The sequence below is a fragment of the Ciconia boyciana genome, chromosome 8 (genome assembly GCF_034638445.1).
Source record: "Ciconia boyciana chromosome 8, ASM3463844v1, whole genome shotgun sequence".
NCBI classification, from domain to species: Eukaryota; Metazoa; Chordata; class Aves; order Ciconiiformes; family Ciconiidae; genus Ciconia; species Ciconia boyciana.
Window position 1 is genome coordinate 38,874,248 of NC_132941.1, and position 61,590 is coordinate 38,935,837.

Sequence of the window (61,590 nt, forward strand, 5' to 3'; positions counted from 1 at the left end):
CTTCCGACTGCTCTTCTCATGGGGAAACAAGAAAAAAAATTGTTCAGACAATTCAAAGTAAAAACCTACTGCAAATACACAATTTGTGTTTGAGTTAACTTTTGAGTTAGCCAGTCTTTACCTTGTTTTGCTTACATTCAGGCTATAATCTTCTCGTTCATGAAAAAATCTTGGGAACTCCTTCACAGATATTATCCACAGATAATTTAAAATGAAGCTTAAATGGCAACCTGTTTATACCACAAAAGGTGAAATTAGCAAATGGATGATACTGTAAATAATTCAACTAGGTTTTAATATTTAATTTCTACGGATCATAAGTTTGTTTCATAGTTCCTATGAAACCTGTCCTTAATGGTAAGTAAAAAATAATTACAATAGCATTCTTCAAACATCTGTGTTTGAACAGTGATCGCACTGAGCATGAAGGGCTGTGGCCACAGTTCAATGAGGTAGTAAAAGCGAAAACTGGCTCAATGAATTTACCCCCTCCTCTGCCTCCCCATGAGTTTTTGCCACATCAGATGACACACTGAGTTGTGCCACATGGCAAACTGGAGCAGAGAATTGATCTGAGTCAAAATTACCTCCCATGTTTTTTCCTTTAGACACCACTGATGAAGGAAACCAGCAGTATTCACTTGGGATTACTATCCAAATGCCTATGTCCTTAGGCCATAGCCTGAAACCCTGATTTTGCATCTAGGAAACCTGGCATTTAGCAACAGAAATTCAAAGCCAAAGAGCCAGTCGCTCCAGACTGCATCTTCACAGATGACCCGTCTTGGGTTCACTGCTAAGTCATCTTGCTGCCAAGTAAGTTTTCAGTACAACAGTCTTCCAGTGTAGGAATTTAAGAACCTCCAAAATAGGAAAACATAACCCAGAGGAAAAAAAAAAAAAAAGTAAAGACAAAACAATTCCACCTACACCCAGCAATATCTTGGGGAAAAAGAAATGGATGAAGGAGAAAGTTGTGGATAGCTTTTTATCTGATTTTATACAATCAGCATAGAAATGCTTTATCATCCACTACAATATAAGTAACCCAACATTTTTAGTACTATATAGAAGCAAATATCTTTTTTGTAGTAAAGAGAATTAATTTTAATCTATTTCCTCTGTTTCCTCCATTCAGGCAACTGCTTAATACATTGATCTTCCATGCATTTCCATTTTCTCCACCAATACATTTCTTATAATTGGAATGAGCTGCTCTATTAAGCTTCTTAATAGAATCTATGTTCTCAAAACTCAACAACTTCAGGACAATACATTAAAATAGACAACAAATTAAGCTTGGTGTTTGCGAATGCAAGGCTCCATCAACAGTGACCTTTAAAGCTACAGCAAGGATGCTGTTTAAAATTGGTTGCAGAGAAACCAGTGTCTAATATGTCTAATTGCATTAGTTTGTGTCAATGCTACAACACCCTGAGACTATTTGCAAACAGTTTGTTGATGGGCAGGAACAAGTTAAAGTCCTGATAGGAAGCAGCAATGGACACATGCAGATGTCAATTAATTCACTTAGAGCTGTGGGTCCATAGCAGTTGTGAAAAAAACAGGACCTCTGCATTTAGCTGCATCGCCTAGCACAGGCACAGCCTAGTTTGAGCGATGAAGTCATGACTGGCCTTAGCTTTGTATATGCAAGCAACATTGAGCATTACACACAGCACGAAAGTATTTTGACAGTCTAACATAGTTATTTTAATTCTATCAATTGAATCCAATAACTATGCTGCAATATCACATTAACTTAGTTTGAAATACAATGTGAATGGAGGTTTTATTTGCAAACCATTACAAAGATGTAATTCCATTTTAAAATAGCAAGCAATATAAAATAATTCTCTCAACGCTACTTAGCCCTGGTATGATTCCTACACCCTCCCATAGCTATACAGCCAGCTACCTTCACATGTATTTTACACCACCTCTTAAGTCAGCCGGAGAGGAGTTTTCCCCCACAAGTAAAGAACAAGGTGACCTGACAATATGTGGGGTGAAGTCTTGAATATACAGTGAGCAACTGGAGCCAGGGGATGCGGACGCCCAGACAGACACTTTGCAAACTGCTGGAGCGGGTGTTTGCCAGATACCGACCTCACAACCCAGCCTCTAGGACAGGGCATGAGACCTCATCTGCTCCAGTATATGTATCACCAATTCCAGCTTGAAATCACACTGAAGCAACACTGAGTTAGGAAGAATGAGGTCTAGTACTTGTAAAAGTAATCCAAGTAGTTAACCCAAAATGGAAAATATTCATCTAGCTTTATGCTTCCTAGGAAAGGTTTATATTTAAAAAGCCAGCTCCTAACTGCTCTTCCCCTAGCATTAGCTTTCGCCAACCATTTGCACAGATAGCGCTGTGGGTAACAGACCCAGTCAGCAACATGACTGCCCTCTTGATTGTACCCCATCACCCTCTCACATCTCATCTATTTTTAATTCTAACTCAAAACCACATATGGCCTGTTTCTTTGCAATTTCAGTTTCTCTGCAATTTCAGTTTCTCTCCCAAGTTACATGTTTCTGCAGCCTCATAGGTTGAACCGTTGCTGTTGAAATCCCCTTGCTCACAGGCAATTAGCATCCTCTCCTAGGTGAAATATTTTGGGATACAGTTCATTTTGCATTACCCTGCCTGGAAGACCCGTATAGTGCCTTCTACCAGCAGATTTTTTTTTTTTTCCTTTACCATGGAAATCATTGTACAAAAGACTTTGCTTTTGTTACAGGTTTTCATGTTTGCCTAGGGCTTAATCACAAACAAGACTGCTAATTATTTGTACCTCCTGCAGCGCTGACTAGGTTTATCCAAGATAAGAACAGTTCAGCCCCTTGTTCCACCACCTGCCAGTGCAAGACTGTTGCCAGCGATTCCCTCCGATAACTCAGGCTTTTTGGCAGCTGACAAGGAGGAGTAAATACTGTTCCTGTTTTCCCAGCAGGCAGTTTTACTTGGTGGCTGCAGCAAGGGACACAGCCTGCGGGGAAGGCTTCGGCCTCCTCTCTACCAAAGGCCCAGGCAAGAGGGGAGCGCAAGCCACAGGCCCAGCTCAGTGGCGGAAAACAGGTTTCTGAGGACAGGAGGAGGCATTTGGGGGTTTAAGTAACTTTGGGGGTTACTTAAGGCAGCGCGAGGCCCTCACTTTCTCCAAGGCCAGCAGCTTTCGCTGACGCCAGGCCGGCGCGCAGCAGCTGTCCAGAGCAAACCTCCCTCAGCCGCGGTTCTGGGGCGCCGGTGCAGCACCAGGGAGGTGTTGAGCACTCGGCCCAGCTCAACCGCCTCAGCGCTAACCACTGCCCTTTCGTATCCCAGGGGCAAAACTAAAACATCAGTGTTAAAAACAGGCCAAAAGCGCTATTAGAGGTTGCTGTTACTACTAAAACCAAGGTTTTATTTAGCCTTTCTGGACGAAAAAACAAATACCTTTGTTACCAGGACTCTGGTAGCTCTCCGCACATACAGTATTAAAGTCTCTCCCAGCTATGCAAAGGCTGTAGCACAGTTGCCATTTTCAGACAAATACAGGAACGATTTCAACCTATGTGTTGTGAAGCACTCCCCTCACGCTGGAGATTTACACTGACCTTCCCCGCAGCACTGTAAATCACTGCCCAGGAACAATCAGCAAATGTACGGGCCCTGGCCAGGCTCTCCATCACAGCGCCTGGGCAGCACGAGGTCTCCTTGGGCCAAAACAGACACAGGCTCTGCTGGCACGGTCGCTAAACTCATTCCCTCTCATCAGTTTCCAAAATAAAGTCAGCACTGCAAGAGATTGCAAAACCTCTGCCTTTCTTTTAGCAGGGCTCACAACACACACCAGCTCCTATCTTACAACCCACTGCATATTACATGTTCTTTTATTTTAAGAAAATCAGTTAAATTTACAAAATTTTCTCTCCCTTTGAAAAGGGCTACCTAAAGAGTAAAGAAAGTATAATCCAGACAAGTATCTTGTATGGTCTTCGCAAGTGAAACTTTTTCATGCTCAGTTGACTCTGAGTGGTTCTCTCCACAATGAAAACAAGACAAGTCCATCATTTCCCCATTTTCGTCTTTGGCAGAGCTATTACAAACAAACTAAATAAAAATTATTTTTCATTACATGTAAATAGCAGATGTGAAACCTTAAGTCAAGTGTTGCAGTGGTAACTTCTCAGGCGCTGAAAAAAAAAGTACAACTACTTGTCACATGGGAATACATGGAAGATGCAAACAACACCACATAAAATGGAAGTTTGCTCACAACAGCATAAAACCAGGACTAATAGGAAACACTTCCTTGATGGTTTAGATTAGACCTAGCCTAGCGCAGTATGACAGAAGAGGAAACAACCCTGGAGAACAAAGTCATGGCGGACCACCCTGCACCACTCTGTGGGGCAAAAAAAGCCAACAGCTTTGTTGTAAATTTCTGAAGGCAGTGGTTGTCTATTCAGCAGAGAATCTTCAATTATTTAAGCATAAATCATGTTTTCATATTCACATGACCTCAGCTGAATCTCAAAGGGGGAAAAAATTACTGACAAATTAATTTGAGTCAGGCTTCAGCCTAATATCATACACGCAAAGACAGATACATTAGAATTTCAATATCAGTATGCAGAACATTATGAGATTAATTAAGAAAATCCTGAAATGCTAAACGTTCACAGAAGTCTACAAACCCATTCAGCAGAAACTTTTTGTGTGATGCAGCCTGATCCCACACGGGATCTCCCATCTGAGATAGCAAATATTACTACAGTGCAGCAATAATAATGAATTTTAACTTGATGATAAAGAGTGAACTCATTCAGGAAGGAGACCAAGAAATTACTGATGTTATCTGACCCACTGCCTGTTCGAAGATGAAGTATTAAAAATACATATATCACAGTAACTATTTGATGCCATGTATGGAATAACAGAAATAAATTCCACTGCTCTTCCAACAGAATGACTGTTCAAAGCCTCTTGTCATGCCAAGAAAGATTTCAACTCTCAGTTAATTTAACAGGAGTGGAACGATCTACTACCTCTTCTCACCATTCATCTTAAGTCTAACACCATATCATCAAACCAAGCTGGCCAGACATAAGATGTTCCCAAAGGAAGCAAGTTACCCCATCTGTGCTTACCTCACAGAAAATTACCACATAGCTACACACATTTGGGAACAGTCTGATACTGCTTGCCCAGAAAGCTGCCATCATTGAGGGATCTACTGACAGTCTCAGTGTGCCAAAACCGGTCCAAGTAACAGAAGATCAGGATGGAAGACTATTTTGAAGATCTGCTTAATATCTAGTGAGAAGTGCAAAAAACTGAGATGCTTTCATGCAGGACCAGATGATCTAAGCACAGCAGCAAGCTACTCTGGTGGCATCTGCTAGCACATCAAAGCTAGAGAATCCAAAACTCCTACCCAGTAACAGCTGATCTTCATGCCTTTTAATGGAAGACTTGCCAAGGGCAAAATTTAGGCAATGGCTCAAAGTACTACCAACACAGAAGCATGTTCAGAGACATCCAGAGGAGTTCTCTCTCCCACAGAATTCCACTAGTACTAAGACTTAAACAATATTCTGTAATTGACATTAAAATACTTTATTGGCTAGATAGAATGTGCAGTATGGATAGAAATATACTGAAATACAAAGTCCTCAGGAATATCATGTAGAAAAACCACAATCCATACTTCTACATCTTATTTATGTACATTGCCAAATGTATTCAAGAGCTTGAGTAAGGTCATATTCTGTATTTTTTTCTTCTCTTGAAAGCATGTCTAGTGTAGTCCAAGGCCTTTTTGTTTCTTCAACAGAAAATTGCACAGCTACCCTATTTCCTCATTTGGCCTAAAATCTGATTAAATTTTTACATATTCTTCTCTCCCTTGCTAGATCCTTTCAAGCTTGACTTCTGCCTCTTTTTCTCCCTTTGTCCCAGTATGCGATAGATTTTTTTCTTAGCCTCCTTTTGCCTCTTGAATTTCTGTTCATCCTCCTTCTGCTTAACTTTGAGATATTCTTTAAGCTGTTCCCGATGTTTTACTTTGGCTTTCTTTATCTTGTAATTATTCACTGTACTCAAAGCACTGAGTAGGGCTGATATCTGAAACGGAAAAAGAGAGAATCAATATACAAACAGTTCAGTTTTGGTGAGCAAGAAACAGTTTAACCTCAGCAGAGAGCTATATGATGAACCAGAGATTCAGGGCAAGTTCCTAATTATTTCTGCACCTGTTAGCCAATTTCTAAAATGGTTTAATCATTTATCTTGTTGGGAAGTTAATCAAAGGCTTAATTTTTGTGAACTCTGATTTTTGGTTAGATACTATTTAAAAGGCTATGCCTAATTGCTACTATAGAACACTTCAACTGAAGTTTGGATCTTCTTGCCTTTGCAAGCACTCTATAGTTCTCACTTTTTGAAACAGAGTATTTGCTTCAAGTCCTGTCTTTGTTAATAATGCATAGCAATGTCAAGTCAAATAAAAGACTGCAGCTGCCAATTTAAGTCACCCATAATGTGAGAGCACTACATCCAACTGAAATACCTTGCAAGTCCTGTGACAAGGACAAAAGTCCTATTTAGGCTTCAGGTGACCTACTAGTTTAAAAAGTAGACACGGTCCACTCAGAGCCAGTTCCATATACGTACCACGTGCCGAACAGGAACAAAACAAATTGCAGGTGATTATTTTTCACTAGGAGCATATATATCTTTAGCACTAGATTCAAGTGCTAAAACAGTAGTTAGAAATGGTCTAAGCAACACATTTACCCTTCGGGAGTCCTTGTTTCAGAGTAACTGATAATTACCTTCTTTTCATGAGGCTCCCTGATAACAGCTGGTCTCCACTGGTCTTTTGGAGTCTTGCCTTTCTTCTCAAGATTCTTAGGCTTGTTCTTAAAAGGCAGTGCCTTCTGCAGTGCCTTAGGAATGTGGAGCTTATTGAAATGCCTTTTCTCCCTCACAATAGGCTAAAAGAATTGATATAGAACATACATAAGATTCATGATCTTAAAAAGCTTTTATTTTATTTTCCATCTTTCAGGGGAAAAAACCCCAAAATAATTTTAAAAAACCCAACCAACACCCCCCTTTCCCCCCACAAAACACCCACCAAACACTCAAAAAATGTTCTCCAACGTCCTTGCACCAAACTGTGAATGGTATGTTTACCCCTATTTTACTATGACAGAAGTCTCAGTAAGCTTTTGGAGAAGACTTCTCCCCTGCAGATTACTTTATGAACTCTCATTGACCCACAACAATCTGCTTTCCACTGCTTTATTCCCATCTCATGCCAGGAAAGACTGCCTTGTGGATAAAAATATGAAGTCACATATGCGTATGCATGAACACATATTTACACTACTCTTGGTCTGCACAGGTCTGAGGCAGAGTGCAAATTTGGCTGTGATTACTGTTTTTTTTTTTTTTTAAAAAAAAAAAAAAAGACAGACATATCAAATATACCTTATAGAGAGAATCTTTGTTTTGTTTCAGTTTGATGCCTCGCTCATGCCTCAGCTGGCCTGTTGTCTTCATTCCGCTCCAACTATCTTTCTCACCTGCTGGCTTCAGCAAGGATGTTACAGGGTTATAAAATGTTGGGATAGAAACAGGATACCAAGTCCTCACAAAGACAATATCTGAAAGAAAAGGAAATGTTACTTGGCTCTATAACACAGTTCATCACATCCACACTCTAAGCAAAGATTGCCTGAATAGAATAGAGAACTAACATCTAGACCACATGCTAGTATTGTGCTTGGTATATATACCAAATCTCTTAAATGTTAGGCAAAAGCAATGTAACTATTTGTACACTTGGATTCTGCAAAACCCCATAAAATCATGAACAGTACATATTCCTGAAGAGCAGCCAGCTGAATACCACCCTATTCATTATTCATATTCAATTAAAGAACTAGCAACAGAGTTCATATATGTTTCTGTGCCTCTACTATTACTGACAAAAACAATTTGCTTTTCCTCTGCCTATTTTTGTAAAAGAACTAACTTGCTTTTATTTTGCACGATCCATAATTTTGATGGGTTTAGGAAAACAGAGGTCATGTAAACCCAAATAAGCATAAACTCACGTTCTCAACATCACAGTGATGCTCAGCAAACACAAGAGATCACTTACCCATCCCCTGCATAATTTCCCCAAAAGGTTAGGGAAAAAAGTTAACTAGAGTTACAATGCCACTCTTTGGATTTCTCAGAAAAATGTCCTTGTACCACTTGTACCACTGAATACAATTCATCTGCACATTCAAGGAGAAAAGCATACCATGCTGTGTAAGACACTTTAAAACACTCAGAGAAACAGGTCTCCAAGACAAACCTTTTCATCTGCATATTATATGACTTCTGAGTATAACTGAAAGAAATCCAACATAAAATATACTTTTTAAAATTCATTCTGCATCTCACCAGATATTTCATGCTCTTTGAATTCACAACTCAATTATCAGATTCCAGAGATTCTGAGACACGGCTTTTCAATCTGTGAAGCAGGATGAAAGTTGTGTCATAACTTACATGGAAAGTGCAACTTACCACTCATCAGCAACTTGTCTTCAAATGTTGCTCTGAAAGCACCTACTGGAGTTCGGAGGGCCTTTTTGATCTGTCCTCGGATACCACTCACAGTACGAATTGCTGCACCTTCAAATTTAGCCACTTCCAACTGAGAGTTAAACATTCCCTGAAAGTGTAAATTACCCACCATCATTCAAGATGCTAACTCTCTCTCTGTGACCTGTGTAGGCCACAAAAACATTAATTCCCACAAGCATATCTCAAAGAAATAGGAAGAACATAACATTGTTTTTATACTAAGAGTGCTGATCATACCAAAAACCTACCGAGATGACTTTAAGGTAACCTACTAAAAGCAATGTGCTTAGAGTCATATACCACAGGCAAGGCTTCTTAGCATTAAATATACACATTTAAAATTCTAAACCAGAACATATTTAAGATAATCTGTACAGCTCTTTTGAAGTCATTTGCTGGAACACAGCATACCTTAAAAGCCAGTAAGCTGCCTTAAGTTGCTAGCTGTGAGACTCTAATACAATATAGCTCTCCAAGGTTTGTGCTTCTTTCATGAATCACAAGGAAGTCAGGAAAGATTCTGTGTATGCTTAGTGCAAATACTTGAGTGCTTCACTGTTGGGATCAGTACTTAGTTGCTTACTGCCCCAAATGCAGAACAATCTAACCTCTTCCTGAGCCTGAAAGTCCAACTAAGGACAGCTGGAAGGTCAATGAAAATTTACTTCTGCAACAATTCCTGCCCCAAACATGTTTGTAACTGTAATTGTGAAGTCCTTAGCACTGCTAGAAGTCATCTTTGACCCCAGAGCTGAAATTCAGTGGGACCAAACTGCCTGAATGACACCAGGGACAGGTTCACATTCTCCAGAGGTACCTGCCACTGTGGGAAGCTAATTGGGGGCGGGGGGGGGGGGGGGGAGGGGCAGGAAATCACACTGAATGTGAGCCAGGAGACTGTTCCAGAATTTTTGCCTGGATAACAATAATTCATATTCATTGGCTAATGATCAGTACCTTTAGAGACCGCGCTGAAGAGAGCTCAAAAAAACCCAAGCAGCTACTGAGATCCAGAACACTGTGCAACAGCTATGGGGAACTTCTGCCTTGGGAAAGACAGATGAAGTCCCAGATTGCATTGCTTCGTAACATCAGTACATGTGGTTTTACAGTATACGTACCTACATACCTACCTTAATAAAAGAAGTGTTCTTAAAAATTTTGAAGGGAAAACCAGTTAGCTTTAATTTCTTTACGATAGTTATGGACTTATCTAAATCGAGCACAACTCCTGTCGCAGCAATCCGGAAATCAGGCTGAAACATACCGAGATGAAAGACACTGCTGAACGTATATTTACCAAACAGTGAAGAAACCATTTCACTGATACAATTACACTGCTTTTTAGAGTTTGAGTTCAGAATTTATAACCTTTACAGCAGTACAGCAGCATGACAAATGCAAATTGACTTCATACAGACTAGTTGAGGTGCTGCTGACATAACATTCCTACCATTCACTAATGAGATTTTTCAGAACTGCCATTCTAATTACCTTGGAAGCAATCTAAGAGTCCTTGTTATCTACCTCACTGTGTTCTCTTTATGAAACAGAATCTTACTTAGACAGAAAGTCTCAAAGGAGAAGTGCTTTCTGCAGTGCTCTAAGTCACTATATTATGCTAGGGAAACATGACAAAAATAGCCTTTTAATACATGTAACAAGATGACTGTGCAATAGGACTTAAACAAGGCATATTTTAGGAAGGAGATAATAATCACCACTGATTACTGTCATGCTCATTACAATGCCACGCAAAGCTTTCGTTATATGTTGTATATAAACATAAGTCTACCTTTGGGTAATATATATGCAACGAAGATCATATTTGATAAATACTGCTTTAACACTATTTAAATTAATTCAGATACCCATATACATTCTAACAAAATGCAGAGAAATCACATTGAGGGCAAACTTTTTCACCAGGAATATCAGTATCTCATCCTGTAAAAAAAGTTTTAAAAGTTATCTAAATACTTAGTACCTGAAAATCAAGTAGGTATAAATCCTTCCACAGAAAATAATAAAGCAATATTTGTCACTTTCAGTGTAGCAGATGACAACTGTTAAAAAAAAAAGCCTCCATCCAGTTTCCTATCTCCTCACGATACACCTTTCAAAAGCTTGAGTCCACCTACTTTCTCAGTTCCTACAACATCACTGCTTTACCACACATAAACCTTCTTCCCCAAATATATATATTTTTTATCCAAAGACCCATGGAAAGCAGTAATCAGCATTTTGTGATAACAAACCTACCGTTGTGCCACTGACAGACTGAACTGCTAAAAATCCTGTACCCTGAGGAGTGATGGGCCCTACAAGAAAATTAAATTTAAAAAATTTATTAAAAGTTTTACTACACAACATCTAGCCTCTATTTAGAGTCAGAAAGCTTAGAAATACCTGTCAAATATTCTCAATGAATAAAACCAAAGAAAAGTTTAAAGCATTCAACCCATTACTCACATATATAGCCCCCAAAAAGTTAAATGAATGGTTAACAAGAAGTTACTCATGTATGGAAGCATTCGCAGGGCTGGGCCCATAATGTGTGCAAGCCTCTCTCTGCACACAGCCAACAAATCAGGTTCCTCTGATACGAAACAACCTAGCAGAAGGCTCAGAATTTGATTAAAAGCCAAATAATTCACAAATCATTCAAATAATTCACAAATAATAGGCAACTGCCTATTTTCCCATACTATTTGGTGTTATTTTATATTCCACAGGGAACACAACTTTTTAAAGACTTCTCATTCCAAAAGCTACTGGCTGTATTTCCTGATACATCCTGTAAAGCTTGAGAGTTTTATAATGATTAAGTGATACAGGATAGTAACTCTAGAACGCCCTCACCCCAAAAAGTTGCTCCACAATGCATATGTTGTGGTGTGTACTTCAGAAGCCTATGACGCCCATTGTGATCTTCAATGTAGAACATGGGGATAGTCTGAAATCGCCTCCACCCTAATGAGAGGATTAAAGGATCACGTGTCTTAAGTATCTTCTTATACCATCGGTGCTTCTTCAGGCGCAACTAATTAGAAGAAAAGATGAACAATGCTATTAACAGGATAATAACATTAATTCTGAAATTCAAGCCTTAATTTTCAGGAATGGTTGAAAGCAAGTTCCATCTACACTAGAATTTTTTATTCAGTAAGCTTTGTATCTTCGAACATTCTCATTAACACTAGGTTGCCTGGAAAGATAAAGCTAATCAGTATTTCACTCACTTTGAAGTCGTTTGTATGCATACGAGCAAGTATCATATTAAAAATATATATATGTGTGTGCTAGTAACTTTTCTATAGCCACTTTTCCATAGACCACGAACCTCAGAGTACAATTTAGCAATCACAATATCAGGCCTTAGTCCTGAGACACCTCTGCAGATGAACATTAAACAACAGTAACTTCTTCTTCCAGTCATCCAACTAAGCCTGTAAAAATCCAGTGTCTCCTACTGTAGAGTTAATTTTGTCAAAAGCAAAACCCCTATTCAAGAGACAGAGATGAAGGTTTCTCTCTGTGTCTACTGTATCTTTAATAAACAGAAAATAAATAATAACTCCAGACACTCTGAAGCACACCTATATTCGCAGCTTTGGCTACATACCTGTACATATCCAACATTTCCTTCGCTGTTGCCTAAACCACCCAGGATAATAGGATAATGAGGGTCAAAATTCAGGACAAATTCACATGGGACATTCTCAATCTCTATCCGAACATACATCCCAGGCCGGAAGCCCTCATACTGCACTCTGGTCTCATCGTCTTGATCTTCAAATTCCGCTCGATTAAGCTATGTGACAAAGAGAAAGTCACTATGTGTTTTACAAAATTCAAGTATTAACAACTTGTTCATGAAGTGCCAGTTTTATTTAAAACATGCTAACATTTATATAAATCTTTCGAGAAAGATCTGATAGGTTTTGTGACTTTTTATTCAGAGCAAGATCTCTGCCACCATGAATTCCTTCCAATTTGAAATCCCAAGTGGGCCTGTTAGTCTACTTGAAAGACAGTACCCAAGAGAAGCAAATGACTGAGTGACTTCTGATATACCTTTCATAATGGTGACTTTGGATTTTAAAGATACAACTGTCAAAAGTATGGTTTTGATTTAGGAGCCCAAGTACCTTTTAAAGTTAATGTCCTGATCTTTAAGGTGTCACTTTATGAGGAGGCTGGGCTCCTATCTTACTCAGCAGCTTAAAAATATTTCTGTGCATCCTCACACTGTATAACATCAAAAGGGTCTTTTAAAGCTCTTCTGTACCATATGAATGTAGATATTGTGTAAATATTTAACAAGATATCCTTGTGAATAACAAGAAGCCTCACCCTCCTGTTTTAGCTCCTGATGTTCAGCTACCTATAAGACGTCATGTTTAAGCATACTAATTATTAATTTCATTTCTCAAGGTACTGACATATGGCACAAATCTTCTGGCCCAAGTTTATTTTTCTAGAAGCCTTTACACGTCCCCAGTTTGAGATCCTTGCCCTTCCATCCTGCAGCAGGACTATTGCTGATACGTATTTCTGTAACAGACCCCAAGTGAAACAGTTGTAAATTGTCTGGTATTCTTTTACTGCAATGTCCTTCTTTACGCTTTAAGTGCTCTTAGTAAGTACATCAGCATACCAGAGCTCATATGATCACTTATGACAGAGGCTAATGCAAGAAGGTAATGATTCATTTAATGACTATTTAGGGCAAGATTTTGTCAGAAGAGAAGACAGTGAAGTTATTAGCAATGTAAGGCAATGTTCTTCCAAGTCAGCCAAAGAAAGAAGCTACTTTCCAGCTTACAAGATTTTACCTAAGAAAACAAGGCCTGGAACAAAATCAACACCTCCAATTCTGGATACAGTTACCCTGAAGACTCCTACCACGTGTACAGAGCAATGGTCATCAATTATTTTTTCCTAAAAATAACTTGACAGTTTGACGAAAAAGACTGCCACACAGAACTTACTTATCCATTAATAACATTGCAAAAATCATAAAAATAACATTGCAAAAATCACAAAAAAAAACCCAGGAAAATATTTGACACAAGTTAGCACGAGAAAGATTTTCACCTTCCTACACATAAAAGGATGCTTTTTAATTTTTTCTTCTTTTTTTTTTTCCCCCTCCTCTTCCTGGAGGGGAACCTTCTCTCTCATGTTTTGTTTTTTTCTGAGACCTGTCATGCTAGTTCCACCACTAAGGGACAAATGGATAACTGTTAAAAACTTTTAAGTAGATAAAGTTTAGATGACACATCCTGACTTATTCAGTGATTTAGAATATGGTTAATTACTTAAGTCAATTTAAATTAAGCTTTCAGTTGTTTGGTTTGTTTGTTTTTATTTCCAGCTAATGGAATAAAAAATGTTCAACCATTAAAAAAAAAAAAAAATCGCAAGCATGTATTTCTTTATGTGTACTTTCTGAAGTAGCTCCTGAACGTCATGTATGCCTCCAGGAAAAAACCTTTGGGCAAACTCTGTAGGCTACTTTTGAAGACGTATAGCCAGATAAATTGCTTAGTTAATAGCTCGTACCTGTGCTTGTTTATGCATTTCTTCTTTAAGATCATCAAAGTACGTGGCATCCCCTTCATCATACTCTGCATCAAACATTTCCTTCAGTTTCCGTTTCTTGTCCATGCGCTCTTTTTTCTTTTCCTCCTCATGTTCTGGTTTGGACATTTTCCCATCTTCCTCCTCTTCTTCACTTCCAGACTAATCAACAGTAAGTTATCAAACATGTAAAACTGTTCATTGAAAACAACCCATTCTGATTAACAATTTAATATATATTATTAAGTAATATTTTGTCATAATGCAAATTATTAGACACTTTTGAAATATTTCAATTTTAGACAGAAAATAGTTATTCATACAAGAAGATGTAACTTCAGCAATGACCAAAACATTTCATGATCTAATCATATCCCTTTTCACTGAGAAAATTTCTTGACTTAACATTTATTTTAATGTCAAGGAACAGACCCTAGAATTGACCTATCTGTTATTCTACAGCTAAAATACACACACATAATAAAAAAGGAAGAAAAGTAACTGTTGATAGTGTTGAGTAATACTGCGCTGGAAGGCAGCACTCTAGAGGCCAGAGAGGAGGAAGTTTGTTCATAGACCATTTGAAAACTGCCAAAACGATGCCGTTACCCGCAATTTTATAATGAAATGCAAAGCTATCAAGTTGCTCAGTCCGAAAAAAAATTGATTTTTCAATCTGTATTGTCACAGACAACTACAGCTCTGTTCTTGGAAGATATCCAACTCACAGCATAAAATTGCTTCCACCAGCCTCTTTTATGCAGATATGAGGAATGACTAGGAAACTGTGTCAGTTTCCACAATTTGTTGTGTTTAAACTGAGCTCTATAATCTTCTGCATCAGATGAAATGACACAGTACAAACAGTTATGATCACATTTGGTTTTAAAATACTTCTCTCATACCTCCAGATCCTGCAGCTCTTGATTAAGCCTGACACCTACTGTTAAATAAGTGAGGTGACTTCTACATAATTAACCTTAAACAACAATTCAGTTTGAAGGTAAAAACATGCCATTCTAGACATTTATAGGTTCCAAAGTCTGTAATACACACACCTTTTCTTCCTTGTTCCCATTGATTTTTTTCCTATTGATTCATGAAAACTAAATTTACTACATAGGATGCCTATCACTTGATCAGAAATTCATATACATGTATGTTGCTAAAGAACATAAAAATACAGGTCAGACCTCATCTCCTTCAGCAGCAGGCTTTCCTTTGTGCACAACACCGGTTTCAAGATCTTCAAAATCTCCATACAGTTCCTCTGCAACAATAAGCACCCAAGATATCTGACAGTTAACCATTCTGTTGTATTGCAGTTAACCATTCTTTTGTATTGTTCCATACAATTTCTCATATTTTCAGTATTGTTTATTTCTCAGTACTGCTTTGTAGATTAGTTTCAGCCCAAATATTTTTTCTTCCCATCAACAGTTTTATAAGTCTGTTCTGCCCTCTCTATAGTTTCAGCTGAAAAATTCTCAGCTGAACTCCAGTGGCTCCTCCTTCTTCCTTTCAATACCTTTATGACTTCAAAAATGTAAATAAAGTTTAGATCATTCCGAAGGACTACACAGCACATTAATTAGCACTCTAATAACACAAGACACTAGCATAGCAATTGAGCTCCTATCTTTAATTTAAAAAAATAAAATTAATAAAAAAATTAAACATAGCAGACAAATTTTAAGTTAAAAACAAATGCTTATAGAAGCCTGTCAAACCACTATCATTTTGCATATAAGTTACAGCCATATTATTAGAATTTTCTAAATATTTCCTAATTTAAAAAAAAAAACCACAAACAAAACCACCTCCAAAATATCTGAGGATAGATCTCACTTTTCAGCCAAAGGCGAATGACCAGTTTGCCTTTCCATTAAAAAGAATTTCTGCTTATTTCTACCAAGACTATCCAAAAGAATAAACCATACATAGAGGATGAGTAGCTAAACTTGGATACGTAACTCAAAGTTGGTATGGCCAAGTGTTGACTAAGGACTTAATTTCCTAATTTAAATTATATACCCTATTTTTCAGAGAGTAAGTTTTCAGAATATGCTACTTGCCTACTGTTTGTACAGAGATTTACAGCAATGTTTTATTACATTAGTACCTGTATAATGCTTCATGTCACTTTGAAAAAATTTGCAAGCATAGCATATCACTAACGCAAAACATTCTACACACGTAACTACAAAGTCATACTTTTCTTAAAAATCCTGTATACATTAATCATTTTTAGAAGTCTTACACATACCATCTTCCTCCAACAACTTTGCTGCATCTTTATCATCTTCCCACTTTCCAGTAACAAAGCAGTCTCGAATACTGCTCATAACCTGCAAAATAAGTGTCATTGCCTTGTACAGTTACAGCTTGTCATCAACAGAAACATTCTCCAATACGTTCCCCACTCCTCCATCACGGATACCACCTCAGAGATAATCTAATATTCTCACGCACAGCTCCACATCAAGACATCATTACCAAAACTACACAATGCCTCAGCAAAAGCAGGAATGTGAAACCAACTCAACTCTTGCCCAAAGGGCTTTACACTAACAAGGTCTCTATCTTACATTATATTTTCACTCGTGATTCCCCTGCTTTTTACTTTTTGGTAAATAAATAGCAAACTATGATCCACCAAATAGTCAAGAGAGCCAAGCATTAAATTGACTTATTCTAACTTTCCATTCCTGTAAGAACAGGCCTTGGAATCTGTTAGCTAGTAAATACTTCTAATGACAGCAAGCAGCAGAAGCATATGACACTGGCTGAAACACCCACAGGTCTGTTTCAATGACAACTCAATAGTACTTTATGAGACACATCCAGGACATAACCAGTGTAGGATATACAGAAGCAATTATCCAGTAGTATTACCTCTTCTAAATCCCAGTCTTGCGGCTTTTCTATCAGAAATTTGGAGCAGTCAAGAGCATTAACCTTCTGTTTGGATGCTTTGTCTGGACGGCTGACATGAAACAAACCTCCAAGTTCGTCACCTGCATCCTCACTCTCATGGTCCTCATCCTCAACAGCTACATGAAACATACAAGCTGTGATTATTTCCCCCACAGTACATGGATTACACTCATAACAACCTCGAATCTTCTGCCTTATGTTTCACAATACCTGCAGTAGTTTTAGGACTAAAAGATGCAAACTAAAAATAGTTTTTAATATAAGACTGAAGAAAAAGGTACACTGATCCAGTGTAAGAGTTAAATTAATATCCCCAACAAGGACAAAATAAGGTGAGCAGCAACCAGGGAGATACTATACACTGTAATCATAGTGAACTTCAGTTGTACAGTTGTTCCATATGGAAACATATCATTCCTTTCACAAATTCCACATAGTTCAAATTTCTTTGAACAACCTGAAAGCTGGTTCAATTTGCATAACTGGTATCATCTGAAAAAATATTGCCCAATAAGTAAACACAGGATAGTCATTCAATATCATAAGTAGAAACAATACCAAAACAATCTGTGAACAGAAATGACATTAAGCTAGTCTGTAAATCAAGAATACCAGACTTGAGAATCTGTCAGCAAATCTTCCCACTCCTGCACTGTGGAAGGTTTACAAAAGCCAAATTCTCATTGTGTTCTACAGAGGCTCTGCATGATGAAGTTTGTACACTCAGACAACTACTGTGAAAGTTGTGAATTAAACAGGACAAATTACATAAACAGCATAAATAGCAATTTTCTCCTCCTTTTTTTTTGACAAGCACCCTTATTAGAGACATGATAATACTAAGTCACATCTAAGAGAATATTCCACTATCAGTCACTGTGAGACACAAATTCCTGAAAACAGCCAAACGACATCCCTTTATGAAACACATCAACTACCACAATGGATTTGCATAATATCTACCAGATAATTATATAAATGTCCAAACTTTAAATGTTCGGGGGGAAAATAGTTGTACCAGAAAACATGAGTAACAATTGAGTAGTCTGGAAAATGAGCTCAAAATGCTTTTTATTGGAAAAGTAAAAACTGTCTTTATTACGTTTATTAGTGAAAATTACTATCAGCAATTAAAAAAAAGTCAAACTCCTCTCCGCAAGCCTTCCACCAAAAGACTCAAAGATTCAGACTTGCAAACTTGGTAACACCTAAGAAGCCACCATATATTAAGACAGTACAAGTTTCCAAACAGATTTGTACCTGTTCCATAGATGAGTTTACGAAGATTGGGGGTTGAATGTTGCTGTCTTAGAAAGGCCTGAGCTGCCTTCTGTGTAAGGTCCTCTTTCCACTTAAGTGCACCTGAAAAGGGAAAAAAGTTTGTGTTCTACCTCCAAAAAAGAACAAGAATTAGGAGCTACATAAATATGTTAAATAACAACAGGCTTAAGAAGTGTAGACACAACCCACAGTTTCTTTTTTTCATACTCCATATATACAGAGAAACATAAATTGTGGCTAAAAAATTATATAATTTACTTTTTTTTCTGATGAGTCCTAATTTTAGGAAAAATTTTAAGATATTATTAGCAATAATAACAGATTTTATTATTTTCATGATGATACACGTCTTCTTCACAGACTCGCAGAATGGTTCAGGTTCAAAGGGACTTCTGGAGGTCATCTTGTCCAGCCCCACTGCTCAAGCAGGGTCACCTACAGCAGGTTGCCCAGCACCACGTCCAGATGACTTTCTAATATCTCCAAGGATGGAGATTCCACAACTTCTCTGGGCAACCTGTTCCAGTGCTCAGTGAGGAGTTAATAAATTTTAGTAACGTTCCCCCAAGAATGTTTTATTCTTTCTAAATGTAATAGAGCATCATAATTTGTTTTACACACATAGCCATAAAGATTAAAGAGAAATGTATGCAGAATCAATTAAGTTTATAAAATTAATCACCTCCATTTTAGAGGAAGGAAATCAGAGACCTGCATACAACATTGCAAATCAAAGGCTTAATAGCAGATAATCCCAGGTTTCTTAACTTGAAGTTTGCCACTTAACAACTACAGATACATTGGAGGGGCAACTTTATATAATATTTACTAATTATAATATCCTTTAACAATGAACCCAGTTAAAAATGGACAGTAAAAATTTTTAACATTTATAGTCTACCTGTCGTGTCAGCAGAAAAATCTATTTTTTCTTCATACTCCTCTTCCTCTCTCAGTAGGTTCTCCACATCATCATCCTCAACTTCTACAGCTTTAAGTTTAGTCTGTCTAATACTATCAGCTTTCTTTGCTTGAGTGTGCCCAAATTCCTTCCTATTTGATTCTTCAGCTTCTAATTCATCATGTGATCCTGCTTCATCATCGCCCTCATCGAGGGAAAAGTTTTCAACCTCAGATTCTGATGCCTCTTCTGCTGTGCAGTTTCCCGAATCTGTAGTAAGCACTGCTTTTCTTTTCAGACTGTGATCTGAGATTTGTGATCTCATTTCTGTATCTTCACTGTTTATTTCATACTGCTTAGATTCAGCTACTCTTTTGCTTGCAGCCTCAAATTCACTATCTGAGCTTCCATTTTCATAAGTCCTTTGCTCATCCTCGTCCTCCTCATCATCATCATCATCTTCCTCCATCTTGTTCTCTTCAGGGGCAGTTTTTCCTTCTTCTCCTTCAGAACTCATCTCAAGATTGTCATCACTGTCTGCAAATGCTGGCAGTTCATTCACAGCTTCTTCTTTAGCCACCTCTGTTTTCAGACGTTTGGCTCTCCCAAGAGCCATCTCTTCCCCTAACAGCTCTCTGTCACTTTCTTCCTCAGCATCATCTTCATCATCACCATCACTTCCATCCTCAGACATTGCTGCTGCTTCTTCTTCTTCTTCTTGATCGTCTTCCTCATCACTTACTGCATCATCATTTTCTTTCTCTTCTTCTTCAAATAATGCCTTCCGACGTACTCTTCCAGTCTTCAAATCAATCTCTCTCTCTTCTTTTGGCATCACAAACCTGTTTTCCCAAAGATCATATTTGGGGTAAGATGGTAAAGTACAAGGAAATTTTAATGAAACAATGAAGCTTCATGTTAACGTTTAAAAATATTTTTTAATTTAAAAAAAAAAAACAGAGCGAGGTTATGGAGAACATTAAAAAGGCAATGGAGTTTTTTAAGTACAGAACACCTCTTAATTCAAGAATACACCCTGTGTTATAGCCATAAATAATTCCAAGAAATTTCATTTTCCATGGAATGAAAATAGGCTGTACAATGAATTTTACTGAAGATTATGACTGCCATTCTACAAAACTCTGAAGAAAAATGGAAATATGTTACTTATAGCTATATCAGCAAGGAATTCCTGGAAGGCAGGACTATACTGCTTGCAAAACTTTTCTCATATAAATTATTCCTATCTCAAAATACATGTGGCATATGAGTAGTCTCAGAAGAGGAAGAATTAGGCAATAAGCCATTCTACTAACTGCGCTCTATTAAGAATTTTTCCTAAATTAGAGCCTGAAATTAAAGATTCATTCATGCTCAAACATTGCTCAGCATTCAAAACTTACTCTTGTCCTACATCTTCTGAACCTAAGGGTCTAGAGTCCATGAAGAGAGAGACTTTGCTTGATGCCATCTTAACATCAATGGCTGAATGTGTGGAGATGAGGCTCTGAACTAGTTCGTGATTTGGTCTCACTTCCTCCTGGAAAGCCAAGATTTTTAACTTCTCAATTAAAATGAATAAACAAATGTCTAATGAACAGCTAATAGAGTCATTAAGCTGCCTAAAACAGTAGAAATATGCACACGCAAGAAAAAAAGTCCAAAGCATTTTAAATAAACATTTTCTCAGAATAGCAAGGTCTCCCTTCCCCTCTTCACATTTCAAGAATGCATACAATATTAACCCAAGAAAAATCAAAGGGCCTCCTTCACAGTTTGCAACCACTACAGTAAATATCAGCAAGCACACATTATCATAGACCCAAGCGTATTTAACATTTAGCACAACACAGGGGAAAACAGCTGAATTCAATCTGTTTGTATGCAAATGTTCTCCACCTCTCCCTTTGACCACTCAAATCCTGTAAGTGTTCACCCACAACCACCCTGCCCTGCAAAAGTAAGAGTGGTAATACCCCAGTACCAGGAGTTTTTACAAATCTCAAGTCAATGTTTGGAAAGTTTATGAAACTAACTTAGGTACTTATTAACTGAACCTTCAGATGTTTTGCACAATATTTTACACAGAGATAATAAAAATATCCCTCCTCTGAAATCACTAGAGGAGAAAAAGAAGTTACCCACTACAGATATACAAGGATTGATTATTTTAAAGGTGCTTATTTGTAAACACTTATTTTGACTCTAAGGATAAAAAAAAAATATATTTTGCAAGAGAATTCAAATCACCAATGGCATTCCTTTACCTCTTCTTTTTCATGAGCATGGCTTCCACCAAGGTCAATATAAACAGCATCTTTATCATATACAATGCCCCCAACTCCTGAAAGAGGGGCATACACTAGTTTCTCCTTCTCATTTAAAGAACGCTTCTTCTGCTGTTCAGGTAGAGCACAGGGGTCTGGTAGGAAACTCACATCACTCACAGTAAAGTCTCCTACACCTGGGGTAACAGACAAGGGAAGAAAGAAGATTTTCACAAAGTTTTGATTCTGAAATTTGTACAATTCACCATGAAGAGATTAAAAAAAAACCCAAAACATTGTAGCATTCAGTGATTCATCAACAGCGAGCTCTGTATCGAACATCCAATTCTTCTGCCTTACCACTGAACCTAGAGAAGCATACATAAGTTCACCAGAATACTGCAAAGCTTTGGGTTTGTTTACTTTTTTAAAAATGAGAAAACTAACAACTCACTTTTCTGATTAGGTCTGTAAATGTATTATTAAAATATTTCTGAATTTAAGCTTTTAAATAATTCACTTAAAATATTAAGTTTATTCAATGAACATGAGAAATTTTACATAAGACAAATTTTCTTTTCACTATTAGGGCTGGTATGTTTTGCACTTCAAGCACCTTCTAAAGCGAAACACCTTTGAAAAACTTCAGACACTGCCAAGATTGTGTTTAACACTGAAACAAAACTGCACAATTAAAAGCAGAACTTTTCACAAGGATTTATTTTTACAAAAATGTGTATTATGAAAAATAATTTCCAAGAGCAGAATATGTATTTAGAAAGGTGACAAATCTATTTTACAATGTACAGTTTAAAGACACAAATCATTCCACAATAAAAATAGCAAGAGCTGTGTTGTTATTCACAGTTATAAATTCACAGTACTGTTATAAAACAGTACAAAAACAGTTTTAAGAATCTGATAAATTACCTGGCATATGAATTTGACTTTTGTTTTTTAGGTGTGCTCCTCTCAAGTATCCATAAAGTGATACCTTCCTGTCACATTTGGGATTGATACGAACATCTTCCGGGTTTGTCAACTCTTCCATTCTACCCCACCATTCAAAAAAAAAAAAAGTTAGAATATCCAGCAGTCCTAATAGTAACTTTCGAAAAAAGGTAACTTAAGAAAAGAGAATTGCGGCATCACTGCTGCCCCTGCGTGCTCTGCAGACTCTAATAATCAAAATAGAATGATCATACGAAAGAAATACCTTTCAAAAATACTTTAAAATTTTATTTTAAAACTTGTATAATCATGTTCAACAATATATTTCCAGAAGACTTATTGACATTTCAGATAAACATATACTGATTTCTTAGCATATTTTAATTACTGTTTATACACTTTCCACACATAACCCTCCTCAAATCAATTTTGCCATTAGAGGGAAAACAGAATAACCACCCTAAGACAGCTGAAAGATGCATTGCCTGTAGCCACACAATACCTTCTTTTCCTTAATAATGGTGTTGAGCAACACAAAAACTATGACAGGTAAGGGGAGAGGGAAAGATTGGCTGTTTTCAGGTAGATGCGGGAGAAACAGCTTCCAGAGCTCCTTTCTACATGGCACAAGGGAGGCAACACAAACACACAGCCAAGGAGGATGGCACATACGTTCTGGCTGCAGATCAGCTTAAAACTGACCAAACAATGAAAATAATTGTAACAGTTATAGCAACCTAAAACAATGTTACTGAAAGACTACAGAATATTTTTTTCTCTTTTTCCCTCTCTTTGCTTTGCATATTTTGCAGGACTTTGCATGATACTTATCTACTTCTCTGACAATTGATAAGTACCAATTGATAATTTTCTAAAGAATTAGAGCTTTGAAAGAGACTTGTTCTAGGCACCTTGGATTCCTGTGGGAGTTTAGTCACAACTGTAAGCATTCTGGCAATAAAATATGAAAGGTGAGGTAATTTCTCAGGTAGGCACAGCCACCATCAAGATTACTTTCATGTTCCAAAGAGACTGTGAATCAAATGCAGAGATGGAGCAGAAGGGACGGTCCAGGGAACTCAGAGGACTAATTCACCAGCTGTTGTTAAATTGCTGGAACGCTGTTTCTTTTCCACAGAAATTCAATATCATCATCAATAAGCAGGGGTTTTTTTTCTGTGTTTCAAAAGTACTTACAGTATACCAAAGGCCCGTCTACATGATCCGATGCAAGTGAAAACTGAACAGCTAAAGTTATTGGCACAAACCTGAAGAGTATGCTTTCATTTCCCCAAAGCCATCTAGATAACACTAAATACCCATTCATGCATAGAGCTGACTGGCTCTAATATTATAATTTTTTTAAACAGCAAGGTGCTATCTATGCTGAGATTGAAGAACAGAGAGAAAAGCACACACCTGTCTGCGAGAACATAGGGGTGAGACGTTTGCCAAGTAAGAGGTCGGAATTTCATAACTGAGATAAAACGCCCCAAATTGTGAATTTCCTGCTTTTGATATTCTCCGTGAACCATCCCAGACAGATAAAACAGCTTAGCACCCTAAACACATTAAAAAGACATAAAAACATTAAACATCAATTGAATATCTACAAAACTAAAAAAAGGTAATGCAATTCAAATTTGTAAATCATAATCGGAAATTGCAGGCTACAATTGGTTCCAAAACATCAAACTAGTTTACTTCAAAGTGAAAATTGCCCCCTAAATCTTGGGGAAAACAATTTACATCCAGAAAACTTCATACAAAGGTTAATTTGTCTCTCAGACCTACAAGGAGATCCTCCTTGCATAGCACCTGCGTAACAGACCTTTTTACTAGAATCACATGTTTAAGTAGCTAGTCCCACTGGGATAGAGAATAATTACACAAGTATTTTAGCAAATAGAAGAAAGATTACATAATCTGGTACATCAGCAGCATTGTCCATTTATAGTATTATTTAAAAGATGTAAGAACATAATAAATACTTAAGTATTGCCTCACTTTTAATTTAGCTTCCATAATGCAAAACATATGGAAAAAATGAATATTGAACGTCATACCGGATACACTTCAGTCCAGAATCTGTGCTTTAACTTCTTTTTAGTCTTCTTTAATTGTTTGTTGTTCTTGAATGTATCCAGGTGGGTAAGAACTCCCATAATTTTGGGAAAGCCATGTACCTGACAAATGTTCAGGAATTCAAATGTTTCCATCTCAAATCCAAAGCTGGCATCAATAAGCATTAGAACCTGAAAACACAACATCAGCATTTCACTATTACAATACCACGGTGCCCACATGAGCTAATTTCAAAGACCACACCTTTAAAATCATAAGCTTCTTGGGAACCAAAATCTTGCAAAAAGTTTTGTTCTTTATTTTCATATAAACTGAAAATCAACTGTCTTTTTAATTAAAGTATGGATCTTAGCTGCTTTAGAAGTTAGTGGGGAAATCAAATCTCTTCTTCCAGTCAATCTCCTTTACATAGATTTTATATGCTCGTTGTCTCCGAGAAAACTATAGAAGAATAAGGCTGCTCTATGAATGCAATAACATACATTATCATAATGAGGCCTGAACAGGTGTTTATTTGGTGAATTTAAAATATGCAAAATTGAGTATCTTCCAATATTTGCAGGAATGTCTGAGAAAATTAATAAAATTTTTATATCTGTGTCTTGGATGCACTAAGGCCTCTAAGGCCAAGCCTTTTGGTAAAATGAGACAAACCTACTTCGCACATTGCAATTGCCGTCATGCATCACTAAAATGCACTGACATAGGAAAACGGCACCCAACAGTCACATGAAAATGGAAGCAAAGTTGTATTAGGTCCTCAGCAATTAAGAGCTTGAAACACATGGGAACTGATGACAGAGATCTGAAAGTGATTATGTAATCTCAGCCTCCTAACAATAAAACCAAGTAGATTCTCAGCACCACTATGCGCATGCAGAATCTCAAACATCTGTCACATCTACTAACAGAAATTTTTTGTTATTTTTTAATACATCTCCCTTCCTCAAGTAGAAAACATGCAAGTAGAACAATATCTGGATTAGTCACACATGTATTATTTAGATAGTTAATATTTAGATAAGGATCCCAAACCCTCATCAGCTGTGAATAATATACTCCAAATCCACATGTAAAGTAAAATTCTAAATAAGACAAATGGATCATGCGTTGGGTCCCCAAGATCAGTTGACATAATCCACTGAACCAAAAGTTACAAGTAAATTACAATGGTGACCACATTCCACTGAAATCAATTGTATTACTACACAATGATCTTCAAAGATAGAGACATCAAAGTGTATCACATAAAATTAACTAGTAAACTAATACATATTTATACTTTATACATTAGTTGAAAACTTCTTGACTAAAAACGATTTTCAGATTTACATGGTTTGACCAAATCCCTTAATGAAAAGTCACTTCATCACCTTGGCTTGTTATAAGATCTTCCATTAAAAGTTTACCAGTTGCATTAGCAATGACGTTCAGTTGCATTTCCCTTCTTCCACATCTTCCCCACCACCACACACACACTTTATTTCTCCCCACCCCCAGGATAAGGAAAGTCCTAGGGTTTGTTCCAGAATATAAGGTTTATTGTTGAGCTTAGTCCTGTTCTCTCTGGAACCAAAGACAGTTTTGCCTTCGATAGCAATGGGTATAGAAATCATACATTGGTGCAGTCCAGTCAAAAGTACTATTTTCAATACAAATTATATTAGAAATCGCATGCCATTGTTAACTTACCAAATCAGCAACTTTAGCCAGGTCAATCATCGTGTTAATGTCACATCCACATTCGATAATGGTTAGCCTGCGTTTTTTACCTGAAAACAGAATTAAGAATCAAAAACTGAAACAGAGGGAGCAAACTAATTAGTCCACTGTTTTCAGGTCACATTCCTGAAGTTCCTAAAGAGTATCTGGGACTCAAATTCTTGTCTAGCGTATAGATTGTCCAAGATGCACAATTGTAGTAGTGCCTGTTTTCAAATGTTTATAATTCTGCTAAATTTTAACTCTTTGGTTTAAAGTTATCAGGTTGAGTATATGTTTTCAAAGCAGTTGTTCTGTCTCTTCCAAAAACAATGTTAATAGCAAAAAAAAAAAAAGGGCTGGGTTTTTTTACTTTGGGAAAAAAAAAAAAAGATCGCTGCTTCTTTTATCTTTAGTACCCCACATTAGTACTGTGGATTTTATTTCACCACATATTTTTGTTCTTTTGATATTATTAGGAAAAATACACTCTGTTCTAGCCTTTAAAAAGAAGAGTAGATTTACATATCAAAAAATTTTGTAACATGCACCCAAATCAGAAAAACGTATCCACTGTTAATTTGGCTTGACTAACTTGAGTTAGCTAACTGAACTTTACAGACAACATGAATAACAACTTTAAGCAACTATAGACAACAGGTATCATGGCTTTTTTCTTCAGGTTATCAATTGCAAAATTCAACCCTCGAGTCCCAGTAGACCAATTAGGAAATCCAATACAACACATGCATTTTCCTTTCCATTTTTTGTTTCTCATTTTTCAATCATTCCTTGCAAAAGGGAGATTTATTAGCTAAAGTGTCTGAAGAGTCTACCTACACCAAACACACAGTTGTCTGTGTCCAAGCAAGATCTCCCTTACAAATTGGTTCCTTGAGCTGCTGTGGGCTGTGCTCCCCCTAGAACCTCAATGATCTGCCCTGGTAATATTCAGGGAAAAGTATGAAGGGAACAGACTAAGACAAGTAGAGACTGGAAATGAAAACTTAACAAAAAGGAAAAGAAACTGACCAGGGTTGAGGTGGAGAAGTGTAACTGGAAATGGCTAGACAAATTAATTCTTGGCTTAAGAAAGGGACACAAAGAAGGAATTATAGGACAGGGAACCTGAAAGAATGGGAAATGCATGTAGAGGTTAGCATGAAGCCAGAGAAAAACAGTTCAAAAGGGAAAACAGAACCCAGTGGAAAAGGAAAACCTGGGAAAAGTTTGGGGGATGGAAAAAACTGGGGAAAAAGCCAGAAAGGAAAGAGAAAAAAACCACACACCAGAACTGGGATCACAGCAGGGTAGAAAACAAGTTTAGAAGGACAAGTCCCCCCAAAAGCCTAAATCTCACTATTATTTTACTGTTAATAAGTACACCTGATAACACATCCAAATGATTTCTTAGAAATGACCAAAAATTATAAGAACATGAACATGCCCTAGCTCTAAAAGCAAGACAATAAGGAGTGCAAAATAAGAATTTCCATTTCTCATCTCTTTGTTCTCACCTGAAACAATAGTAACAGGACCCCGGATTTCAACCAGTTTTTGCCTTGTGAAGTTCTTAATAAGACATTTTATTAAGGTGCTCTTCCCAACCTTGGGAGGGCCGACTACAACCACCACCACAGGAGGTGGCTCCAAAGGAGTACGGTCAACCACAGGAATGTGATGTTTTTTAGTCTTCAAATCCTGAGTTCTGAGGAGAAATTTGTAATAAATAAATAGAAGAACTTAAAAAACAATAATATTTGTTCTTTGAAAGTCTTGAGTGTTTGCAAAAGCTTGGACACAAAGGTTCACCAAGACCCCAGATACTAATCTGTATGTGGAACTCCCACCAAGTCTAAGGAGCTATACACATTTTTTTCCATTAAGACCAACACAGCTGTACCACATAACACAGATGCAGAAAGCATCACACTGCTGACACATGCATAAACTACAACCCAACATGGTGAACAATGAAAGCTATGTGAGAATGCCAGTGAAAATTACACTATGTATATTTCTGCACAAAGTGACAAAGAAACCCCAGCCAACGCCTATCCATCCAGCCGACCTTGCATGCTCTATAACCAATTCCCACTTCTTACCTATGGAAAGTTCTGGCCATCCGCACAGCGGACTGGACCGTAAAGGCTTTGGGGTTTCTCTTCCGCGCATTCTCCTCATCTCCTATTCCTAGGTCATTGAGATAACGTTTCCTTTTCTTCTCTGCCTTTGGCCCACTATGTTTTGCACGATGCTTCTTCTTCTCTTTTTCCTCCATCTTACTCTTTCAACGATTGTTTATAATCAATATGACGTAGATTGCTTCTGTGTGATACTGTGCACAACTGACATAGGAAGAAAAAGCAGTTAGCACATACAGCACACGTATACAGCATACCCGTGAGACAACAGCAGCACCGCGTAAACACTACTTAACCCCGCGAAGGAACAGCTAATTTCTATCCTGCCCGGCCGCACATGAAAAGCACCGCAGCCCACCCAGCGTAAAACAGCACTCCTGGCTGACCCCAGGCCCTCTGCACCGGCCGGGGCCACCACGACAGGGCTCGGCCCAGGCCGGGCTCCGTGCTCGGCAGGACGCGGCTCTCCGGGCAGGACCGGCGGTGCGGGTCCCTCACACACAGCGGCGGTGCGGGCCGGCGCAGGGGGAGGGCCGCTACTCTACTCCAGGGAAAGCCGATTTCCACCGCCGCCCGCGGCAGGAAGCTGCCAGACACGCCCCGGGGCGGCCCCACACCCCCCGAGGGAAGGAAGGGGGCCATGCCGTGGGGCTGCTCCCCACGAGCTGCCACCGCCGCCAGCTACCTGTCCCGCCGCGCCGCGCCGCACGGCCCACGTGTGCCCGCACCGACCGGCCCGCAATGGCGGCCCCCCGGAAACAGCGGCTGCGCCTGGAGTTCCGGGAGAAGCGGCTGCAGCGGAGCCCTATTGCCAGCACACAGGGCGGCAGCCCGACGGGGCGGGGGCCTGCCCGCTCCCTCAGGGGGGCTGGGCGCGGCGGCCCGGCACCGCCGGGCTGGGACCCCGGGAACCGACCCCTGGCTGCGCCTGATGTGTGAATAAATAACTTCCCGCAAGTGCCGTGAAGGTTCGCGGTAGCTGTCCGGCGGTGCCTGCCCCACAGCAGCGAGGGCTGAGGAGGCGTGTGGCCGCTGCACCCCGCCAAGGGCGCTGGCGGCTCGGCTGCCCGGTAGCCGCTCGGGGCTTCCCGCCTGCTGCCGCACAGTCTTCGGGGCTGTCCCCGTACGAAGTGGCTGCTGTGGCCCCAGAAATCAATGCGCAAAAGATCTTTTTAAAAAAAGAAATCCTTACCAAGGACTATGCGAGGGCAAACAAGTCAGAGCGTAAAAACCTATGAAGGGCTTTCCAGTGCTATGAACTCGGACGAAATGTACTTAGATGTACTTAGATGGGGGCTTTTTTTCAGATATCAAGTCCACCACCCCATAAGGACATGACTAGGCATGCAGGAGTCAAGGTACTCCAGGTGAGAAGTGAGCAGTTGTTTATCTCGGGCTGTGCCTACACCTTAAGGCGAGTCCTCCTGAAGTTATTTATAGGTACAGGCCTTGCTTAATTAAGTGAAGAGCCCTCTTTTCCGGGGTAATTTGCCTTATGCCAAGAAACAGTGAAGAGCAGGGCTGCTAAAGAGGTGTCCAGGTCATGAACTGCTGTCTCTGTGATGCAGGCCAGATCCTGCCTCCCAGGCGGGGGGCTGCCAGCGAGGACTCGCAGCTGCAGGGGCCGTGGCTGTCATGGTCCTGCTGCTGGAGGAGGTGGCTGAGAAGAAAGGAATGCGCTTTGCAGGATCCCACAAAATGAGGAACTCAAGACACCTAGCAGTGGGGTAGGCCCAGGCTGACTATAAACCACATGGGTGAATTTGAGTCCTCGCTATCTCTCTTACAAGTTACGTGGAAGTAAATACAGTTTTCAATATTCACGGTGCAAAATCCTCCTTTCTTCTATCAACAGGAGCATTTTACAGGCAGCAGAAGAGTAGTCCAATATTGAACACACTTGGTTCCTGCCCCACCTCTTCTTCAGCATCACCTACTCATATGACAGCAGAGATGCTTTTTGGCATGCAAGTCCAGAAGAAGCTACTAATGCGATTGCTGTGAAAGTACCTCCTACACGTTGAGTAAGCATGTAATTTGTGTTCTGGCATTCTCCACCTGGTAGCAAGGAGTGAAAGTTTACAAAAACATCAGAAGAGAGTGCTCTGCATGGATTTTTCTTATTTGTGAAATATACGCTAGGTAGGTCTGCTAAACACAACTTGTAACAAAATGAAGAAAACCGGTAACTTAACAGAAAAGCTCTACCCTGGGCAGTACATAGCTCTGTGATGGAAGAATGATTTACTTTTTCTTGGACTTGCTCACAAGAAATATTCAGAGTGTATTCCACTTCAGTGTTTGAAATGTGGGTTTGCTAATAAGGGAAGCATGTTCCCTAGACCATACGGAGAGCTTGTAATGCCTGGTATTATTACAGCAGCCAGGAGTGACAGCTTAACACCCCTTGGTGCAGCTTTGTGAGCCTTGACAGAATAGGACGTATACAGAGCAAGAAGGGGAAGCAGCTGTATGCACTGCAGAGACCAGGCTTACTTAAGAGAATCTGAAACAGTGACCCTCCAATTATTTACCTCAGACCCCTATTAGGTAAGAGAGTGCTGGTTACCATGCATTGAGATCAGCAGGGAGGATACCATGGGAAGACCCGGTGCTGCCTGCTAGGTGGCCACTGACTCCAGGGAGGAACCAAAAGCCCTCATCCTTGTTGGTTTAGTAGGGCATACTATTTTAGATGCCCTTTTTCCTCTTTAACTCATTCTTTCTTTATGAAGCAAGGCTTCATACACTTCTGAACACCAGTTTGTCTTCTTCATGGGTAAAATTACTCTTCTTGTTCTGTCTGTGCCTAGGAACGAGTCTCACTTCTCATTAAGTAGGTCTTAGGAGAGAGAAGGTGTATGTAAATAAGTCTTAATGCAGTTTTTAAAAAGTTTACTAAGAGTCATATATACAATCATAAATACAATCATCACCTTGTACTTAGCTCTCAGATGCAACTTTCTGTGTTCAAAGTGCCTTGCAGCTATTGTCCGAAGCTATGGTTCCTCCCTAATACATGAGCGCGTTCTAATTCTTCAGGTCAAGGCAGAGAAGTGAAATGACTTCTTCACAGCCACAGCTAAAAATTACTGACAAAAGTCAGGACTAATTTTCTGAACTTCTTGTTTACACATCTCAATAGACAGCTTCGCAGATATATCAACTTTATTAATAATAAAAATAAAACACAGACCATTATTTTATGTTTCTTTTGTTCTATAAACAAAGTAATTAAGTTAATAGCGTATGTATTAAAATCTAGGCATACTTAAAACATTGCAGAGACATTTTAAACACAAAGAAGGATTTGCATGTATAGTTTTCAGCATCCTAGGCCCAATATTGCTTTAATACACAACCATAGCAGCTCTCCAGAGATACATATGAAGAACACTTCCATGATTACAGTGGTCTTCCAGACAGCCATGGATGTTGAGAGGCCTAAAAATAGGCTCAATGTGCAAATGCAAAGATGGAACACAATTATTTTTTTTTCTGTGAGCGCAGTTCTACAAGTTCATTATCACCCAGGTAGAAAACCTTCATTTGGCAAATAGAAAACTACAATTTAAAAAAAAAAAGACAATTAAAAAAAATTATACAAAAGGAAATCACAAAAATACTGCCTTTTAAAAGGCTACACATGTGGTCATTTTTAAATGAAAACACTATACATTAAGTATCTAGGAAACAACCAGCAGTGTTCTTTATCAGGAGCACACCTAAAAACACAAACACACCCAGTGAGCCGTCCCCTGCCACCACCAAGGCTGCTTTTCCCATGCTTGTACCCCTTTCATGTTAACGCTTTCTCCACTAAAAGCTATAAATAAGTCTGTTTTCTACAGATTTCTTAAGTTAAAGTAAGTGAATTCTGACCAGAATAGAAACAAAACTCAGTGCGGTAAGGCCACAAAACCAATGCCATAGTCCCAAACCTCCTGGCAGAATTAATCCAGCACAGTCTGAACACAGAAAGAGTAGATCTTCAGTAGACATATTTGTGAAGAAGATCATTCTATGTGCAAGTTAACGTGAGGCTGCTGACAACCAAACGCATGCAGGAATACTGCAAGCAGCTTGGTGACAGTTCCCATAGGATGGGGCGGGGAGGCAGCACACATTCAGCAGGTTATTCTCCTGTAGCCCTCGCTAACTTTGCTTATCTTCCTTCCCCTTCCGGACAGCACACAAAACTCAGAGCAAGCACTCCACACCTAGACCTGCAAAACCTCTAGCCACTTGGGACAACGCTGCCAATCAAACAAAAAAACGCATTAATTTTTCATCGGGCAAGCAAGCAGACCCACTGTCAGTTTCATGTGTGACCCAAATGACAGGTTAAGCTCTGGCCACCAAAAGCAAAAAGGTCATTTTTTGGCCCACCTTGCTCCCCATTTTGCTCAAACAGCGAATCTAACCCAGTTCCCAAAATTTCATTTCTCATGCCCAGCCAGTGAGGGTCATAGTCATTTACTGTCTCCAGCAGCTGCTGCCCATGGGATGGGGCTGGAGCCCCAAGTGTCCCTTGATACCCCACTTCATGTTTTGGAAGTACCAAAGGAGGACTAGCATGAGTAGCCGCAACCAGAGGTGGACTGTGCCTCATCTGCTCGACCTCAAGCTTGGATTCCCCTTCACCATAAGTGAAAGCGGAGCCCTTCCCACAGGGAGAAGTGTTTGACTTGATATACAAATAGTTCTCATCGCCCAGGCCCTGGTTTGCATTTAAGTAGTTTAAGACAGGCCTCCTATACATGTTCTCTTTAGCTGCCAGGTACTGGTGATCTTCTATACAAGACTGGAAAACAGCTGCATCTGAGTAGTAGCTTTCAGGGAAAGACTTCTTCAGGCATGGATATTCCTGTGTCTGCTGCACAGGGAGTGAGAGCTGGGGGGGACTCCCCATGCTTCCCACACCGAGTGGGACCGCTTTTCCCACACAGTCCAAACTGAAGTGAGCTGGGGTCTGACCTGGGGCTCCAAAAGTGTTATCCAAGCTCCTGAAATAAGTATCAAGCCTTGCGTATGGCTGCCCCGAGTAGGACGACGGCTGCCCAGAGAAACTCTGGTTTCCTCCTGGTAGGCCGGGCTGCGGATGGAGAAGGCTCCGGCCTGGCCCAAGACCCTGCGTCGTCCGGGACCTCTCCTGGCAGCCGCCGCCGCAGCGGGTCGGCTTTTGCTTGCCACAGGCCAGTTTGGGGTAGGCGGCGGCTTCGCTCTTCTTGTGGTTGAGCTGCCGGGCTCTCCTGTTCTGAAACCACACCTGCGAGGCCAGCAGAGACTGAGCGCCCGCCCCCGCCTCGGCCCCACCGCGGCCCGGCCGGGGGAAGCCGCCTCACCGCCCCCCGCCCCTCTCACCTGGATCCTGGATTCGGGGATGTCGGTGAGGCCGGAGAGCTGCTCCCGCAGGGCGATGCCGGGGTAGGGCTCCTTCTCGAAGGCGCGGACCAGCAGCTCCAGCTGGGCCTTGCTGAAAGTGGTCCGCTTCCGCCGGCCGCCCTCCCGCCCCGCGCTGGGGGCGGCGGGGCGCGCCCGGGCCTCGCCTGCGGGGAGAGGGCAGCGGCGGTCAGGGGGCGCCGAGCCGGGCCGAGCCGAGCCGGGCCGGGCCGCGCTCCCCCTGCCCCGCCGCCGCCACCAGCCCTACCACCAACCCGCCCTGGCCTCCCCGGCCCCGGCCGCACCGCGGGGGGGCTTACCGGTGGGGCCGGGTGGGAGGCTGGCGAGCTCCATGCGGGCCGAGGTCTGCAGGCGGTGGGGCGGCGCAGGCCGCTCCCTGCCTTATGAGCCCTCCGCCCTGGCCGTTAACGACCCCCACCCGCCCGGGCCCGTCCCGCCAATGGGGCCGGGGCCGCCGGGCCTCCGAGGGTGACTCAGAGCTGTCTCCCGCACCTCCATTGTCATCCCATCACCAAAATACACATAATGAGGTCTCGCCCCATCGAAGGAGCCAGAGCGTCTCCCAGCGAAAACCCCGCCGCCGCCACAAACCCATCCACCTTTCTTTAATTCAAATGGGGAGTGGATAATTTAATGAAGTTATCTTTCACCTTTGGTTCGGCCCTCTGAGAAGGTTCCCCTTCTCTCCACACCACAGGCCTGGGGCTGTGATGGAAAGCCAGGGCTCCCCCGGATGCGGGGAGGCCTCCACACCACCCTTCTCCCGAAGGGAAACCATCCCAGCACCCGGGTGACAAGTCCTTGTCTTCCCTGCTCCTGTTCCCATCCATGGGACATTTCTCATTGACTCAACTGCAGTAAATAAAACGCTGGTGGCTTTTCTAGACATTGCATCAAAACCCACCATTCACAGTCAAGGGCAAAGCCTCCCCAGCATGCTCTGCAGTCACCTGGGGGAGAAGGAGCAGTCTCCCTCCCAGGCGTGTGCTGAAGAGCTCAGCACAACCTTTTCCTTTCCTAGGGCTGCTTTTTTTTTCCTCCAGACAGCTCTACTCATCCAAGTCATGTACAGAACAAGCAAGGTCTGTGCTTTCAGCCCAAGGTGAAATCATGACCAACGTATTAATCCAAAAGAGAGGGCAGAAATATTATTTAAGAGAGACAAGAGTGACATAAGGACTTACAGGGAGCAATAGTTGCAATGCCGAAAAGGATTAGATGTTAGAACAGAATTAGAACAGCAGCAAATCAATTAGTTAATGTAATAATTTGTCAAATGAGGCCATTAATGGCTATCACTGAAGGTGTTCAAGAACAACGGCATCATTACTTCATGTGTTTTTCATCTCAACATGTCCCCATTCATTTTTCAGCCTTGGGACCTGCTCCAGCTTGTTCTGAAGCTAAAGGGTACAGGGACAAAGTCTGCAAGCTGTTACATACTAGCTGCATTCTGCAGGGACCAGTGCATCTGCCATTCGAGCAGCCACTTTTGGGTTGAGCTGGGAGAGGGTTAACATGACACACACCACCACAGTGGTTCACAACAAAAATGAATGCCCTCCCACACAGGGGCAACAGTCAGCCCCTGTGAGTCTAGTACTCCAGAGACTGGATTCCTTTGGCAGCTCTGTCTGTAAGGCAAGGTAAATGCCCTCAGAAACCACTTTACCTAAATAATGTTTTCAAGCAGAAGCATATATGAAGGCAGTGAGAATTTCAGAGGGATGACTGCAGTGTGTAGTCCAAAACATCTGGCAACAGCTTGAAGCATTTTTTCAGTACTCCTCCCCTTTCTTCTACCGTATCATTCCCGTAAGCCTGGACTGTCATAGCACAGATACCTCCCACAAGATTTCTTTTCCCCCCCAGAGCTCCAGGATAGTTTGGAGTTTTTCCTTTCCATGTAAACAATAAATTTGTATTCAAGAAATAATTTGCATGTGGGAGAAGGGAAAAAAGCAGCCAGGTGGCAATTGGTTCAGCAGTTCTAGGTACAGTCAAGGTGTGCTGCTAGTCCTTCGGTTTTAGTTCACTTTCAATACTCAGATACATATGTAGGGAGGGGTGGATGAACACTCAGACACAATAAGCAAACATATAAAGCTTGGCGGCATAGTTTTATTGACAGTCTTCTCTACAGCAAATCCAGCTTCAGTTACTCCTTGTTCTATTCTAAGCATGCAAGGTGCAATTCTACCTGCCTTTAAGCCCCCATATGGCTTCGCACACAGCCCTGCACATGACACCTCCAGTGCACGCTTGACTAGAAAATGAGCCAACTCACAGAGCTACTCCTTCCAAAAACTGATCACCTTTTTTTTGGCCAGGTTAGTTTTTGGCGAGCTTAGTTCAAGCACCAGCGTGGGATGGGGATGCACAGGAGCAGAGGGTAAAAGAGAGTTGGGGAGCCCTGATTTAAACTGGCACAAGAAAGTATGGAATTGCATATGACCTTTCCATCTCTCTGCACTTCCAGTACAACTGTCCGTGGGGTGCGTAATAAACTGGACCAAGGATACCAAGGGTACAAAGAGAACTTAATCATTCTATCTGGCCATGGAGAAGGCTAGAACAAATGCCGTCATTTTTCTTTCTGGATTTCCAATTTTCATGGCAGAAAACATAATCTCATAGGAATAACTACAGCACAAAGTTTACCCTGCAGGCAGCCTGCAATATTGATCTCAAAAGAGGAGGGAACCCCCTCCAACAGACACATATACACCTTATAGCCACAGCCAGTGCAGAAGAGATAAGGAGGAGTCAGCAGAGGCTTGCACCGACTTGCACTACTTGCTAATAGTGACTGTCCATCACTACTAGCTAGGTCAAATAGACCAGGCTTTTGTTAACATCCTCTGGCTATGGAGAGAGCAGTTCACACTTCCCGGAGTTATTGTTTCAGGCACTCTGCCAGGCAGCCTCTTTACACCCTTCATTTTCAGAGATTTTCTTTGCAATGCTAATTGATAGAGACTTAGATTGCGAGTTTTGTTTTTAAGTAAGATTCCAGGAAAGAAGATGGCAATCTTTGCCTCCCCCTCCTCTTCCCCCTCTTCTGCTGAGACGTATGGACTTTGCCTAACGTAAGAGCTAATTTCTGCTACAGCTACAGTTTGGCCGTACCCTAATCCAGGCAACAACGCTGACCAGCCCTTGCTGCTCATGTTCCCTTGGCATCACCATGCAGCTGCATGTCAGACATAATAAAAAAAAACTGTTTGTGAGCTCCGCCATCTCTTCTCTAATCTGTATCAGGAAAATAGTATTCCCCACCACCACCTGTATTTTTGATTCATTTCACAAATAGGAGAAGGGGAAGAGTGTGGGGAAAGAAGCAGGAATACCCAAAGCAGCGTGGTTAACAAAAACAGCATCTCTGGTTCTCGGATTGTCTTCAGGCTCCCTCCAAAATCCATGGAATTTTGCTATAGATTTCAGTAGCATCCAAATGTGGAAACCCACTGTGTCCGCTGCCCATATGTTCATTTATGCCAGAGTTGTGGTGTAAGTGCATCTACAGAGGAATCCAAATCACATGTGGAATATGCTGAAAATACATCAAAAATGAAGGATACATATGTAAAGGACATTTAGGAGAGACAATACAGTTGTTACACAAGGACTAGCCACAGTGCTCTTTAAAATGGCTCTTAAAAAAGGTTTGCATCTATCCTAGTCCAGCTCAGGGCATCGGGAGCTCCTGTCCTCTCTCCCTCCAGAGCAGCCCTAGTGTTAGGAGATGCAAAGGTGACCCCAGAATCATGCTAGCATGAATGGGATGCCGAATTACCCAGTGCAGCGTGGGCTCCGTCACCAGGCGCCTGCCTGGGGAGTCTTAGGACAAGCACAGCCCTCTAGAAATCCCTACATCAAACATTTTCTAGGGCAGTACAATGCTATTGATGTTTAAGCAGAACTTTCATCCTGAAGGAGGCAAGATCAATTTCACTAGTTGATCTTCAGACATTAACACCTCATAAAAAGGATGCTCATGCCCTGCTTATCTGGAGTGCATCTTTAATTATCTTTTGGTACACCTTTTGCAGCCCATTACTTACCAGTCAACACTGCTTTAATTATGGGCTTGGCAGTAAAAGGCAGCTCTTACATCACTGAAATAAAAATGCTACAAAGCAACCCTGGAGAATTGCAAAGAGATTTCACGCTCAAATGGAAAACTGTGGAATTCAGCAAAACAACACAGATTCTCTTCCACAAAGATTTCTCCCTATGGGCAGTACTGTCATAGCCAGATGCACCCAGGAACCCTCCAAAGAACATGAGCAGCCAAGTGATGGTTGTGCTCTCACCTGCTCTTCAGGGAAAGGAGCATTTACAGCAGCCTGTCTTGTTTTGAAAATAATTCAGTGGCCAGACATGCATGCTTCCAGGATGTGTCAGGGCAAGCAGGATGGAGACATATTTTGCACCTTGAGCAAAAAGAGAGCAAAACTTATGATAATCTTTGCTTTCTAAGAGCATTCATTCCACAGTCCAGAACTGGCTCTTGGGACAGCTCTGTCATCAGCACCACTGAGCATTCTCTTACAGTAAACACCTTTATTATGCCAAAGTATTGCTCTAACCTTTTTTCCTACCTGAAGTTAATGTTGTTTCTAACACTTGAAGGTGGAGGAAAACACTATTGCTGAAAACAACACAAACCGTTAAGTCTTGCTCTGACTCAGTTCCCATTAAAACAATAGATTTCAAGTGAAAAAGGCATTAGACCAGTTTCACATAACCTTTGAATAATCTCACACTTAAGTTTTTCTTATATTTAACCCTTAAAATAATTCATGGCACTGACTGTAAGTATCTGAAATTTGGGGCAACTGTACAAAAAGGGCCATACTTACTAAGACCAAATGTCTGTCTAGCCTGATATTTAACTCTTCAGCAATGGCTAAAAATGGATAGCTGTAACTATAACTAATCTATAACTAGCTCAGCCAGCAACGTACTGGTACTTTTACCTAGTAATGATGATGACGACCTCTGTTATTTTCAGCCCAGACACTTCCTGATGTGGATGAGAGTTTCTAAGTATACAGAAAACACAATATGCTTCTATTTTGTGAATTTATCCAGTCGTTTTTTGAACCTATGTAAAATTTTAGCTCCCAAAGCATCCTCTGACTAGGACTTCCACAGCTCAACTTTGTGTTATATGTAATAACACTTATTTATATTTGTTCTTAAGATGTTGCCTGCTAGAATCACTTCATTCTTGCTGCCTCCCATGGAAGAATGTGGAATGACCTTCACTGGTTCCAGCAGTTCACGCTGCCCATTTTTTCATCAAACCCCATCACTTTCCCCCTTCAGCCACTTATTTTCCAGACTGAAAAAACCCCGTCTTACTCACGGTAGCTGATCCACGATTACTCCCCTTGTGGTAACTGCTCCATGCCTTTGATCATTCATGTTGCCCTTTTCAGAACTCTTTCCAGTTCTACTGTATTCTTCCTGAGACTAGACTAGAATGATTCTCAGTATTTAAGAAGAATATAGAAGACTAGAATGATTCTCAGTATTTAAGATGTAGATGAATCATGGTGTTTTAGGTATTATGATGATGATAATGATTTCTTCTCCATTGCTTTCCTAATAACTCCTAATGTTTGTTTTGCTTTTTTGACCATCTCACAGAACTATCTATCAAACTCCAGGATCTCATTTCCTAGTTGTAATGGTCATCTATTGTCTGAACCTGAGAATGGTTCCTTACTTGTACTGTCATTATGCTGCATACTGGTAAGTTTTTGAGTCCTGTGACAATCTTGAAAGAAATTGCTATCCCTTTCAAAGAGAAGACTGCCTTAACTTTTAAAGGAAATAAGACCCCAGGTAAAACTGAAACGAAAAGATTTGCAAACATTGTGTCTTTTATTAAATGGTAGCCCGGTGGTGCCCAACATCATTTTTCTGGTGGGCAGTAGAATAAAAGTCTTGGGAGATGGCTGTAGGATAGCACAGACTTGCTGGGAAAGTAGTGATTAGTGCTCCCACTCTCACACAATACAATGTCTCCTGCCCTGGTGGAGGGAAATCTCTCTTCTGTGGGACAGATCCACCTCACTCAGCCACACAGGACAGTGTCTAAGGTTTGGACAGGCTGAGCCTGAGCCTGTAAAGAGTTTGGATGACCTCAGGGAAGGGCAAATCAGCAGAGCAGAGTCCGCACCAGTGCAGGAATGGCCTGGAGTAGGATTTTCGCTTGTAATAAGCCTAACGCATAGATTATCAGTATTCTTGTACCCCTTTGAATGCTGAGTAGAAAAGCCACACAGGAACCCATGTGGTAGCAAACCTGTGTTCACTAAAATCCTGCCTTAAAAAACATTAAAAAATTGTGTCTAAAATATCCTCCTGAAATCAAGCCTGGGCCCCTGGAGGATTACTGAGTGCGGTACAGTCTGGCAAGCCCTCGCTTGTTCCAGTACCACTGAGATAAATACCATTTCATTTAAATGCAGCAGTACTTCATGCCCAGTACGGTCAGGTTCACAGTATGCATTCCTTTATGGTAATCCTTTCCCTCGTATTGCCTGCCGTCTCCTTCCTTGTCTCCTTTCCTTTGTAGGAGACTGACCGTCATCATCCTCACCCGTGCTGTTTGTGTAACTGGCAGATGCCCTATGACTGATCAGCTCCAGAAACACTTGTGGACTCTTAGCACCTGAGAGGATCAGACCTCTGAACTGCAGATGTTTTAGGACAAGGACTATATCTTTTTCTTCTGCTGGCAGAATACAAACACACCCACATGATACTATAGAAATACTACAAATCGTAACATCATAGTCTGCCGAACTTGATTACGATAACTAGTCGCCTAAAGATGAGTGAATTTGGCCTTAAGGCTAGTCTGCTGGGACTGGAGACAAGTTGTCTGGAGTCTTCTCCTCCCTGTTCAAAGAACTATTGCTCTAACCTCCCTTGTCAGTCCTATTCCTTCTCATCTCCCAAATAACATCCCCACCCATGTGGTTGTACTGAAATGTGCTTCCCACCCATCTCACCCATCTGCTAGTGACCCCATTTCTTTGCTAGATCTGCACTGGCTTTTTTGTACTGCAGTTAGCTTTTCCATCACAATATTCCTATTCCAGACACGTAGGAAAAAAAAAATACTCAGAGCTAGAAAACTGTGTCAGTTGACATGACTTGTTCATTAACTGAGAAACACTATAAAGATACATTAGCTGGTCCCAGTAGACACTCAAAAACAGTGAACTAATTGGAAACCTTTCCTTTTTCCCAACACCCCCCTCCTGTGTTTACTACCATGCATGTGAAGAACTTGGCAACCTAAGGCAGTGTCTTTCAAAATAGGAAGCAGAAATAGAGTTAGGAATTCCTTCAGAGAGAAACAAGAAGTTATATCAGATACCAAATACTATGTATTAAAATACACACACACTATTGTCAAGTGGTTAAGGGACAGAACAAGGCACCAAAATGCTGATGGTTTGCTGGAGACTTACTCCTTCGGCCTGTTTTAACCACTCAGTCTCTAATGCTGTAGGATGCTGGTATGCAGAGTCACGGACCCTTATCTGTATGTAATGCAGTTTTGAATAGCCTAAACTACTCAGGCTTTTCCAACATGACCAATATGAGCAAGGCTGTCTGGTCACATGTAATGTATCCTTGCAAGGTACATTCAGCATTATTAAATAGCCTCCCCAAATGACATAAAATATTTTTTTGCCTACATACCTTTAAAAAAAATCCTGTCAAATACCTGTAGCATATATCCAATTTAAAAAATTCCACCAAATACTTGTAGCATAAATCCAACCTTTATAAACTGAGATTTCAAATGGATGTTACTTGTTACTCTTTAATTTTTTAAAGCTACCTCACACAATAAAAGGAAGCCATCAGAGATGTTCACAAAATATTTTTAGTAGGACTAAAGTTATTGCCTTCCAGCAGACATCAGTAAAAACAAATACAGAACTGTAAAATGCACAACTGTGATCAAAACTGAAGCTCTCTGTGCAACCTGGACTTCAAACTGGTGAGCTCTGGCTGTCTGTTTAGAAGGGCTTATTAATGCAATGTTGGCTGAAGCGCATCATGATAAAAAAGTCTTTCACCTTTAGGTTCCTTTTTAATAACAGAAAAAACCTCACAGTGATAGTGTTAGGATGAGCATACAGAATTCAGACATAAATTAAACTCTAAAATGCACAAACTAAATTTGTAGTAAAATCAATGAGAAATTGATACCTTTATAGCTTATAGGTATTACTTAGTTCTTAATCTTCGCAAAGAATAAAGTATTTGGCTGGGACCTTTACAGCTGACAATTTCCAAGACTTGAATTGTGCTCCCAATTGTGTTAAAAATATGATAGAAGATAATTAGTTTTATCAAACATCCAAGGAATCCATTACCTATGAGAAGGATACAGCAGAGATATGTGCAAAGGTTTATTTACTTCCAAGTCACAAAGGCTATTCATTACAACAACAAGCAGAATTACTATACCCCATAGTTTCTTCTTATGCATGTCTCATTACTCTTTGAATTTTTTTGTAATTATGGGAATCTGCTGAAAATCTTGACCATTAACCTCAAAACTGTAATGCTTGTCAAACTGCAACATGAAATATTTTTAAAGACTGTACTTTTCCTTAGCTTCTCTAGTCTTAGAACTAAAATATTAAAGTGAAATAATTTTTAACTCCCCATTAAAAATTAAAAATGACAGAGGAACAGTCACATGTTAACTAGTTACCTTAGGAATCAGACATTGCTTGCAGTAGTTTCATTACAGCATTGTGTCATTTAACTCTGATTAAAAAATGTTTTATTGATAATTCCATCTCCTTAGGTAACTTTCACTGACTGCATCTCATCTCTTTTATACCAGCTTCAAATCCAGTTTAAAGTTGGCTGCAGTTCATTTCCAAGTAACTTCCTAAAAGGAGCCCAATCCCTTAATCCTTACTTATACAGAAAGTTGCTGTTTACACAAGTCACATCACTGACTCCAGTAGGATGACTCACGCCATAAAGGTTGGTCTGATTTAGACTAATCCCCCCCCACCCCCCCGTGTTGTTTTTTTTTTTTTTTTTAAGAATTTTAAAAGACACAGAAGAGCTAACATGTCTCTATCTAGTCTCTGGCATCTACCAAGAACACCAAACAAAAGAGGCAGACTACCTGGCAAATACCCTTTGTACTCCCCGATGAAAGTGAGATAGTCAATATCTCTAAGTTAGAGATAGCAAATGTTTCTATACTGAAGGGGGAACAAGTTTTCTCCGCTACTAGGTACAACAGAAACTTCAGTATTTGAAAATCTAAGGGAGTGATATACTGATATAAACAGTGTGTGAAATGAGCCAGCTATGTCTCAGGGATTAGGCAGGAAGAATGCACAGGGCCATTTTATTGTTTTCAGCAGGACTAACCCATCTCAGTTTACACACCCAGTCACTATGGAGACCTCAGGACCCTACAGACACAACTTCAGTGAAAAAGCTGTTTTTAAAACGAATTTAGTTGTCTTTGAAATCTCAAAGAGGATCACACATCCCATTTTCATGTTACTGTATGGTTAGTAACCTTACCTGTTGATCTCATAACGAACACCTCTTTCAGTCTTAGATTCTTAAAAAGTACTTGTGGCTTTAATTGCCAACCTAATTTGAAATCTAAACCAAGTAATGCAAATGAAAGAAAAAATGTTTGTACACAATTATGAGGGAGCACGCTTTTTTTTCTTTCCAACTTGTTTTTAAGATTATACTTTCTCTCTTTTCTATGGCCCTGACTACTATAAAAATAGACTCAATTTAGCAATCTGTGCAGCCTGAAGCAGGGTAAAGCTAGATTAGCTCATCTTCTTCAAGTGCTTACAGAGCCCTGTCATCGTGATGGCAGTTGTGCCGATCGCTAGCTACCAATATCTGCATGTTCTCTAGCACAGGAAAGGCCTGAGAAAGAACATGGAGCAGTGTTAATCCTGTCACAACAGAGATACATGTTCCAAACTATAAATCTAAATCTGCCTTCTAGTAAGTATGGCCAGAGCTGCCCAAGCTGGCTGTCTGCTGGTGAGTACCTTGGTGAGGTTTTGGTGTGTAGTATGCTATCGAGAGCTGCCAACTCCTAACAGCATACCAGGTCTTCATTCAGTCACTTTGTGGCACTGATTAAGAAAAAGGGAAAGGAAAAAAGTAGAAATCTCAGAAATTATGATTGGTGAAGTAAAGCATGCAGAAATAGTTGTATTTTCTGTAAACTTGGCAAAGTAAATTGGTTCTGCATTTTTTCAATAATTCACATAACTGTTTGGGATTTGTAGTTTCTAATTTAGATTATACTTGTCCATAAATGCAATTCACCGACAAATAATATTTCCAGTGTTGTGGCCACAAAGGTAGGTGACCTATTGGTCCAAAATATGAAGGCATAAATTCAAACATTTTGCAAAATATGAGAGAGCGAACTTTTCAGCTAGACTCTGGAAAATTACTCCCTCAAAATTAGTTGTTAGGTGCATACTAACACCACCTAAGAAACACAAGAAAGACTAATCATTGAAAGCAGCAGATTCTCTGTCTTTTGACGTCTTCAAAGTAAGATAAAATGCCCCTTGAAAAGTATGCTTTAAGTAAGTGCAAGTTACTGAGCTCAATTCAGAGAAACAAGGTAATATTTAATAGCTTGTGCTGGCCAGACTAGATGATGCTATGGGAGTTCTGGCTTTAAATTACGAAAACTGAAACTATATTCACCTTCTTAAATATTCCAAAGACTCCTCCCTCTGTCAAGAGAAACAGCCTTTTTTAAAAAGTCAGCTCAAGGACAGTGCCCTGGATTAGAAATGGAACCGCTGAAAGTCCACCCCCACAAAAGGTCTGAGCAGGGAGTTGTCTTCATTAACTATTTCACTTTCAAGTCCGAGGCTGTGGACATGCCCAGGGCTGGCAGAGCTACCTGTGTCAACGAGGCTGGCAGCGAGTCACCGCTGCTGTCGTACATGAAGACTGGCCCCTTCACCAGAAGCCACATGGTGGGGTAGCTGGTTTTGTGATCATGGTCTATCCGGGCCAGGAAGAATATCACTTAATAAAAATCAATTATTGTTGGTGAAAGAGAAAGAAGCGTAAGCCAGCTACCCCTCCTCTGCCCAAGATGACACAGTGTGGGCAGTCTTCACTGGAGCGTGGCAGAAAGGATAACACGACATCGTCCCTGACCTCACCTGGCTGCTTTTGGCCATCAAAGCCAGTCTAACAAAGCAAATGTCCCCAGAGATGCGTGAGCAGCAGAGATGTGTCCCCCCCTCCAAGGGGCAGGGTCACACACCCCGGGGCCGGGGTACCAACCCCTTTCTCCCCCCAACGCCCTCCTGCTGCAGCGCCCAGTTGCTGACAGCCCGTTCTTTCCTGCGTACTTGACCGCCCTCTCCAGTCGACTGCCCGCAGCAGCACATCCACTCTTTTTAGAAGTCCATTGCTTTCGTTTACATTCTAATAAAACTGCTTTAATTGTGCCCTTAGAAGTTCTTCTTGGTGTGCGGGCAGAGCTCCTTGTGTGGAGCAGTCCGAGGCACTTCTGCTGCAAAGCTCGGGCCTTCTCAGGATCTCAGCACAACCTTTGGACATGGATTTACAGGCAGGCAGAAACATTTGCACAGCATGTTCTAAAGAGCAATAAATTAAGTAATGGGCTACAAAAAAATGTTGAATTTTAGAAATTTCTGCCAGATACCAAAACGTGGTAGGTGGAGCCACACACACTTTTCCCCTGCATCAGCAAAGCAACCCAGGCAACTCTGTCATGCAGATGGTATTCCATGTAGCCAACCTCGATGGGTTTTAAGGAAGGCCTCCCAGCAAGTTTTACCACTGCAGGAATTTCTTACTGAACTCTCCTGTAATGTCCACAGAACACCTCAGCAAAAAAGCACAGTGCTTTGGGCAGGAACAGCTGGGAATGAAATACAGAGACAGGGAAAAAGAACAGTCTCAGGACAGAACAGAACTAACCCAAACACATGCAAAGTCAATCCCCTCTACAGCAACCCTTTTCTGCAACACAGTGCTCATGCGGGGAAAATGTCAGGACTTGCTGCATTAGTTGTTGAAGAAAACAGCTTTGCAGGCACGTCATTAACACATAGTTAAAGAGCAGCTGTATTTAGCCCTCAGGCACGGAGAGAGAACAGCACAGTCAACATTTCTCGCTCTACTTATCCTCTACCCTGTCAAAGTCACTGTCAAGCAGACAGGTAGCAAAGCTCTGTGGAAAGCATGAGACACCCCTCCCACACACACATTTCTATCTGTGGGCACCTTTCCCAAGGCCCTAGTGACTTCCTTAGATAAGCTCATCACCGAGTCCAAAGTCCCAAAATGGCATAGAGTAGAAAATGCTGGATTTAATACGCTTTAAATTGGTAGTTTTCAAAAGGGAAGGTATTATGTAGTGTTTCATATATATACACATATGATGTAGCATTGTATATAAGCATATTTATACTTATTTTTTACCAAGATTAGTTGAAATAATTTATTTAATATAAAGCATGGATCTCAACTTGCTGTATAACCAGTTAAATCTCATAAACACAGGAGAAATTAACTTAGACACTTCTAGCTCCTCTTTCAGTTTTGCCTTAAGTTGAGGGTCATCTAAGGACATGATGTGTGTAAGCTTGGCTTTCCCAGCTCAGCTGAGACCTTCTGGACCTCCAGGGAGTCTTCCCAGGGCTCCTCAGCGCTTTGGATTCCCTGTCCTCCCAAAGACTGAACTGCTCAGTGACAGAAATGTCACCACCTGTTTATTTTAGCACAGCAGGGAGAACTACTGCTAATTTGTTATCTATAGGCGGCTGTGCCAGTGGTACTGTGCACATTGGTACCAGAGACGGTCCCCCGCACCTGCCGGAGGCCCGGTGGCACCCCTCGGAGGGCGGCTTTCAACCTCATTTCCCCTCCCTTTGTGACTGTTTACCATTTGTGCCACAAGGGAGCACTCTTGGCTTAACTACGGCGCTGAGAAAGGCGGGGTGGCCCGGAGAGGTGCGCGGAGTGAAGGGGAGCGCCCCAGCCACGCCAGTGTGGGGTGGGGTCAAGGAGGGACCGGTGCCCTGGAGCACGCGGTGCAGGTCCAACTACAGTCGCTGAAATCGTCTCATTTCCTACACTTTCTGCCTTTTCTCCACCCTAAAACAGACTGCTGCGGTTAATTTGTACAGAGTTGAGCTGAAAAGCCCACTCCAAGTTTTGCGTCGAGTTTCACAACCGCGTTGCGCAAGCTGCAGTTCTCCCCCTCCCGCTCCAGGGGCAGGCCGCCCTCGGGCGACGGCCGGCTTCCTGACCGGAGACCTGCACGACGCCGTTCCGAGAGCCGGCAGCCGCGACCGGCACCGGCCGCATACCGCGGCGGGGAGGGGCGGCCGTGGGCACGGCTCACCGGAAGGGCGGGACGGGGCGCTGCTGCCCCGCTAATGGCCGCCGTACCCGGGGGCACCCCGCCATCCCAGCCCGCGGCCGGGCACGGCTCGCCCCCTCCCGCGGCACCACGAAGCCGCCGCCGTATCAGTCACCGCGCCACCCCCTCATCGCAGGTGACGCCATCAGCCGCTTAAGGTGACTTCAAGCACAGCCAAATTGCTGGCTACCGACAGGCGGCCTCGCGCTTCCCACACCCGCCCCCACCGCCACTTCCCCGCGCGACGCCCGGGGCCGGCCCCCGCCGGCCCTGCCAGGCCCCGCCGCATTCCTCGGCCGCGGCCGGGGTGCGTCAGCGGCACCGCCCCCGCGCGGACGGGGCCACCCCCCGCCAAGCGTAGTGGCCCCGCCGGCCCGGCCCCGCCCCCCCGCGCGGCGGCCTTAGCGGCGGCGGGGCACGGGGCGCAGAGCGGCGGTTGGCGGCGGCCTCGGCGGGATGACGGCGGTGACGGGCGCGGAGCGGCTCCGCGATGGCAGCTGCCACTTCCAGCGCTCCCGGCTCATCTGGATGATCGCCATCACCTTCGGCATGATCCTCCTCGGCGTAAGGAGCGGCGTGTGGGCGCGGGGCGGGGGCGGCGGGACTCCCCGGGCCCTGGACGAGACGTGCGGGCCTGCAGCAGCTCCCCGTCACCCTCGGAGCTGTAGCCACGAAACTCACGGACCAGATCGGGGCCTCCGTGGGTTTGCTGCTACCACGGAGGCGGCGGCGGCCCTCAGCAGGGCTCGCAGATAGCTCGGAAGCTGCAGGGTTTGTGGAACAGGCTTCCTTAGTAGTCCCCGTGACCATGGAAACGCCACTTTCTGAAATAAACCGGGAGAAAAAGGAAACTAAAAACGCTGCTTTGGCCAGGTCAGCTTGTGAGGGAGCTGAACACATCCGTGAAGGAAGTTCAGAGAAAAAAATAAGAGAATTGGATTCCAAAGCAAAGCAAGGCTGCGGCACTGAAGGCATACAGCATGTCTGGGTATGATTGCAACCACCCAGGTGCTGTAGCTTGTGTGAGTTTGCATTGCACGTAGCCTGTGAAAGCGTCTTCAACATTCACAAAATTGAAACCACTGCTGAAAAAATGACGGTCAAGGCAGGCCAAAGAGCTCACAAAACAGCTTTTGGACCGTTTCAAGAAACAGAGTGAGCTTTAAGCAGATTTCCTGTTTAAATCCATCATTTTGCCACATCCTTGGCATAGCTAAATTTGCATATAGTTAGAAACTGCAGCATTGATACCAGAGGAAAGATAAGCCAGCGTGAACTTTGGCCTAGCGTAGTGTTTACCTTGCATCCCCAATGGACTCTAAGGTGCACAGCTCACTGACTCCCTGCTTCTCCTCCACAGCTTGTTAAAATAAAGGTAGACAGTGATAAGCACTGCGGACAACTCAGTGACAGGAAAGATACCTGAACACTGTGTGCATCTTTGGTCTTGGGCTTCGTGCTCAATATCTTCTTTGATTATCTTCTTTTGAACCGTGCCCGGTTCAAAACAGAAGAAAATCTGACATTTTCTTTTTTAAGGGACAAAATAAGGCTGATCCCCTAGTTACAAATAAATAGTTATTCCTCCTTCTCAGTCTAGTCATTGTCTGAATTCTTCAGGTCAGTTGCATCAGATTAACTTCTTCAGGACAGAGACAATGTATTTTTTGCTGCTACTGTGTGTAATAGGTAATGAGCTTACAACTTAAATACCACTTAACGTGCAGATGCGCTCTTGGTACACAGGTAGCAACCTTGAACTTTTCCTTGGCATCGTGTAAGTCAAGGAAAATACATTTCATAGGTTTGAATCTTCTTAAGTAAGTGTGCTTTAGAAGGCTAGTGGTCTTGTTGTTGAAGAATATGGGTCCTGGACAAGGTTAATGGAATGAAAGAGCTGAAGTACTATGAATAGACGAGCCCTAAATCTTGTTTGACAGACATGGGGAGTTGGGGGAGAAAAAGAAAGCTAATTTGAAGGTTAAATTGACAGTAATTCTGCCTTGAAGTAAGCTAACTAACTTTTTTTTTTTTTTAAGTGGGTAACGCTTTGGCCTTCAACTATACCTTATAGTTATTTGGGAATATTTGGTAGCTTCCTTAATTACTTAGTGGAAAACCACCACAAATGGGTATGCTATGGGTAAGTTATATTTGACTGCATAATTATTTTGCATCTCTCATGTTGCATCTCTCTGACTCTTCTGCTTAGTCTGTGTTAACAAGCTTTACTGTAACCCAGTTGTTAATTACATTTAAAGAGCTCTCCTTCCAAGCTCATTACAACTATGGGTGTGGGCTAATAAGTATGTAGAAGACTAGACACACTAAGACCAGTACGAAAGTTTAAAAATTCAACTTAGAATTTGGCATCTGTGTTGTTATAGTGAGAAAGGAAAAAAAATTAAGATACTACTTTTGGAGACAGTTATTAGTCCATATGTAAACTTATATTTGTAACACCTCCCAAAAGTGGTTCTTTTGTCAAATTCTTACTCAAGTAGTATAATTCTTTCTTTAGGAGTCTTCTTTTCCCAACTTCAATTAAAGGACATTTTCTACCCTGCTACTAACTTATCCTGATCCTGCCCACATGAGAAATAACCTGCTGAAGAAACTGCATAGTGCTAAGTCTTGCTGGGTTACAAAACTTAGTTTTTGTTATTTTAATTAACAAAGAGCTGGAAAACACTTCCCTGTAACCTGGTCCCTCACTTGCTGACTTCCTGTAAAGACAGGAAGACAGCAAGACTTTCTTGTTTATTTTGCCATGCATCATGTAGACAATAAGCCTTCATCTTTGCTCAGAGCATCTTTTGCTTTAGCAAGGTATTGAATTGATCCTAACTGAATATCTTGTGTAACTTTTTTTTAAAAAAGCTTCTATATGAAAATTTGTAGACCAAGTTTGACTAATCAAGTCATATTATATATTCTGAATCTATATATACAGTTGTTTTCATAGAACTAAATTTATAAAAACTTCAGTAACTCATTAGGACCCCTAAAAATACTTGTGTAAGTAAAAGGATAGATTTTGCATGCTTAACTAAGATTAACTTGTACTGCTTTCACTAAGCATTTGGCTTTTTGGCTTAATCCAAGTGCTGAAAGTTTTGGAAACATGCAGTGGATACTTGAAATGGCAGATCCAGGCATATTGCATGAGTTACAGTTCTTCTAACTTTCTCAGTGGACTTTAGTTTCTTTTAAGACTACACGTTTTTTTTTTCTAAGCTAAGAAACACGCCTCACTTTCTAGTTTAAAGTGAGATGTCACTTCTGTGCTTCCAGTTTTACATTCTCTGCATAATGCATCTTGGATACAACAGTATTCTCCCTAATTTTCAACAAAATAAAACATGTTTTCTTTTTATTAGGTTCTGGGTATCCTGGTTGATTCACGTAGTAGAAGCCTTCTACGGTGTTAAGTTATGCCAGTAAGTTGTTCCCTCCCCTCACCCCAACACAGATTCTCTGAAAAGCATTTCTGATAAAAGTAACATAAGCAACAGACTGATTTTGGTGGTTCTCAACAGTAATATTAGTTCAGAGGATACTGATAAAATTCTTGCTGCAGTGATAGTTTGCTATCCTCCACAAGAGGTTACTGCAAGTTCTGCTAGCGGTTACTGTTGTACAGGGTGACAAAAGCAAGGGATGGCAACTTGCAGAACTGGCAGCAGCAAGGTTTGCCAGAGCTTGTCTGTCTGCCTCTGAACTCGCTGTTTACGGGGTAACATTGTGCTTTGGGAAGTGGAGGGAACAACAGGTAGTGTAGAAATAGTCTGTTAAGTTCAGGTGTTGTAAGTTCATCAGATCTTACCTCATCAGAATTTTGAGACTGCTAATTACCTGCTTAAATGATTGCATCTATATTGTGAGAATACAATTGGACCCTTCCATATGGGACTATTTAAGATCTACTTGTATCTGCAGGTTTGTGGCATAAAATACTTCGACTAATAGGACTATAAAAGTAAGGCCTACTAAGTCTTATGTTAGGATAACAAATTATTTGGAAAGTTATGCTGTCCAAACACATCGTCCTTCTGTTCGTTTGAATTTTGTTTGTAATAATTCAGAAGAACATAGGTATTGGTTTTAATGCTGTACACAGTAGATGGACAGTTTGTTTGCCATTGTAAAAATGGTGGGTTTCCACTTCATTTAGTTCAGTTCACAGCTGTCTGTCACAGGCTTCTCAGGTTGCCTTCTTCTGGAGGCAAAGGGATTTTACTCCATGGAAAGCTATTTAAGGTGGTTCTCAAGGTAATAGAATACGGATGAACATTTTCTGCCTTCAGAATGGGAGTTAGTAATAAATTTTTTACCAGGCTCCAGTTTTAAATTATGTAGCTTTAAAGTTAAAACTTTAACTCTCATTCTGCAGATAGATAGGTATATAGGCTTAAGGTGATTTTTAAGTACGAGGGAAATTGATTACCAGTGAATGTACTAAATGGGTGTATTGTAATCAAGTTAAGTAATGAAGTTTTACAGAGTAGTGTTCAAGCCCATAAGAAAGAGGGAGCATAGATTGCCTGCCCATCATCATCTCTTCAGGCATACTTCTGTAGATTACTAAACAGTTGTACTTTACTATGAGCACCAAACACCATATACCTTTTACTGATGTAAAAGTGATGTCTACTTATGAACATCACAAAGAAGGCATGAGGAAGAGCTAGGGAGGAAGCAGATACAAATTTGTTAGTCAGTTGTCATTGGCTGTTGGCCTGTATTTCTCCATATGGTCTATTCAAGTCAGCTTGCTTTATATAAGCAGGTAGATTTCTTAAGCCCTAGTTTTCCAGTTTCTGCACTCATTTGGAAACACTGCAGCTTGGATTATAAAAAAAAAAAGGGTTTCATAGCTGGTAAGACATAGTTCATAGTTAATGTTCATAGTTTAAGAATGAACATTAAGAAATGTTGTGTTAATCAACGCTTGCTGCACAATCATTTTGTATGCGTAGAGGCTATGGAACAATTAACAGCTGAACTGTTCTAGCAAAGGTCAGTAGAGGGAGCTCCCTTGTAAACTAATGAGTTGGAGCACAGTTACGCTTGACATAATTGTTTACTGGAAATGTGAAATCTGGTGGGTTTGCTATCATGTTTATACTCGTTCTTTTCTCTGAAAATTCAGTAGTATTTCTCAACAACAATGAAGTGGAGGAAAAGGTGACAATTTCTGTAATGTACAGAAAAATTCACATACGCTAAGTTAAAACTAACTGACATAGGAAGGTCTTCACTTCATAAATCGTCAGGTGTCTTCAGCCCCCTGTACCTGTATTTTTCTAGCCACAAATTCAGGTAACAGTGCTTCGCCATCCTGCATCACACCATAATTGTCAGGCCTCTTTGCCCTGCTAGCATACAGTCTACCTTCAGTGACTGTAGTCAACAAGAAGTTATATACAGACTTGTGTATTAAGATTAGTATTAAGCTACTCTAATTTCTTGGTTCCTTGTACTTAAACTTCTAGGATAAGTCATTTCAAATAGCAGAGACTGAGATTGCAATTTATATATTATTGAGGAAATTGTATGCATGAAATCTCTGAAAGAACCTTTGTTCTGTAGATAGCTTAAAATCCACTAAAATCACAAGAACTAGTATGTTTAGTTAGTACAGGAAATAAGTCTTAGTAGATTGAAATTAATGATGCCAAGTTCGAATGTTCTAGTCAAGTCTGATGTATCAAGGATGGGTAGAAATACCTAACCTTACTTTGTAAGTATCACAGTACAGTCTGCAAGACCATAAGTTTTTTTGACACGTTTTATGCTTTTGTTAATGTTACAGATCTAAAGGAATCACTGACCCGGCAATTCAGTTTCAATGGTTCATTCAGACACTTTTATTTGGGTATGCTTCCTTTGGTCTTCTGGTGTCTTACAAACCTTCAGCCAAGAAGCACTACTAGAAGACAGTGGAAGAAGTCACTTCTCCCATTCTTCATCCTCATTTTTCAGAAAATATCCTCACTTACATGTCTAGGTGCTGTAATTAGCTAAATTACATTCCTGCTACATGATGCAGTGCCCTTCTACCCAAGTAACTCTCCTCTTACTAAACAAGACAATTATAATTCACAGGGCCTTGTGGATAGTTCAGTAGAAATTCAGCCCTTCAGTCTTGGCACTGCCAAAGTTTAATCCCATTTATTATGCAAGAAGCCAAAAGTTGCTCCTCTGCAGTTTTTCACATAGATTGTATACTCTGATTGTCATTGAAAAGTCCCTGACAGCTGGCAGGAGTGGTTGATAAATTACCTTTTCATGTGGAGGAATTTTCTTCTACAACAGGGAGAGTTATTTACAGCCACAAGGCAGCTTGCACCTGTTTTGTGATAGGATTTATATTTACTTATATTTTCTCTACAGGACATTTACTGGCTTTGTTGCTGTTGTTGTTAGAGCCTGGTCTTTGTACTTTGTTTTGTCAACTTATTTTCTTCCACAAAGGACAGACCACTGTATTGCTGCAGGCACATTAAAAAGACCAAGTCTCAGTTCAGGTTGAGGTGCAGTGATGAGCTTGGAAACGTAAAGCACTTTAACTTGGTTTAATACATGTGCCTTAAATTTCATGCAGCATGACCTCATCTTTTGAATGAAGATTTAAATCTTTGCGTTAGTATAGAATAAAGTAGTAATCCTGTAGCTTTGAGGGCAGCTTTTTCCAAAAGTAATTTATTATCCAAGAAAAAAGAAAAAAAATCAATTAGCATTCCAAAAACTTAGCTGAAAATTTTTGTATTTGTGAATGAAATTAGACTTAGTGAGTAAACATACACCACTGTTCCCCAGATGCTAATGTCCTGAAATCTATGGTTGAGAGACCATCTTAAGCACCCCTCAGAGTGCTTCCTGTATGTGTAGTGAGCCTTTTATCTTAGTGTCTTTTACTTTTGAATATTTGAATAAGAATTTAGCCTGTCTTGTTTTAGCACTTTTAAAAGTAATAACTATTTAAAATAGTAACTATGGTGTGGGGAGAAGTCTCACCACACCACCTGTGGTGCTGCTGTTCTGGAAGAAAGGACAAGAAAAGGTTGTTCTTCCTCTAACAAAGAGCTCCATGAGGCAGTAACAAATAAACTTATGCCTTGTGCAATACCTACAGACTGGGACACTTCTGATGGAGAAGTCTTATTCAAGCACAGGTACATAAAGTTTTTGCTTTTCAGTGGGTACTAAAAGCATGGAGAACTGAAGGGTTTGAAATGGTGGTTTGTTTTGTTGTGGGCTTTTTTTTTTAAAAATGGTGAACTGATAACATTAACGTTTTGTGGAGAAGTAGAAACTCTTGTTTAGTGGCTAGAAATCCAACAGGAATGTGAAGAGCCTGAGCTATGTTTTACGGTGTAACCTTTTATCTTAGTCTGTGACCCTGGAATAAAGACTTTAAAAAAAGTTTAAAAGAAGTTGTTTTTCTTTTTGATTTATCCTGGAAATAGATGTCTATACAAAATATATAGGCATCATCTTTATACCTGTTATCAATATTCACATTTGGAACATATACGATCAGCTGGCTGTATGCTTTCCAGAGTAAGTCCCATGGAAGTCTAGTATTTCTAACAGGGCAAGGTATTGATGGGACTTGTCTTTAAAAAAAAAATTCTCCATGGCATTAAAACATGTATAGGTATAATACTTTGTGTTTCAAGATTAATTCTAATTGAATGTTTAATGAGCGTTAACTTAAGAATGTGAAGGTATAAAAGGAATAACTTTGGTTCAACATTTTCATTATGATGTTCCTGTACAGAGGAAAAGGTGTAACAATAACACCAAGGCTAGTTAAAGACTTAGGAATGGTGATAAAAGACTTTTCTTAATAGGCATTTTTGTCTGTTCTTGTTTGCCACTATTCACTTTTCATCAGTGGAGCTGTAAATAAGGTCAGAACTACTACGCTAGCTTCCCCTCCCACCGCCAGTCTGCACACCAAGCGCTTGTGATGCTCACCATCACAGCTTTCACAGCCCTGCGCGCGGGCTCTGGAATGGCTATAGATAAATCACAGCTTTGAGAAGTTAACAGCTTGCTGTTAGACTCAACTTAATTAGAAGGGCTTCTCTTCAGAGACGCAATGGTAAAAGCTTCCTCAGTGCAGCCCACGGAAGCTATAAAAGAAAAAAAATTGTAGTGAATTTATTATTAAGCCTTAGTTAAAAAATATTTCCAAGTTAGAACAAGTTTTAGCCAGACGCTGGCATCAGCAGATGTTTTTGAAGCTTCTCTGCGTTTTTGTTTGTTTTGGGTTTTTTTTCAGTTGACAGATCTCAGCAGCTCTCTGTTTGGAGGTTGTTGGGCATTGCTTATCAAACTTTTTAGAAATGCAACTATGTTGTATTCATCTCCCTTCAAACATTTTCTTTTTCCTACCCTTGTTTGGCAGCAGTTTAGTTTTTCCACTCATTTTAAAAATAAATAAATTTTAAAAAAAATCTTTACTCTCAGCCTCTGTCCCAGAGCTGTAAGCAGCACGGATGCCTGTTTTCTAATGTTTTTGAAGCCTATGAGATCCCTAACTCAAAATCTGAGAAGCATGGGATAAGCAATGCTGACTAGCTTTTAATGTAAAATAGCCTTGAGGAAAAGAAACAAACCTGCAGAATGAGAAGATTCAAAATAATATCGAGATATCATTTCTGAATATTTGTTTATAGTGTCCCTAACATCACAGCAAGATAAACATACCATAATACTTTACAAAATTATTAGTCAAAAAAAGCCTGCAGAAGCATGAATCTAGGTCAACAACTCACTAAGCCGATAGAGAGATATATTCATGGCTAGTAACTGGCTCTTCAGAAACAGCGCTGGCTACACCAGGCATAAGCATTTCTCCAGGCTATCTTAATAGCGACAATAAAGGATTACTCTTAAACACGTAGAGCAATTCTTTCCACTGCAATCAAAATACCCTTTCCACAACAAAAGGGGAGAGCAACAGAAGCATACCCTTATGTTCTTACAGCAGCTCAAAGGCTAGGCTGAGTGTCAAACCATCTCCCACATCAACACCCAACCCACTAAGCCTGCCAAAAAATACTTGCAAATGTTAGTACTTCACTGTAAAAAAAAAAAAGTTTCAAAATATTACTTCCCACCAAAAGGAAAACCAAATGAACCTTACAGAAGGGCTTTTACTATTGAAGAACACCACTAAATAAGAAGGTAAATCACCAAGAAAGCTAAGCTGACATTAAGAAAGGTTTTTCAGGATGCATATTTCTGCCAACTAGGCTGTTGACAGTACTGAAGAGAAATAAATACCGTTTAGCCACCCATTTCAAATTGAAAACATAAGGAAAAAAACCTTGCTATGAAAGCCTATGTGCAAAACTGGGTATGCTTTATGCTAGTAATGTAAAGTAGATGCCAAGAAAACTTAAAACAACAGTGCCTGTTTTTTCTAGGCATATACAAAATTAAGGCATTATTTATTTGACCTGCATTGGTGATCAAAAGAAATAATTTCATACAAGTCACAGATAACTACAGTGCTTTTATGCTGTGATTGCTTGGTAACTTTGTTGCAGGAGAAACCACAAAGAAACTACCCAGATCCATTTTTGCCTTTAAATCATAATATATGGAATATATGGAAATGAGTGTAATGTACTTCTTAAAGTAAGGCGAGCAATCTGGATGAGCATGTTTGGCAAATCACTGCTCAAATCAAGCTCTATTGATGAGAAGCTAGGTCAGGAAATGAAGCATCAGCTCAGAAACTGCCGAGCCTGAACAGAGGCAATGAGATGTCTCCCATCTGTTTCCAAGCTCTATTTCTAAAGCCGTACAGGCTGTAGCTCATTTTTGCAAGGGAGTGATGAAAAACCTCTCTCAGAATCACAATATGTTGTCTTGCTTTGCCTCTCTTTCATGCTGACCTAGATTTTTCTAAACACAACAGGAGTCAACTGGGCCAGCCTTTGGAAATACCCAAGTGTTGGTTCATTAAGGACATTTAATTTGCACTGGGGCTGGGCAGCTGGTCTCCTGAATGGCAATAGAGCCCAGTTAAAGCTGGGGGAATGGCCTCCTTGACCATTGTTGTAGCGTCTGCAGTAAGTTTAACCACTATAAGCAAGGTCTTTGAAGTCCTACAGTCCGCTGCATGTGGGCATTCTGGCATGAGCTCTGGGGTGGGGGGCAGAAATTGCAGACCTTCCACAGAAATACAGTAGATTTTAGAGGAACATGTTATGGAAAGCAACTTTTAGCTCACTGATTTTAAGGCTTCCAGGCAAATGACCTTTGCAAAGAAAAAAGTAACTAATGCAGTAATGTTTCCATGCATGAGAGAATCTGAATTATATATTCCTTCTGTATTTATACCTTGTTTGAATAAAGAGAGAGGAATATCAATTCACATTTTTTTAATTACAGTACTGTTGTATATAAGGCCTTGTTAATGAGGCCATCAGTCTCACTTCACTATTTATAATGCTACGCAGTTTAAAAAAATAATTTGCTTTTTTGCTTGTTAATTGCAAGCTTGTACATTTTTGTTCCCCTGCCTCCCAGGAGGTAACCTCCACATACAAAATAAAGAGATTTTTTCTAGAGGTTATTTTTTAATGACTCCATTCATTTGAGGACTTAATGAAAACTTTTGGAATATGGCCAACAGCCTATACATTCAGTTTATCTTGTCAGCAACATGTTTATTCAGACTGGTGCCTGTATGCAAGGCCTGCATGAACGGCTCAAGAAATTGTCATGGTTTGTTGAAAGCAAAAAAACCCTCAACATTTCTTTACTATTGCTTTTGAGAGGAGAGGCAGTAATATGGCACAATCCACATACTGTACTAGACCTTACAAGGCCCCTGCAACTCCAAGCATAATTACAGCACATGCGTGACTGGGAAGGAAGAGGGGAGAGGAAGAAAGAGAGGTATAAGGAATACTGTTGTACCATTTATCAGTGTTCTTCGAGACTGTTCTCCCAAAGCAAAACCTCTCAGGTGCCCCTTGAGGGAATAGACAGGGAGACCAATTTACTAAGTTTAGAAACCACAGCAAGTTAAAATCTCCTCCTAAAGACACTCTAGACTCCTTATCAGAACAAAAACCACATGCAAACAACACTCTTTTCCACAATTTTCAGAAACGTGAAAGATTAAAAAGTTCACAGTTGCCAAAAAAAAAAAAAAAGGCACCTAAGAGTACCTGCATCTAGAAGAGCTTTCAGACAACAGTACAGCTGAAACCCCTCACCAACATAGCCTTTCCCCCAGGGGCAGGGCAAGCCCCTCATATCCTTTCTGTGGATGCACTCAGGTGTGGTTGATCTGGCTCTGCCCCTTAAGGACTTGCCCAGCTCTTCCTTTCAGTCAGAGAGACAGGCTGTATGGGTTTAGGGACCCTGTTGTTATGTATGATCATTATTGAATTACAAAGCATTCATATATTATTAGAATGTTTTCCAACCACAGCCACCAATTTTTGCTGCAGCTTTATTTAAAATAAATAAAGTGCTTTTGAACAATGGGAAATCCATCAGCTCAGGAGGGCACGACATTCAGCAGGATTCCCCCTCCATTGGGATGCAGCAAAAAGTTGAGAGCACACGAAAGCAAAGGTTTGTAATAGAAAGAAACTCTGCAAACTTCAATGTCCTACACATGGCAGACTGCTTACAGTTAAACAAACAGCAAAGAAGGTGACAGGAGAACCAAGGACATCAAATAAATGACTGGCAGGAATTACAGCCCAGCCCCAGCATCTTGCAGTTTCCTTTTCGGATCACTAAACTGCATGCCTAGGTCTGGATCTAGCAAAAGTTTGATATAGTATGTCAAACACACTTACTGCATTTTTAGATGGGAAGGAGGAACACATGTTTCTAAATCTTCCAAAAGTAGTAGGCTAGATGGCAACATGCTACTTGTGAGGACATGCCACCTGCATGGGGAGATGAACTTCTCCTGATGCTACGTAAACATGTACTGGCAGAGCTTTAGATGTTAATCCAGAGCTTACAGGACCTGGCTGAAGAAATTAAGGAATCAATGTGGGAAGAGATTTTCTTTCAATTAAAGACATGCTTTGTTTGCATCAGTCCTTGGAAGAAGTTGTGCTGTGTCCCTGACAAACCTTGTATTCATAGGACTGTTCCCAAAGCTAAGTAGCTTAGCTCTAGCAGAATTACCTGGGTCAAAGCATCCTCTCCCACTGGAGACGCGAACATGCGTTTCAGCTGGTGGAGTCTGCTGCACTCTGAAATTGAAGGACTGGTTTACCGAAGTTCACAATATTTGTGATGAGTATCTCTGAGATCCGACTCACCAGATAGCATGGACTTAATTCACACACACAAGCGCAGTCCAGGATACCTCTGCACCCAGACTCTACACGTTGCCCAGGAACACAGCCAGGTACCAGCAAGGTGGCAGTTGCACCTGGCCCAGTACACGAAACACAATCTCTTTCCAAGCTGGTAAGGAGAGATGCTCACCCAGCCATGCTGCTGAGGCGTCTGGTAGTCTCCCCATCCCACTCCACAGGGCAAGAGCAGCAGTCCTGCCCAGCTGTGCTCACCTCCCGGGCAGCCCAGAGCTCGGCATGCACGAATGATGTGGATTTTGTGTCGATGTTAATGGCAGAGAAAGGAAGAAAAATGAACTCTGAATTCTTAATGCAAGGCTGCTTTCAGTGCCGTATGAGAGAATGACAAATCTTTAATTGCTGAGGTGGAATAGCATCATTTTAATTATTTTTTCAAATAAATACAATGCTTAGATTTACATTTTGCTGATTTAACAATTTGTGAAATTTTTACATAATCAGTAAAGTTATTTTTTTCAAGGTACATAAGAACACTCTATATAAAAATACTTCTTTAAATGAAACATTTAAAAACACATTATTAGATCTTTGAAATGCAATAGCCCTATTATATTTCATAATGCAAAAAGGTTAGCATTTTAGATATTTCAGTATTCTTTCCAATTGCATACATTCATTTAAATGTTTAATTTTTATTTTTTTTTCCCTTGGAAGTATTTCATCTTAGCTTTAAACCCAATGGACTCACATAAAAGTAATATAGAATGGAAATCAGCTCTGGTATCATTATATTCACATGTAAAGTGTTTACCACGGAAAAGTGATTTACAATTTATGTTTATACTTAATAGAATAAAAATAAAACCAAACTGCATATATCATGTTTGACATTTTAAGTAACTTCTAGCCATCACTTTCCTTTTCTTTTTTTCTTTTTTTCCCTTTTTTCCTCCAAAACACATTTTCAAAATCATACAGTGATTTTGAGTGCATTGATTTTTGGTTGCTCTGTTACCTCTCTTGCCCCAGTTTTGTGAAGACTTCCTAAATGCAGTTCCCATTGATTAGAAAAGAAGTTATTAATGCACTGAGCTTCTAAAAAAAAAAAAAAAAAAAGAGTAGTCCAGGATAATGCAGGACAATAAACCAAGTACAGACAGCAGAAGCTGTTGGCCACTACTGAGAACATTGGCTATAAAGTCCCACTTACTTCTCACATAGGTCTGAGACATCCTCAAACTTTCCTGAGAGTTTTGCCAAAAGAGATGAGAGGATAATTAGACCCTTATTTATAGTGGGTTTACATCCCCAAATCTGCTCTTTGATGATGTGGTTCATTGCTTGTTTCAATGGAAGTAGGACATAAACAATATGTAGTCTGTCATCACATATTTCTATACAGATTTCTTAAACTCCTCTGACCGTGAAGAAAGGAGTTGTGTCTGACAGGCTGTGATTTACAGCACGTGTTCTGGAGACCAAGCCCTATACCCATCATTCTGGATGGCAAGAAGGGAAAGAAACTAAGTGTTGGGACATCAATAATTTTTAGTTCCATGTGCAAACCAACATGGTCCTTCCAAAAATAGACCAAATCAGTGAACTTCTATTATTTGTCCACCATTTGTGAGAGTCTCTTCTCTAATCCTGCTCCTTCATGAGCCACAATAAGAAGGAAGGAACAGGCCATTTCCCAGAAAAAAATACTGCAGAGAGAGCCAGAATGCTGCCCTCTTCGTCCCACCTTGCAGGCATAAGTTAAGTTATAGCTGGATATCCATAAGTAGTAGATACAATACAGATGAGATCTGCATAAGATTGGATACGCAGTTCATTCTTTTTAGTCCATAGGGACCCTCTGGTTAGGTTGCTTCAACTCTCGGGATGATGCCCTTCCTAGCCTAC

At 40.7% G+C, this 61,590-nt stretch overlaps 3 protein-coding genes across 4 annotated transcripts; 1 reads left to right on the plus strand and 2 right to left on the minus strand.

Moving 5' to 3' along the window:
* Positions 1-3,425: 3,425 nt before the first annotated feature.
* BMS1 (BMS1 ribosome biogenesis factor) lies at positions 3,426-29,284 on the minus strand. Of its 2 annotated transcripts, none has more exons than XM_072870726.1 (23): positions 29,177-29,284; positions 28,453-28,695; positions 27,865-28,055; positions 26,339-26,418; positions 24,628-24,816; positions 23,981-24,123; positions 22,541-22,662; positions 21,611-21,807; positions 20,747-20,883; positions 19,344-20,185; positions 18,422-18,523; positions 17,120-17,277; positions 16,491-16,572; positions 15,418-15,494; positions 14,207-14,386; positions 12,264-12,452; positions 11,501-11,681; positions 10,901-10,959; positions 9,772-9,894; positions 8,579-8,726; positions 7,487-7,662; positions 6,826-6,987; positions 3,426-6,115 (listed from the first exon to the last, which is right to left on the minus strand). In XM_072870726.1, the coding sequence occupies exons 2-23, from the start codon at positions 28,626-28,628 to the stop codon at positions 5,879-5,881; spliced, it is 3,951 nt and encodes a 1,316-aa protein (XP_072726827.1). In that variant the 5' UTR covers positions 28,629-28,695; positions 29,177-29,284; the 3' UTR covers positions 3,426-5,878. The 2 variants fall into 2 exon arrangements, with proteins under 2 accessions (XP_072726827.1, XP_072726828.1); XM_072870727.1 differs by lacking the exon at positions 29,177-29,284 and adding an exon at positions 28,850-29,003.
* A 3,528-nt stretch (positions 29,285-32,812) lies between these two features.
* Positions 32,813-34,227, minus strand: LOC140655137 (uncharacterized). The gene is given in 2 exon segments (XM_072869172.1): positions 32,813-33,760; positions 33,856-34,227. Coding segments are annotated over 2 exon segments (1,320 nt in total).
* Positions 34,228-47,245: 13,018 nt separating this feature from the next.
* Positions 47,246-54,797, plus strand: TMEM254 (transmembrane protein 254). The gene is made up of 4 exons (XM_072870974.1): positions 47,246-47,929; positions 49,405-49,508; positions 50,746-50,805; positions 53,181-54,797. The coding sequence occupies exons 1-4, from the start codon at positions 47,822-47,824 to the stop codon at positions 53,299-53,301; spliced, it is 393 nt and encodes a 130-aa protein (XP_072727075.1). The 5' UTR covers positions 47,246-47,821; the 3' UTR covers positions 53,302-54,797.
* Positions 54,798-61,590: the final 6,793 nt, after the last annotated feature.

Coding starts and splice junctions, on each gene's coding strand:
- TMEM254 (XM_072870974.1), top strand. CDS start 47,822: ATGACGGCGGTGACGGGCGCGGAGCGGCTCCGCGATGGCAGCTGCCAC. Junction 47,930..49,404: donor TCGGCATGATCCTCCTCGGC/GTAAGGAGCGGC, acceptor TTTTTTTTTAAG/TGGGTAACGCTTTGGCCTTC. Junction 49,509..50,745: donor CACAAATGGGTATGCTATGG/GTAAGTTATATT, acceptor TCTTTTTATTAG/GTTCTGGGTATCCTGGTTGA.
- BMS1 (XM_072870726.1), bottom strand. CDS start 28,628: ATGGAGGAAAAAGAGAAGAAGAAGCATCGTGCAAAACATAGTGGGCCA. Junction 11,682..12,263: donor GAAATGTTGGATATGTACAG/GTATGTAGCCAA, acceptor TCTTCTAATTAG/TTGCGCCTGAAGAAGCACCG. Junction 10,960..11,500: donor TTGTGGAGCAACTTTTTGGG/GTGAGGGCGTTC, acceptor ATTTTCTTGTAG/GGCCCATCACTCCTCAGGGT.